The 63,086-nt window shown below is 38.6% G+C and overlaps 2 protein-coding genes across 2 annotated transcripts; both read left to right on the top strand.

The window, feature by feature from the left end:
• Positions 1–2,346: 2,346 nt before the first annotated feature.
• On the top strand, positions 2,347–42,070 carry Gclm (Glutamate-cysteine ligase modifier subunit). Its single transcript, XM_067089966.1, has 5 exons — positions 2,347–2,752; positions 12,427–12,619; positions 23,548–23,744; positions 24,217–24,331; positions 39,076–42,070. The coding sequence occupies exons 1-5, from the start codon at positions 2,654–2,656 to the stop codon at positions 39,234–39,236; spliced, it is 765 nt and encodes a 254-aa protein (XP_066946067.1). The 5' UTR covers positions 2,347–2,653; the 3' UTR covers positions 39,237–42,070.
• Positions 42,071–61,865: 19,795 nt separating this feature from the next.
• Positions 61,866–62,525, top strand: LOC136836494 (uncharacterized). Its single transcript, XM_067100835.1, has one exon. The coding sequence runs from the start codon at positions 61,866–61,868 to the stop codon at positions 62,523–62,525; it is 660 nt and encodes a 219-aa protein (XP_066956936.1).
• Positions 62,526–63,086: the final 561 nt, after the last annotated feature.

Here is a 63,086-nt window from a genome sequence, read left to right as displayed (position 1 = left end):
CAGTTATCACCTTTTTTGGTACAAATGTAGCCATATATAACTTCTTCACTCTCTCTGTCAGGCTTGAATAAGAAACACGATGGAGTGCAAGAGAAGATACGGTAAAAGTCACACATGAAAAAACCTTATGAACTGTTTGGGACTCTTATGAACTGTGGGGACTGTTGAAGAAACTAAGCTCGATTAAAACACAAAGTAGTGCTCTTAATATTTTGCATCGCAAATTGTTATTTATTTATTTTTATTTATTTATTTATTTATTTATTTATTTATTTATTTATTTATTTATTTATTTATTTATTTATTTTGTTTTTGTGAAAATACTTTATCATTTATTAACCGAGGGCAAACCCGTCTTCAGAATCTAAAAATTTATTTCAGAGAAACGGCTGCTGATGTTGATTCTTTGTTTGAGAAAAGAATAGAAGTACATCAAATCAAGAAGCACTTAATGTGAAAAAGGTTCATTGTCAAACATGGAAATTAAAACTTTCAAAGAGAAAATAACTACAAAATTTCCTCGCTTGCTAGATTTCTACTCACAGTTTGGCTTTGCATTAGGTGCTAGATGTGCAAAATATATTTATAAAGATTTGAAGACAGAAAATGCAAGAAAAATGTACTGCTGCTCTAACAAAGAGCTATACAAGCGATATTGATTGACTTGATCAGAAACTCGACATGAATGTTCATAAGTAAACACTACAGACCACTTTCCCACAACCAAAGGTTGCAATTGATTTATTATTTAACATTTATTATACCCTTTGGTGAAAATGTTTTCCCAAATCTAAGAAAAGTCTCGAAAATTTTGCCAACAACTGCAGTTCTGTTGCTAGTTGTGAAAGGTCTTCACAAACTTAAAATTAATTCTCATATATAGCCTACTTGGGAACCTCAGTGAATCCGAAACGACTGATTAATTTGTCAACGCCAAGTACTGAAAGAGAAGTGTTTAATACCTGGAATTTTGATAGTTTAATTGGTGCAATTGCACCAGCAAAAGCAGGAAAAGTTCGTATATAATGTATCCACGAATACCATAACGCTGGGTAGCCATTCGAGATCTAGTAAAGAATATGTAGTTTTATGAACGAGTAATATATATTTGGAAATTTATTTATCAATCCGTTTCGTAAATCCACGTGCCCTGTAAATAGCAGGATCTTCGCATATATCATTGGGTTCAGCACTCTGCAAGATTACAACTGATTGTGATTAAGTAGGTCATACTTTATTAGCTCCAGATTTATACTTGTGATATTGAAAGATGTTATAACGGGTGAAGGTGAAGACGCAAAAAGAGTTTTTGACCCCGGCCGATGGGAACTCTTATTATCCCCCTGGTTAGAGGAGGTGGGGGGAGGAGGCTAGAAGCTTATAGGAGGAAATATTGTTGGGAAAGGGTATCTTTCCTAAACAGTTTCCTTATACATGTACATTAGTTTCCTCGGTTTTCATTTCATCAGCCAAATAAATTTATTGTTTTTCGATGGATGCATGTCGTGGTCTACTGTACATTGCATGAATTCTTTATGGAAAACAACCGTGAAGTTCTTGACAGCAGAAAGCCTCGTCAAAGCAGGACACCGACCGGCCACGGTCGAGACCTGCGGAGTAGCACCCTGAGCAATCAATGATCTATTATTATTATCATGGTGATCGTCTGGTTGTTACGCCAACGAAACTGATAAACACTTCATCTTGAATTATGCTTATAAGCTTTAACCCTTTATAAAATCCATGCGCAGTTAACACGTATCAGCATCAAAAGTTAATTACAGTGTTATTAATTGTACTTTTAACCATCGCAGTGTAAAAACAAAGCTAAATGCAATATCGTTCGTAACTTCCGTTGTGTTTTCAATTAAGAGAGCTCCAAATAAGAATCATTTTGATGAGTTTCGAAAACACATAATCACAGAATGTTCTGGTGTGATGAAACGCTAATTAAGTCAGCCTGTCTGACTGACTTGGATAAAAGAACACTTTTCGTCATAATGCACAATGTGTTATGATTAATGGTTATTGAGAATGAATTTTTCATCAGTACAAATGATCATATAAGAATATAAAACTTATGTTTAAATCATTACAAAATTCAGTAATACGTCCGTCCCATCTTCATACCATTGGTATGCGAGCCTATTTTATGAGGTGGGAGGAGTTTACTAGCAAAGGAATGTACATACAGTACATTTGATTCACGCAGACTCTTAAAAAACACGAAATAGTTTTATATACCGAATTGCAATACGATTGCAATATTACATGAAAATAGAACTTTCTTGAATAGCAGAATAATTCGGCATTAAGTACAGTTTTGAAAACATCAGATAAGACGTCATTTTCCTGCAGGGTAATGTAGTGAGCGAGCCACACGAATACTTTCGGACACTTTCTGAGCAACTGCTGAGGCACCTGAACAGTTGCCACCGAATAAGTTATTGAACGCGACCCTGCTGAGTCACGGTGAGCTGCTGCTGACTGACTGAGACCCTGAAGGAGGCCCTGCCTGGACCCTGGGTAGGAAACGTAGCAGTAGTGACAGGGTAGTCAGTGCGAGGTGCGCCTCTCTTAGGGAAAGAGGTGATAAAGTCTCGTTGGAGGTTTGCGAGACGGAGACGTGAGGTGACAAAAAAGTGACAGCATAATGACAACACCGAAAGTCCGTAAGATCGTTCTCACGACGAATAATATCCTGGAGATGGAAGAATTGATTCGGAAGGCAGGACAGACGACGACAGAGGAGGTACGGCATATTTAGGCTATAGGCCAGTTCTGCCATAGCCTCTCTTCCTTTTAGATACCATGTTAGGTTGTTTATTCTCGACCACCCCTTACTTGGCTTTAGGTGTCTTGTTTTCTGATATACAACGTTATATGCTTTTTATCATTCGTAGATTGGTGTTATGGGGAAGGTGTCGCGTGTTGGGATATCATTTGATGCATGACTGTCGTGAAATATCTATACTGTATTAAATATTGATGATGTCCAGTCGTAGACGAACGTGTAATATTGAAATGAAACCTTAGCCAAGGAGCACATGTCAAGTCAAAATGACATTAGGCTTGGCCAGCATAGGCTGTTTTGGGATACATTGATTTAAACCATGAATGTACATGTCAGTGCCATGCGTTGTCTTGCTTTCAAATGGAATGCGGGCAGCCAGTACGTTGTCACTAGGCAAACTCGCATTGCCCATGTTTGTGGTGGCAATGTCAGCATGCTCTTCCATTCGTAACTCTTGCTAATTAACGCATCTGCTAATTTATTGCAGGATAGGGTATCTTATTTGGTAGACTAGTGGTTTTTGTTGAGTGTGTGGTGGGCTAATTACATAAGTAAAGCATGAGATGTTACTGGTGACCAAATTCTAGTCTTTAAAGTGCACATTCCCAGCATTCAGTGTTTCTTTTGTTTCCAACAGTATATAGTCATATTATTGGCTTTGATTGGCTCTCTGTTAGCAAGATAACATGCCGGTTGGCAATAAACAACTTTAGTGACTTTTCCACATTTGGAATGAATTTCCTGGGAAAGATTGCTTTTCAATTTACAAGGCAAAAATTGCATGTTAGTTTACAATGTAGTACAAATGTCATAAATTTCCATTAGCAGTGGGTGGTTAATAATTACTCAATAATGGGTAAACTGCAGAGGAAGAGAAATGCTATTTTGGCTTGGGGAATATAAAATCTATGGAATGCTGGGATTCATCATAACCAGACCTAATGTCTGGGTCCAGTTCAGATTGGGGGCCTTACTCGGTAATATCTGCAGAATATTAAGCATAAATTGTTTTTCAGAGTTTGAAAAAACTCTAAAAATGATTGATTTGTCTAATATTTAAAATATTGGTTGCTGAACTTATTACAACCCCCCACCCCACCCCTAAATTTAACAGCAGCGTGGAACCACTGTCAGAAACCAGTGTTTTTGGTGGCAACATGCAAAGGAAATCCTCAAAAATAATCAGGGTTGCTTAACCCATTACAACCATCCCCCCCCCCCATCTAATTATAATTGGGGACCACTTTCAGATACCAAGGTGTTTTGGAGGGGACACCTGAAAACTATTTAAATACAGGGATGCATCTTAATCAAACTTTCTGTAACCTAACCTAACTTAGGGTCCCTGTCATTCCTCCTTGACTGCCAGGTCACTGCTAATCATAGTTTGAAATACAAGGGTTTATCCTAATATATCTATCATAACTTGGCCACCTGGCCCAGGGCCAAAACTCGTTACCTAACCTGACCTAGGGCACCATGAATTTTAGACAGTATAACCATTCTTACATGTCTGGGTTATTTGTTTGGAAGTACAAAGATACTTGGATGCCTAATCCATACCAATTTCTATATCAGACATGAATGAATGATAGTCATTTTGATGATATTTCCAAAGGAAGTGTAGGGCCAGGTAAATACAGTACTAAAGATGTAAAGGCTTGCATCTTTTTCTAAGTGCATTTTTACTTTATTGCATTTTTGGACATTGGAAGGTAGCAGATGCTTGGAGTTAGCATATAGATGTGGCAGTTCATCTATTTGTGACATTTCTATGCTAGCACTTTTCAGGTGCAATTTTATTGTTTTTTATTATAACCAGGTAAATAATTAACCATTTCAATCAGCATTTTCCGCATAAAACATCATAAAATTTTGTTTACATTCCCAGTCTATGCTAAAATCCTTATTTAGTACCTGGATACTCAAAGATTGAAAAAAATGGCCATATTTTCATGAGACAAACTTTCATAATAGCAGCCGGGTAAACATTATGATGTTAAGGTTAGATCTCAGTATTATTATTATTATTACAGAACATTATATTATTATTATTATTATATTTTCAATCACACTATATTGATTACTCATCAATATTATTATTATTATTATTATATTTTTATTATTATTATAATTATTATCATTATTACATCCATTGTTGTTATACCAATGAATATAAACACTTTATTATCATTTTACACATTTAACTATGGTTTAAGTGCTGGTTATGACCAGAATATAAACAAAATGTGAGGGGTTAGGCGGACATTTTGAATGCTAGAAGGCCAAGCGCACTCAATTTTTTCAAATTTTCACAAAAAAATTCTAAAGAGTAGGGCCAGAAACTTAGTTTAAATCAATATCTTTCTTAGAAGCAGAGTAATGAATGCTAGACTTTGAGGGCAATTTACTCATTTTTTAAAAGTGGCAACCTTTAACTACATTGAGCACTTAATAGGTTTTAACTTTCAATCAGCCAAAACATCATAAAATTTTATGCTAAAAGTACCTGGATACTCAAAGATTGAGGCCATATTTCATGAGTTTCATAATAGCAGCCGGGTAAGAAGTGTTAATTCTACTATTATACTACAGAACATGTATTACCTGAACACCTGAATTACCCACCTGACCAGCCTGAACATAACCCTACTCATTTAACTACATTGTTAAAAAATTTTAACTGCCAGCGTTACCAACGCTGCAGGTAAACATTGTTTACTGAGTTACCTGCCCACCCATGGCAACCCTGCTATCTGCACCGGTCGGCAGAAACTCCCCCTCCCTTCCAATCGCATTTTGTTCGCTCGCCTGACAGGATGCATCCCGTTGCTAGCGAACTTTATTGGTCTCTCAGCCCGACCCCCCACATAGGTTGTGAGAGTGATTTAATTTACCTTGGCTTCTTTTGGATTACGTTTTGGACTTCTCTTTGGAATTGTTGGAACCTGAGACATTGACGAATTCGGTTGTAATTATGGACTCCACGGCTAAAGACAAGAATTCCTCCACCAACCAGAAACCATCCTCAGCTGCCTCGCCCCCCGATCAACCTGCCAGAGATGTAGAGAAAAAGCTTTGATCTTGCTCAGCCTGCAAAAGAAGGATGAGTACCCTCAAACATGATGGACATTTTCTATGCGTTAGGTGTAGGAAAGTTTTGTGTAGTGTAGATAAGAGATGTGATGAATGTAGGGACTGGTCGAACGACCAGATGGAAGCATATGTCAAGCACAGAAACTCGTTAGCTTCTAAGAGTAAACGCAAGTTACCTATTAAACCTAAAGTTGAAGAATCTGAGGACTTGGAGTCAGTACTTTTTAGGAAATTAGAGGATAGGTTATCATCAAGTATGACTAGTTTGTTTACAGACTTAATGGGAAAATTGAGTGAAAGTAGGGAAATTAGTAATAGGGAACAAAGTGCTAATCTTTCTTTTTCAGCTCCCGTGTCTGTTCCTGAACCAGCCCTAACGGGTGCTGGGGGTTATGGAGATTCGCAGGCCAAAAAGGTAGAATCTGCCGGCTCCCCTGGCGTGGAACCGACAGTGTTAGCAGCAGATTCCCCCCTTTCCCCTAAAAGAGTAAGTGGTGATCAGAAACTAGTTTTAGGAGAGACAAAGACAGTTAGGGATCTCAAAGTAGATGTACTGGAGAAGTTCCAAGGTAAACTTCCCTCGGGTTCTGAGTTCAGTCCCCCTAGGTCTGTTTCCCCCCTGGATCCATCCGAGATATTGTTCCCTTCCAGTAATTCTAGCTGATTTAAATCGAACAAGTCAGTTATAGGATCGGGAGATAATAGTTTAGAGATGTCCTCGTCGTCCAAGGTTCCTTTTCCGACGGGATCGAACTCGGATCCGCAAGCTGGAGGCAGTGCAATGGCCTACACACCTTATAATGTGGCAGAGTATAATGCGGATTTCTTAGGCCTTTCTCAAGGGTACAGAGTTCTGCTACGACAATGTTTTTTTTTAGGTTTCTCAAACATAAGGGACCATGTCATTAAGAACTTTCCTGAGTTTTCAGATTTGTTTTTGGATCACCAAGGTGGGAGTAAATCTATTTATTTTCTTTCGTTGGAAAAGATGTCTTCATCTCATTCTAATGCTTCTTTTTCGTTGTTTCCCCCCATTTTGGATACTATCTTTCCTTCCTTGCCTTCTAAACAACCTTCTCACGACACCTCCTTGCCTCTCTTTCCGAGTCACACTTCGGTACCTCTTTCGATAACTATGGCTGTAAGTTCACAATCTCGAGTTCCGGGAGCTCCCCCCTACAGTGTCTCGCCTATTCGCACAACACACTTCTCGAGCTTCTGAGCATCCGCATGCGGAATTGGAGAAGGTAGCTATATTGGAGTTATCTAGACCAAAAGGGCTGAGTAACGAGATTGTGAGTGGGGAGCAAGCGCACTCTAGAATATGGCAAGAAATGCAATTGGTTCCTCAATTTCCTCCAGGATTACCTTCCTCTTTGTACCTGCAGCTGTTCAACACAGGTGACAGTAATCACTCATTCGTTACTGCAGTAACCAGCGTCTTATTTCCAACGTTAACTACTACGCTTAGTGTGGGACAGACAGGTGTTTCTGCGACCTGTCCGACTTCCTCAATTGCGGGTCCGGTGGTGGTCCCGGGTGTGACTCCTTCTTTTACTTTACTTCTACTTCTATGACTTTTATTCCTCCAGGTCAGAAGATCACAGGTACGACGGGTGGAGTATTTGGTGTTGGGTCAGTTTCGGGTCAGGTGCCGGGTCTTCTGGGTTCATTGGATCAATTTTCTTATCCGGTTTCATTCGGTGTTTCCGCGACTGCAGTTTCTAGTACTTTCATGAAGAGGGATTCCCCTGTCCAGGGTGGTATTGCAGGCCACCCCCACCTAGGGTTGGGGGTTGTACCTCCGGCTGGTGCTAAGACAGGTAGTCTGGCTGCGTCATCCTCCCATTGTGGATTAGGGGTTACACAACCAGGTTTGACAAAAGTAGGTAACTTAGGTGAAGGTATACACGGTGCGGGTGTGGCGCAGAGTCAAATGACTCAGTCAGCTGATATGGGGGCTCTTAATGGTAGGGGGGCCGGGGTTTAGCACAGCCTTTTTCGGCTGGCTCAGGTGTTTCACACACATTGACAGCTAGGGAAGATAAGGCTCCGGAAGAGGTAGGGCCTTGTTCTCCAGGTTCGGGTATGCCAGGGTTGGGTTCTCTCTGTCTCTCCGCTCCACATCGACCGGAAGACAAAGAAAACGAGAATTCAGTGGATGACGATCGCCCTCTGTCAGAATCTAGTTTTCAGTATTCAGGAGACAGCAAATACAAGCGAACAATTGAGTTCATTCACCATTTGTTTCCGCAGTCCAGGATTGCTGTGGAGCTGAACAAGACTTGCCAGTCCATGTTCGAAGAGTTATACTCTACCAAGCCGGCAGTGGTAAAGACATCGTATAAACTCCCTTGGTTTGGTAGAGTGGATCAGGCATTGAGGGAGGCGGATGCGCGGTTGGCTCTGACAGTAGCAGAAGGAAGACAGGATTCTACTCTGCTTCCTAAGAGGAAACCATTGTATGGTATTGCAGGTAATCCTGCGGCTGGGTCTAGGGTTCCGCTGAATGAATCTGCAGAGGCACTCCTTTCTAGGGTACCTGCAGCTACAAGACAGGTACAGGCAGTCCCCGGTTAACAGCGGGCTCCAGTTAACAGCGATCCAGATCCGGTTTTATGGGGCTTTAGGCGAAATCGCCGCGATAAAAAATCTGCGCTCTAACCCCAAAATTGTCGAGCGGCGATTTTCAGTTAATCAAGAAACGGAAAATTCACATTCTATGTGGATGCGTGCTGGCAGGACCCGGTGCGCCCTCTGTGTCGGGAGAAGGAAATAAGAAGAGGAGGGACCTTTACCTGAGTGGACCTTGGTGCAAGAGGAGGTGCAAAATCTGTTGAAGAAATGGCCAGCCATGGTGGACCTATTTGCCACCAGGATGATCCGTTGTCAATTACCAAATTTGACTTTTCCCTGGTAAAAGGTCGGCAGATGGCGGATCCAATGTCCTGCAGGTCGGATGTGATGCTGCATCCTTGGGACAATCTCCAGAAGTACCAGAGGAGTGGGTTTTGATGTTGATGCATTCCCACCATTCGTTCTCAATCCAGCATGATACAGCAGGTCCTGACAAAACTAAGGAACAGCAGGAATACACAGATGACACTGATAGCGCCATTCAGGCCACAAAGACCCTGGTCAAGTTAAAAATCAGAAATGCTAGAAAACGATGCTGTCCGAACCTCCGATTACCCTACCACTAAGGAAGGATTTACTCAAACAACCACACTTCCTTCGCTTCCACAAGAACCTGTCCATGCTGAAGCTAGCTGCATGGAAACTATCCAGCAAGCAGCACGAAATTCTGGTCTCTCTAAGGCAGTGGTTCAACAGTTTTCCTTTTGCCTAAGGAAATCAACTAGAAAATTGTACCAAGTAAGATGGGCCCTTTTAGAACTATGCAAGACTTTAGATGGTGTAGATCACAAGGACACAGAATTTCCTGCCCTACGAAGACAGAGTAGCAGACTTCTTATTATCCCTCTCAGGAAATCTAAAACATATCATATTCAACAATTGCAGGATATAGGTCAATGCTCGTAAGTACTTTCAGGTTCCACCTTCCTGGAATTATCGGGTAGTAGAATCTTACACGACCTGCTTAGGTCTTTCAAGATCGAGAGACCTGTGGCCAAAGGCCTATCGGGAGGAATCGATCAATGTCCGAGAACTTCAGGCTCCTCCGTGGGATTTAGTGCAGCAGTTTTGAAAGTATTAAGTTCTCAAGTGTTCGAACCTCTAGAGAAATTAACATTGAGGGAATTAACTAAAAAAATCTGTATTATTCTTGGTATCGCTGGCAGCGGAGCCTGCAGGTCGGAAGGATAAGAGAAATTCAGGCTGTATCAAGGAAAATATCCTGCACAGACAAGGATATTTTTCTCTTGCTGTCCGATCTTCTTGAATTCAGAGCAAAGTCGGAATCGGAAGGTAACCTTTGCCAAGGCGTTTAACAGTTACCTCACTCGTACCAAGAAGATTTCATCGCAGGAGAAGAGTCAGAAATGCTCCTCTGTCCTGTGTGTGTGCTAAAACACTGGATTTATAGAATCTGCGCACCAAGTCGAGAGACCTGTTACCGCTTCAGGCTCTCCGTGATTTAGCAGCAGTTTTGACCTGGCAGCACCTGTATCACAAACTCTCTTTGTCTTCCCGAGAAACCCATCTCAGCCATTATCTAAGAATGCGGTTAGTTTCTTCATTAGAGAAGTTATCTATGAAGCTGGCAAAAAACTCTCTTTGTCGATCCTTCTAAGATCGCCAGGTCATGATTCCCCTTCCGCCCAGAGCACATAGCATTAGGAGTATGGCAACATCAGCAGCATTCCTTAAGAACTTTTCAGTTTTGGCAATTATGGAGGCAGCAACGTGGAAGTCAACGTCAGTTTTTACCTCATTCTATTTAAGAGACGTTCAATTCACGTCGGAAGAAGGTTTTTCGCTTGGTCCGTTTGTGGCAGCAAACGCGATTTTGCAATAAATGGCTTGTATATTAGCTTAGGACTAGTATATAGGATATAGTATTAAAAAAAAAAAAATTTTCCTTTATATCAGTTGCCAAAAAAATTGTTATGGTTGGTAGTTGTCAGAGGTTGTTTTGTCATTGGGTACTAAGTCAGGTAAGGAGTAACCATGGAGCAACTAACACCTAGAGGACGCACACACTCCGCACCGGCAATCTTCAAGGAGCATCGTGAAAGAACCCTTGGAACTTCCCCTCCATACATGAGAGGCTACAATAGCCACACGGGAGGTATCAGTTCCACCTCCATACATGAGAGGTATGATATACCACATGGGAGGTTAGATTGACAGGGACGAGACTCAGACTTACGAGATTGACGATGAGGTACTCTCCCCTTCAAACCATCTCACCGGATGATTAGACCAGAGGTGAGTAATCGGACAGAACATAAGTAGGTGTAACTGAGTTACCTGCTTTTCCACAAAAGTAGGTCGGGCTGACATTGATTGATCCCTCCACTGTGTAATGTTGTTAATCGGGCTAATTTAGGTGTTCAGGAAGTGTAGTGCAATATGAAGTTTTCATAATAAAACTAATATTGTAATACTTACCTTAACACCTGAATGATTCCCACCCTCCTTTCCCCACATCAATTTTGACCTTGAATAAAGCAATTGACGAAATTGGGTCGTGTTGGCACACACCTGTCAGCGTTGCCAACCGTTTGTTATGATAGCTCAAGTGACAAGATTTTACCTGCAGCGTTGGTAACACTGGCTGTTAAAATTCCCACTATAGTGGGATGGGTAATTGAGAGTTGTTCAGGCTAATGGGATTAAGGGCTAATTCAGGTATTCAGGTAAGTATTACAATATTAGTTTTATTATATGAAAACTTCATACATCCATCCATCCATATGACATGATCTAATGTAAATATCCCAGTTAATGATTTTATAATACAGTACATATAAAAGTAGACATTATAAGCAAATGGCAAAACAAATGGAATGAAGAACCTGAAAGTAATAAGTTGAAGCAAATAAAACATGGAGTTAAAAAATGGAGTTCATCATGCTAAAGAGAGACATGTGCAGGTAATTCTAGCACGTCTCCAAACAGCCCACACTCGTATGACACGTGGATGCTTAATGAGCAGCCCATATGAACCAGTGATAACAACAGTTAAGCATGTGTTATGCAAATGCCTAAAATACAGCTAATATCGGTTATCAACTTTTGGAAATGGATTGATTGGTGAAGCTTTATCAAAGTGTGTAACATTTTCAGCTGACTAAATTTTGATATTCATAGTAAATGTAAATTAATTGATAAAGTATAAAAAGTAATGTATGAAAATACAAAATCCCACGTGCAAAAAAAATCCAAATTTCAAAAAATCTTAAGTTATTTAGAACTTTATCATTACAGGCAGTCACTGGTTATCAGCGATTTTTGGGGCTTGTCAGTGCCAATAAGTGCTGAAAACCAGCGATTTTCAGTTGTCAGCACCTCTGTTAGGTATGTATCGGTGCCAATAAGCAGAAATCGGCGCATATCGGCACCGAAAATTGCCAATTTTCATTGCCAGACAGGCACCGAAAAACCGGATCGCCTATAACCGGGGACTGCCTGTACTCAGTTATATTTATTTATTTATTGTACTGATGAAGCTTGAGTAAATGTATTTAGTGTGTGCATATGTTCTAGTGTGGAAGCATATGCCTTTTTGCATATTTTTAAAATTTCATTATTCATTCATCATTTAGTCCCAGTACTTAGCCTATGGCTTAGGCCTGGTACTCCATTTCATTTTAATCCTTCGGGCCAGCCCTATGAGAGCTGGTAATCAGCTCAGTGGTCTGGTCAAACTATTTTATTATTTTATTAATAATAATTTTTCAACTGCAATGCATTTTCCCCTTATGTATTATGTATGTATGAAGTAGTTATGTGCTTCAAAGGTTTTTTATCATATAACTTGGAAAAATTAGGTAAAGTCAATCTTAGTTGTAAGCAATTTCTTTTGCTAGATTAAAAGTATTTCCTAAGTTAAAATGTTTCATTTCTAGTTACGGGGAAGCATCAAAACCACACTTAACAACTGGGATGGTTGCAAAGATGATGCTGAAAACGGTGAAGTACTCAGAATTCAACGAAGTATAAATAATCAGCCAAGTGAAGATGGATCGTGGACTAAAACTACAGTAAAGCTTTTCTTGAGTAACAATGAGTCAAGTCAGGTTGAAGATGCCATTAAAACAGGTAAGTGTGAAGAAAAAGGATTTTTTTTTTTTTGTAATTATCTTGTAAGAGGTCATTATAACAGTACCATTGTTTTTCGTATGGAAGGAACCTCAAATAAGAAAAAATGCTGACATAGTAAGAGGTTCCCAGTGTTGGGTGTTGAGGACAGGAGTCTGACTAATAAATCACCTTTCATATTTTTACAAAGGAGCATTCAGAGATCCTGAGGACATTTTTCCCAGAGTCATATGGCAGCTGCTCCTTTGTAGAAAAAAAAAAAAAAAAAAAAAAAACATCCCACCTTAAGTTCATTGTCAGATTTAGGTTGGGAAACTAGTTTCAGGGCTGCCAGTTCATTTCCCTCTTTTGCTTCCTTCCCAACTGTTGAAGTCCAACTCATGTTCATGATTGTCTGGTTAGATGAAGGTGATTTCCCAGCCAAGCCCCTATCTTCAGACCATGTTCTAAAACCTGACTCCCCCAATTCTCTTTAATAGTGGGGACTGTTGGAGGCCTGGGCCTAGAGCTTAACCATTCATCCATGTGATGATAAGTTCTGCCTACTACCTGGTTTCTATGCTTTGACTGGAAATAAATTTTCATGTGCTAATGCTCAGAACCAGGCTGCTGACATTTCCAGGTGATGATTAACTGTTCCATCAGCCTCGTGCCATTACCCAAATTGTTGGAAACTCAACAGAGCTTCATCTCACATATTATTTTGGAACATTGCTAATCAGTTCCTTGAGACAAAATGTCCCACCTAAAGAGTTAGTCCCCTAATTTAAATATGAGGCTTTATATTTCTTTTTTCTCATTTTATCCATAACCACTCCACATTTGTCCTTTAAACAAAATGAAAAGTGTAGATTTGTAGATGAATGGGTGGAGTTCTCTCTCTCACTCAGTACATACACACTGTAGGAACCTTTTACAAGCTTCAATGACCAAACCAGCTGTTGCCAAAGGGCAATGCAGATTTCATAAAAATTTGCCATATTCCATGTAAGTGGCTCTCCAGCTGCATAAAATCTAAAAAATTGGCAGAAAAAAGACTCTAGCTCCTGTGCTCAGACCCCATTGCTTCTTCCCACAAGGTTTCATTTTTCTATTACAACCGTAACCATGAAGAGCATGCAGCAGTTACTATAAAAAATGACTTTTCATATAAGTAACTTACCAAGTACAGTAAACCCCCCCTATTCATGTTCTCACGATTCGCGGACTCTCCTATTCACAGGTTTCTCTGTGGAACATATATACACATTATTCGCAGAAAATTCACCCATTTGCAATATTTTTCACTGAGAAATATTTACTAATTATTGTATTTTCATATAATTTTCATGACTAAATGCACTTTTTGTGACAAAACTATTAAAATACTCAGGTACCCAGGCAGTGCTTGAGTTACGATAATTAGCCTTACGATAATTTGATTTTGGGATGGGGTAAGCAATTAATACTGATACAACAATATTTATGAAATATTTTCAAATTTCGTGCCAGCACAGGCAGCAGCATACAATTAGGCAGCGAGAGAGACCAAATTAGAATAGACCAACTTTTTTTCATCCATCTCTTTATCCCATCTTCTAGTTAAAAAAGTAAAAGAGAGTGATGAAAGTATTGTTAGTAACGTTATATTCTTGCGTAAATGCATACAGCCATAAACAACCAAACGAGACACTTTTGTTTTGCTTATAACCAAATTCAGATAACAACAGCCGTTTTGCTAGTATTTCAGCCATCGTACGGTAGTAAACAATTAACGTAGTTATGTTACAAATGACGTTAAGTAGAATAGTACTGATATACTTTCACATTATACCCTTATTTGCTATGGATAAAACATCAGCAAGGAAATATAATGCTAAATTTAAGCTGCAGGTTGTAGTTGAAGCTGAGAAAACAATGTTCAAGCTGCCAATGACTATAAATTATCATGCATCAGCAGCATGGATGAAACTCGACCGTAATTAAAATTGGAGAGAAAGTACTTTAATCAAAACTACCAGGCATGAAAGAACACATCACTGCTGTTTGTATGCTGATAAACGACAAATATGTAAAGCTTGTATTACAATGAAATCAAGTGGAAATAGCAAACAGAATTGATTTTTTTTTTTTTTTCTTCATAAAAACGCCCCCAACTGGCCAACGTCATCTATTAATGGAAAAATAGCTAAATTAATTTCACAATGAGACGTATTTAAGTTATATTTCGACTTAAAAACATTTTGTATAGTGAAAAATATCCTTGCCCCATAAAAATAGAGTATCTGGAGATTCATTTTGCCAACTAGAAGCAAGAAAAGCACTCTGAACTGAGTTAAATACAGCAAAATAAACTTACCGCGTAATTGATTTCCAAACCAAAACATTGATCACTATGATTGCAATTTATAATACAAAAGTAATGTAAGAATATATACAATATTATTGGATACAGTGAAGTAAAGCATAACATTGTAAAAGATGCATACAGGCAGTCCCCGGTTAAAGGCGGGCTCAGTTAACGGCGATCCAGTTTTACGGGGCTTGTGTAGCAATGAAAATTGTCAATTTTTGGTACCGAAATTCGCTAACTTTCACTTATCGGCGCCGATAATTGGGTATTGGCACCGATATGTACCTAACAGAGGCACCAATAACCGAAAATCGCCGAATTTTGGTTAGCTGAGATTTTCTGTTATCATTAGCAGAGATTTTCTGTTATCATCACACCCTCAGAGTGGAACCCCTGCCAATAACCGGGGACTGCCTGTATTCATTGTGTTGATGTTTGTATAATACGATATTAATATGTGAATATAGAATACAGTATAATGTAGGCTAGGCTACTGTATATGTATATGATATACCATAGTACTGTATAGGCTAAGCTAATTCTTGTTTGTTATTCAATATCTCTTTGTATTGAATTATAATAAGTCAATCTGCATGAACCTCCAGAATTAGCTGATATTAATAATTACTATACCATATATGTATAGAATATACTTATAGTGTAGGCTAGGCTGCCATATATGTATATATGGTGCTGAATACCATAATCTAGGCAAGGCTATATTCAAGATACGTCCTTTCTGACAAACGATGGGTTTTTTGGAACCTAACCCCATCATAAGTAGGAAAATACCTGGTATAAGCATTTTTAGAGTGTTTTTGTGTGTTTGAACTATCAAAATAGGCAGTTCTAAGTGTTTTTTTAAGGGTTTTAAGTATTCGCGGATTTTAGCTATTCGCGGGGGGCATGTGGTACGCATCCCCCGTAAATACAGGGTGTTTACTGTAATTACATAGCTAAAGTATCTACCTCGCATGGCAACTTTTTTTTAATTTCGCAGTAGCGCTTCTTTATTGTTTTACCTAGGTGACAGACCCTGCCCATTATCAGGGAACACCGGAACAACTTGGCAGCCATTAAATAATTCGTTTCTGCCTCCCATGGTGTAAACATCGCACCATTTGCAGCAGCTTTTGTTGGATTTTGCCATTGTTATTTCATATTATTGGTGAAGTACAAATTGTTTTGTTTTGGTTAGCACAGACTATAATCAGTCTTTTGTAAGGAATTGGACCAATTTTCAACAAATTAGTCATAATATGTCAGATTCTAGTGGATCTAGTGTCTGCTAGTGTAGTGGGGTAGGCTGTAAGGCTAGGTTAATTAAAGCCTGCTACGATTCTCATACGAACTGCACTAAATGTAGGGGCAAGGTTGCAGTCTGGATAATACTTGTATTGAATGTGCAGTGTGGGATAGTATTCAATGGAAAGTTTTGAACTCTCATTTAGACGGGTTAGAGAGAGATAGGAAAAGGAAGGCAGTTTCTAGAGCTGAGAAACACTCTTAGCTTAGAGGCTACACCTAGGCCTAGCTTAGAGGTCAGCCCTATTACTCTCCCTTCGTCTCCTATTCCTACTTTCTCTCCTAATACTGGCCCTCCTACTGAACTTCATTTTACTCCTGTGCCTGGCTTCCTTGCTTTTGATCCTGATACCATCGCCAGTATCGAAGCTAGATTTGATAAGAAGCTTAATTTAATGGTAAGTACCACTGCTGAGTTGGGGGCCAGTATTTAAGTGATTTTGCAAAAAGTGTTCACGGAAAAAGTTCAAAGTGATAGTGCAGTGCAGGTGGAGGAGGTGGCTACTCATCCCGTCAGTTCTCTTAGGGAGAAGACATACCAAAAGTCCAAGGGAGGCTGAGGGGGTTTACCCACAGGTAGTCACCCCTTCAACAGTCCCAGGTGTCAGTAGACAGCCATTGGAAAGGCTTGTCCAGGGATGTGCATGGCTTGTCCTCAAGCTCGTCCGACGATTGCAGCACAGACAGGAAGCACCGTAGACGTAACCTGGACTCTTCCCGTCCTTTTAAGTGCTCTTCTGCAAGCCTCGGTCATGAGTCAAGTGCCTGATAAGAAGTACAAGCATTCTCTTTGCAGTCCCAGGCCTTCATACAGTTACTCAGTGGACCCTTATGTGTCCACTTCGGTCTGCAAGCACCCACACCTGTCTGCTTTGGACAGTCCAGAGAACATCTCACCTGTCTGCTCGACTCTCGTCCACAAGCGCCCACACCTGGCTCCCATGCGCCCGACTTTCAGACATTCTGTGCTGCTTTCCGAGCACCCAGCACCAGCTACCAAGTGCCCAGCTCCTGCTCACGGGCATCCATCATCTGCTTCATCTTCCCAGAGACTGCAGTCTCCTTCGCCTTCTCCAATCAGATCTTCTGCTTCATCTCCTTTGTCTGTGAACCCAGTCGATCCTACTCTGGCTCCAATTAAACATCAGTTGACACAAATTATAGACCTGAAGAAAGCTCCTCCGGCTCCTAAGCCTGTTGAGGATGACAACCTGTCTCCGATTTCTTCAGAAAAAGAGGTCGAACCAGAACTTGCATCTCCTTCAGCATTTACTGCCTTATTGAGATATTTGATGGCGAACTTTCCTTCTTTTTTCGTCCCAGCTACCCCGTCTTCGCCAGCCTCGATGTTCTTAATGAGGAACCAGGCAGATGACAGTGCACGTTTCCCCAAGATGGTTCTTTCCTCCTCTTCTAGGAAGTCATTTAAAGAAATGGAAGATTGCCTTTCTGCCAAAAGAGACCAGGGTAAAGCGTCTTTCACTTTTCCTCCTTTTCACAGGAGGTACTTGTCATACGTGACTGTGGAAGCTCCTTCTTTAGGAGTCGCTGCCTCCTCCCAAGGGGATTTCTTTGGTTTGGTTGACTCATCATTCGGGTTTTGCTTCAGCCAAGGTTATGTTCTCGTCCGCAGAACTCGATCATATGGTAAAGGACATTTTCAGAGTTTTTGGAGTCGTAAGTTTCCTTGATTGGATAGTGGGCGCATTAGTCAAGAAGATCGTTAGAGGTGGCTCGCTTGAGCTTTCTGCTTTCATTACCCTGGGGCTACTCAAGAAATGAGAGCTCTGGTGCTCCTTCACGTCCAAGGGGGTTACCCAGTTGCAAAAGTCAGCTCTGGTATTTTCAACGCTGGACGAGAATCACCTCTTTCCTCAAGATATGGTGAAGGAAATAGCCACAGATATGCAGAAAAAGACAACTCAGTATTTGCTGACCCAGTCTTCAAGGAACCCCAAGGAACAGTCTTCCTCTCTTCAATACTGGACCATCTTCCCCCTCCAGCAACATCCCTTTCGTGGAGGGAGAACTAGAATGTCTTTCAGGGCCCATCCAACAGTCGGTTTTGCATCCATGAACACTAGATGTACCTCTGCCAAGTCAGTGCAGAAAAAGTGAGTCAGAAGTCCTCCATGTACCAGTAGGAGCCAGACTTCTGGAGCTTTGGGAGAAGTGGCTGATAAGAGGAGCAGAGCCTTGGATTGTCAAGGTTCTAAAGGAGGGCCACGTTATTCCATTCTTGGAAAGCCCACCATTGGTCACTTCTCTCATAGAATTGACAGCGTACTCAGCAGGCTCCGAGATACATTCAACCCTTCTGGAGGAAGTCTCTTCCCTTATACAGAAAAGAGCCATAGAGGATGTTCAGAACAACAACACAGAGAGATTTTACAATCGTCTCTTCATGGTTCCCAAAACATCAGGGATTTGGAGACCAGTCCACGATTTAAGCGCCCTCAGTCATTTCATCTTAAAGACAAAATTCAACATGGAGACGAGCTTAAATAACAATAAAGCTGAATGAACAAGGACTTCTTGAGCCTTGATCCTGAGCTTGGAGAGGTGTTCTGTAAAATTTCCAAATAAGCATGGGAGATAACCTGATGAACCCAACAGGAAATCTAATTTTTAAGTCTTTTGAGATTTTTGAGGCAGATATGCAGGAGAAATCTGAGGTCTTGGATCTGCTGAAGAAAGATCCTGATGGCTTCCAGCAGGCAGGGGGTTTTCCTCATCCAAAGAGATATATTAGGAGAAACTAGCATAGACGGTAATTAGCTTGGGTATTGCAGATCTTCATGGTGCGGTAGCCTAGATTATTGAGCTTTATTACTATAAGGTGAGACAGGAATAATAAATTAATATGAATTCAACATTTACCTTTTTAGGTTTAGGCTTGAATCATACACAAAAGCCTATATCTACTCGTTGATTACTGATTCTAATTTGATATGTTGAAATGCATTAATACCATCAACATGCTCTAGAAACGTGAAAAAAAAATTTCCAGAAATAGGAAATTAGGATTAGCATAATTTTATTTTGCATGTGTTTATCCAGTCAAGAAAAATTATGAAAAGTAGATTAAGAGGAAATACTGTACAATCAACCCCTGGTATTCATGGGGGATGTGTACAGAACGCCCCACGAATAGCTAAATTCTGTGAATACTTGACACCCTTCTAAAATGCTTAAAACTTCCCATTTTGGTAGTTCAAACTCCAAAAAATCCCTCTAAAAATGCTTATACCTGAGTATTTTTAATAGTTTTATCACAAAAAATGCATAAAGTCACAAAAATTATATGAAAATACAATAATTAGTGAATATTTCTCTATGAAAAATACTAAGAATAAGCAGATTTTCTGCAAATGATGTGTATGTGCATACGTTCCACAGAAAAATCCGTGAATAGGTGAAGCCACGAATCAGGAACCGTGAGTAGGCTGGGATCCACTGTATACATTCTGGAATAACATTAGATAGGGTTTTTGAGTGGGATTGAAAACATTTATAGAATTTTTAGTTATTTAGTGATGAATCTACTGCGGGAAGGAAATTGGAAAACTAATATTCCCATTTATCAAGGCCTTACAGACAATCTAAATATTTCCTTGACTAGCAACACAATCTAATGTGATAAGGCAGTGCATATAATCAAAATATTTCTTTGACAAGCTACACAGCATAATGTGGTTAGGCTAGCTAGACAAACCATGAAAGGCACACTTGCTACAATGCCAGATGGATCGTGTTTCTTTGATGCAAAAAACAGTCAGTATTTAATGGCAGTGAAAGTGACTCCAGCTAAATTCAGAAAAGAGATACCAGAAATTAACCCAAAATGGTATGCTAGTTCTACACGTTACAGTATTATCAAGAATCCTTAACAAATAATAAGGTTCACAGTCTCAATGAACTTTTCATCATTTGCTTACCCAGTTCGGGCTACAACTTAACCACCTGACCAATTTTTATAAAATGGTCTAGTGGGAATAGAAGTGTTGTTGAAGATTAAACTCTTGGCCAGAAGTGTTTTCCCCTGGAAAATGTAGTGTTTGACCATTTGCACAAAAAAAAAAGGGATACAGGTGGATTTTGAGACAAAAAATTTAGTGTTATATTTAAAAATACTGTTATATTTAGAAATGCTGGTGTGTGAGAGAAATTTGCCTTAGGGAATGGACTTAACCCCCTCAAGTTTATTATAGTTTTGCGTTGCTATTCTTAGCCATTTTTATTTTATTTCCCAATCTTGATAAATTGATAAATAGGGAGGGTTGGTTGAAGGCTAAGGCATACTTAAAGAAATGGATGAAAAACAGTAAAACTGGATTACTCAAAAGAACTAGGGGAACAAAATTATATGAAATGAGCTAGAAACACCTGGTAAAGACCATTAAAAACAGCAACCCCAACTGGGGAATAATCCCAGAAATTGATGATTACGTTGGCTGTATGCCAGCTTGGGCTCTTGTTCTTGGGCCATCCGTAACAGATGATGCTACTTGTAGTGAGAAGAAAAAGAGGTGATAAAAGTAAAATGAAAATGACAGGTAGGGTTACAAACCCATCTAAACTGTACAATACCAGTCAGTAAGAGAGAAGGATCAATAGCAGAAAGTTATGGTATAGGTAAAGAGAACTGGAAAGGAAAGCAAAAAATTTATAGATTTCATTTTTGAGATGAACGAACAAAATTAAAAGTAAGAGAAATAAAAAAAAAACTAAGATAGCCTCTCAGAGCTGAGTACCAAATTTATTGGAAAAATTATTTATAAGTCCATAGTCGTCATTAGTAGTATAATACCAAGAAGGAATCGCAGGAGTTGGTAGTTAGAGAAGAAAAATAGAGAACAGCAGTCTTTAAAAATGAGCTGCATTTGTGTTTTGGAAAGGTAAGGCAAGTCCACAGTTGTCATTAGTAGTATAATACCAAGAAGGAATTGCTTGAGTTGGTAGGTAGAGAAGAAATAAAGAACAACTGTCATTGGCAAAGGTAAGGCTTAAAGCACTTGAGTATGACTACTCCTCCCTCAACAAAGTTTCCAATGATTTTTTTTTCTTATTTAAAAACATACGTTGTCTTTCACTGTAACAGTTACAAACTGTAAATGCTTGTGACGGTGCTCTCTCAGCCAACATTTGCTGGATTGCTGGAGGGAGATGTTGAAAGGTTTAGGGAAGGAAATGTAAAGATAAGATGGGAAGTAAGTTTTTGAGTTTTGAATGTGGTTTTGGGTGGAAGAAATAGTGATGGAGAAATAGGAGCACTTGCTTTCAGTTTTGGAGTGTAGCCCACCTTTTTTCTTGATGTTTATGAAAGTAGTTTTGGTGTTGGGTATGTTTGGGAGGTGGCATATTGCCTATCACCCTTGTTACTCTGTTGAGTCTTGCACTACAACGTATCTTCCAAGTACTGTGAGGGAATGCACAGTTGGGGCAATTTCTTGCAATGGTTTTTTCCCCTCTTATAGACATCAGGTGATCTTTGGTGCATGCTCCATATCTCTCCTTGCCTGTGCAGCATTTGTTGTGATTGTCTTATTTATGGCACCTGTTGCAACATAGTTGCTTAATGGTATAGAGCCCCATATACCTAGGGAAATATGTTTCCTCTGAAAGTAGCTGTTGACTTTTTCTGTTGGGTTTCAGGACTTTACAATGCTTCGCTGGACCTCCATGATTTTCTTCAGCCAAAGAATTAGGTCAGGGGCTGGGAAGTCAGGTGATTTCAAATTTTATTTTTCTCACTGTTAGCAGATCAAGCAGCTGAAAAACAGAAATTCTGCAGTTTCTTTGGGTGTAGGTGTGAATTCAAATTGGATTTGCCTGAAATAATTAACCCTGGTTGTTGGCTTTTCTTTGCTGTAACAGCAAGTTTGCTGTCACCTACCCCTTGGCAGTCAGCCTAAAATTTGGGAGCTACAAGGTTCAAGGATTGGGTTAGGTTTCTCGTAACCTTTTGCACTGTCCCAGCTATTGTCCATCCCATGGTGTCAGATTCTGTTTGTCACAGAAGTGTGAGGGTGCTGAAACTTTTGAGGTCTTTGGGGTTCAGAAGCTTTTGCAGGAACATCTTGGGGTCAAAGGGGTGGCAAAATCATCTTCCTCCATCCTAGAGGGCACAGAAGCTGTCTGGGGATCTTAAGGAACACAGGGACTTTTTCCGTGTCTCAATAGGTGCAGTGTTTCCTTCTTGAGTCCTTGAAGGGCCAGAACTAATCAGATATTTCAGCATAGAAACTCATCCTTTAGTCGTTGGGCTTTTAGTTTGTTAATAAGTCATTCCACGAGGCTCTGGTCAATCCACTTGATTGGAAAATTATCCTGGTGTTTTGTCCAAAGGATCTCTTGACATGGATCTATCACATGATGTAGTGTTATCAGTCTCCTTATTCTCATAGACAGTGATTTCATAGTCCAAATTAGTGGTACTGGCTTCACATTCTGGGCAGGAACAGTTTCCCACAAGTGGTTTTCCATCAATAAATAAAAATTTGGTTGTTGGCCATCAGCGCCACTTTTTAGATACAGTTAGCTTTTGTAGTAGTTTTGATGGTAGACCACTCTCACACCTTTATATTAAACCAAACCAGCCCCATAGTGCACAGAGCCCTAGTGGTCTCCCCTTGGTGCATATAGCCCTAGTGGCATTGTCACAGTTTGTGAATTCAGTATTAGCAACAATATTGCATTTGGCAAGTTTAGAATAATTTAAAGATTGTTATTGTACAGATCTTCAGTTCACATAAGATTGGTTACCTTCTGACCTCTGTAAATTGAAAATTTTATGGCATACAGTATGTGATCAGCAACCTCCTCACTAGGGAGGTCCCTCACTTTGCCTATATAACTATCACTTCTGATATTCATTTGGAAGGTGCTGCTAATTCAAAGTGGTTGCCTCTTTTGGTCTCTGCAGGATTAGGTATAGTTAAACCTTTGTGTGTTAAGAATCATAACATTTACACGTATAATATAAAGGTTATTTGCATGAAACAAAATTCTTACTTCACCAGATAGTCTTAGAGATAATGTAGAAGATACAAGAAGTTTCATATTCTGCAATATATTTGCAAGTTTAATGGGACATATAGTAGAACTGTTAAAGTGAAGTCATGACCTCTTATTAACATTAACTTGGAGATGATCTAGTGTACATTTGAGTATCCAGTAGATTAAAATCACTATCATGAACACTGATATTCAAAGCCTTTTATTTGTTATTTTTACTGTACAGGAGATCACAAATGGCACCCTTGTAATATTGCTGTTCTTTCCATTTCAGTAATAACTGGATTACAACTGCCTAGAATTGATACTGTTATTGTTACTCCACCTGATGTTAGTGATGACGCAACTCTCCAGTATTTAGAACCTGTATGGCGAGCATTAGAGGAGGCTGTGGCAAATGGAACCGTTGTTGACATTGGTTTGGCTGATGTCTCGGCACGCCTTTTTATGGAGTTGTATGAATGGGCAGAGGTAGGGAAAAATACTCAAGTTTTTCATGCACCTGTATCTTGTAATTGATATTAAAACAGATTAAACTAACTGCTGGACTGGTGTTCTTTACATAAGAGTGTGCCTTATTGAGTAAAAACCCATCTCCAATTGATCTCATACATCTGACCAAGTATGGAGGACAGTACTTAAAATCAAACATGTTGTGAATGATTGCCCAATTTTCAACCAAAAACAATTATCAAGCATTGGAAAAAATTCTTGAAAGAAATAGTCTAAATCTTCAACAGCTTTAGTTTATCCAAACACAGTATTGTATGTTTAAGGAGTTGCAGTGCATTAGGCAGGATCTAGTGAAATAATTAAGAACAAACCATATGGACCAGCCCTCTGATAATTCATAGATATCTGATTAAACCAAGTATTAATACATTACAGTAGTTAATTATTCCATGGTCTCAAAGTCATTTTCATTTCGAATTTTTCAATTCAGGTGAAACCTTCAACAGTCCAGGTCAGTCTTTCATCGTGTTGCATGGTACCACCAGAACTTAATTCCTTTGCTCAACAACATGATGTGCAGGTGCTTACCCACAGTGACCCAGCAGGTATGTTACTAGTAACTGTTAATATAAGATCTGTCTCCCGATCTTTTGTCATCTAAAATAGAATAAATAGCTATATCCCAGTTCGGGACTACAGTAGTAAATTCTATGATGGGTCCTAATCTTGAAACCATGTTCTTTTAGCAGAATTTTATATATTTATTTATTTATTTATTTTAATAGCTATATCCCAGTTCGGGACTACAGTAGTAATTTCTATGATGGGTCCTAATCTTGAAACCATGTTCTTTTAGCAGAATTTTATATATTTATTTATTTATTTATTTTAGTTTTCTTTTTTGTTTTTTTCTTTTTAATCAAATTTATATGTAGTTCTGTTTAGCAGAATTTTATTTTTAATTTTTATAACACTATAAAAGTGAAAAGATCACATTTAGTATTCGTCATCAGTGACCCTGGTAGTTGTGATGCCAGATAACCCACAATCAGATCAAAAAATGTTCCTATCAAAACATAACATGTTAGTGATATATCGGGGATCATCAAGGAATCTATCATAAAAAAAATCATCTCTGAAATAGTGAATTGAAAGTTATAATTAAATTAACAAACAAACATTTGAAGTTTTACAATTTTACACATCACTAAAGTTACTTCCATGAATAAAGTGACTTGTGTACTTGGGAAAATTTGGGGAAAGAATTAAAGAAATGGGAAAAGGAAAGAAAATAGGAAAGGGAGAGAGGGAAGAAGAGTAAAAAATAAAGATGAGGGGAAATGAAGAGAGTTGGTATAAAGAGAGAAGGTGAAGAAATTCCCAACGAAAATACAAAGGGAAGTGGTTCTAAGCTGTACAGGGAAGGGAGAAAGAATCTAGAATAGCAGAACAAAAGAGTAATAGTAAAAAGGATGTACAAGTGTAAGTATTGTACAGTAATGGGAAAGGAGAGAAGTAACAAGGAAGAAATTTAGTTATTGGGAGGCTGGACTAAGAAAGTAGAAAGGGAAATGAAAAGCACGAAAGGGCATTGAAAATGGGAAGCAAGAATTGAATAAAAACTTTAAAGGATACCTGGAGAGGATCATGGCTACAGCAGGGAAAAGAAGGGAAGAATTAGAGAACTGGGCTAATACTTGAAGAAAGATGACAAATAAATGAAGGTGAATGGAGTAGGAAATATTGAAACAAAGGGTAAATAAAATTGAGGAAAGATTAGGTATAGAATAGAAATAGAAAATAGAGAGAAACTGGCCATGTCATTGATTGAATGGGGATAATGTGCAGGGATATTATTAAAAATGTTTGCATATGTAATATGTGTATGGAAATATATATAAAATATATATTGCAATACACTCCCTGAACACCTGAATTAGCCCTGGTCACCTACCAGCCCAAACTACATCCCCATAGCTTTTACCCACTAAGTGGGTTATAAACTGTCAGCGTTACCAACGCTTACAGGAAAATCTAGTCAAATGAGTTACCTGAAGTACCGTTGGCAACACTGCTGCAAGTCCCAGCCGAGTGAGGCCGAGATACCCCAATTGCTTTTTGTTCGCCATGCTGTGTGGGTGTGTCCCACATCAGGTGAACTTTTGGTCATTTAGCCAGACCCCCATTCAAGAATTTGGACATCAGATCACAATTTGGACGTTTTCAACGCATTTTCTCCTGGATGGATACTTTATTGATAGGATTTGGAACTTCTCTCCCAATTTTGGCTTTGGACTTGTTTGGATAAGTCAAACAAGAAGACGTCGCCGTCTACTAGCGCCGATGCTTCCACTTTTTTTTTTTTTACATCTTCGATGACAGAGCCTTCTTCTGCTGGAGATGCCGACGCTCATCGGCCCTACACGTTCTGCAAGCGTAGGATGAGTACCCTCAAACACTATCGACATTCTGTTTGTGTTTTTATGTAGGAAGACACAGTGTAGTATCAGTCAGATAAGCGGCGAGTCTTGGTCGGTAGATCAAAAAGTTAGAGAACAAGTTACTAGCTGAGTATGTCTAGTCTATTTTTCTAGCTTTATGACTAAATTAACGGAAACTAGAGATAAGGATAGTAGTAATAGTGTTGTAGATACTAATTGTTCTCTTTCAGCCCCCCTGCCTGTTCCAGAACCAGCCCTAACGGGTGCCGGGGGTCATGGAGAACCGCAAACCTCGAAGGTAGGATCTGCCGGCCCCCCCGGCGCAGAGCAGGCAGTGTTGGCAGTAGATTTCCCCCTTTCCTCTAAAAGCGTAAGTTCTAAGGTGGATTTAGAATTAGGAATCACTCAGAAGGGTAGGAATTCTAATTAGGAAGTATTCAGGAAAAGTAGTTGAGCGTGGTCTTCTTTGGGTTTAGGTCTCATTTAGATCAATCGTCGGTTTTATTTCCTGCTTCGTGCTCTGTGCAACAAAGGTTTCCAGATCCGTGGAGGGTCATTCAGATTTGGTTTCTGATGTATCTGGTCCTGAATTTTTGTTTTTCCTTGAATACTCCTCCTTCGAAGGTTCCTTTTCCTTTGGGAGTTTAAAATCTGAACTAACTGGTCTTACCAAATTCTTCCATGAGGTTAAACCTGGGTTGCCAGTTAGGGATTTGTATAAAGTGGTCACCCTGGAAGAAACAGAAATAAACTGAGTTTCTTCCCTGGGAAAGAAAGGAAAAAACAGTTTCTTCCCCTAAAGAGGGAAAAAAGATAGGGAAATTATTCTCTGGCTCAGAGAGCTACACAGTCCTGCCTTTTATCTGAATTAATTGACAGTTTCCTGTCTTAACACTTGTGTAAACAATAAACTTTTAAACTGGCCATGGTTATCAAGCTTGTCATCCCATCTCCCTTTAACTGACAACATAGGTGGCTTTTAGAGTCTCACATACAGCATTTCCTGTGGTCACCCACCTGATTAAACATTCAGTGTGTACACAGTGCCTACAGGAAGACACATCTTAGCTTATCATGCAACCAGCCAACCCTTTTAAGATCTGACACTTAACATCTCCCATAAAAGGGATTTTGAAAACGGAAAAATCTATTTCTGGGGGGAAGACCTGTGTCACCCAGTGAAATGGTTCCAATAGCACATGTTTCTAGGTATAAATATTGCTAAATATACCAGAGAAAAAGCTATCCATAATGCCAGGGTTACTACCCCTGGATCGATCACCACAATGGTGTCGGTATGCACTAAGGGGTGAGTGGTAGCCACTATCACAGATGCTTTGCCCAACAGATCTCTCCATTCTCAAAGCCCCCAACATGGGTGAGCCGTTCACTGTTTTCAAAGTTATTACAGTCAGTACATAACAAATACAAGAGAAAATTTGTAAGCATTGCACAAAAATATACATATTACAGAATCACTTCATTATATTTCACAACACATGAGAAACAGAAAATATATCAAAAATACAAAAAACATATTACTTTTATAGAATACACATACTTATCATAAGATATCATTTATATATATATATATATATATATATATATATATATAAAACTGAATCATGAAAATATGGAACGTGATGAATATATAAATGAAGACAAAATCCATGAAGGAACTTAGCAGACTAAAGAAATATAAAAAAAATAAGTTTACAAAGAAGACTTGTATAAATGACAGATGGGGATTACAAAGGAAAAAATATGTACCTGGAATCCAACACAATTAAAGGATTAGCATACATACCAAAACAGGGTTAATATTTAAGAGATTTTACAGAGGATTAGGCTCAATGGCTTAAAAAGCAAGGACAGGACAATTAAAAGATTATACAAGGAAGGTGACTGACCACCACAAAATGTTATAAAAATGTTATAAAACTCCATGTTTGGACTGCCCCTCTTTATATATTGGCCAGTCCAGCAATGATTTAGATGTATGGATTAAACAGCATAAATATTCTGTAATAACTGGACAAACATCCAATGCTATATTCATTCAAGTGAAAACTCGCACAGGATAAAGTGGACTGAAAGTTCAGTGATTGCCAGATCAAACGATTTCTCTTCTCTAAACCTCTTAGAATCTGCTATTATACAGCTTACTTTCAGTCAGAATATTAATCTTAGCCCTGGCATTTATTATTTGCAACCCTGTATAAGTAAAATGTTCAGAAATTACCTAAAAGATAAAATCGCTGAGTTCATTAAAAATTAGTTCAATTATATATATTTTTTACGTATTCATTTGTCTAATATAAAAGTTTTTTTTTTTTTTTTTTTTAATGTTTGACATGTAAAAATTGTTATAATTCACTGCTGAGTATATGTATGTATATATATATATATATATATATATATATATATATATATATATATATATATATATATATATATATATATATATATATATATATATATATATATATATATATATATATATATATATATATCAGAAATATAAAAACACCGTATTGTGCTTCTGAGTTATCAGTAGAAGGATCCATGGTGATACTCTTGTTTAGGAAGACGAAATGTATTTGAAGAAATATTTACAGGGCTTAAAGCTTTTGTCCATCCTTCAGTGGACTTGATCACTAGACTAAAAGAGACCCACAACAATGGTGAAGAAATAGAAATAAATATAAACAAGCTGAAATGGATAAACGAGGTTAAAACAAGCGAACAAGCCACTAGGTCGTATTCCTTTCAAGAATTCTCAGTGATCTGCGAGGCGAGACAAAATGCTGGTCGTCTTCCTGAATGATATCTTGAGGGTCGTTATCCAAAATGGCAGTTTGATCAACAGACTCTGGAACAGGCGAAGGGTGGTTATCTACATTATCAGATTGAAGATGGCAGTACACATTATTGAAATTCCTAATTCTGGCCCTTTTGCAAATCTCTTCACTTAGAAGTAAATTATTCATAATGCCAGTATTCCCCTCAAAGGTATCATTTAAAGTGATGAGTGCTCCATTGACAATCCTCCCTATTATATATATATATATATATATATATATATATATATATATATATATATATATATATATATATATATATATATATATATATATATATATATATCTTTTCATATATTTAAAGTTAGGACATAAAAATGGTGTGAGAGCTTACCTTAGGTTAAATCTGTCTTAAGCTGTCTTTCATTGAGGTGCCAAATCATTCAAGACTGTTCCAAGCAGCGATGATTTTTGTCCATCATGGAGCAGTCAACTTTCTGCAAACGTTGTTTAATGATCGACCACAGATTTTTAATGGTACTAAAATCAGGGAATTAGGGTCACACTTAAAGCTCACACCACAATCTTTGGCGCCTGTGGCAGCATGCGCAGCTTGCTGAAGGATCCATGTCTTCTCAAAACTCACCTCTAAATACTCGGGAATGGTTCAATCGTTCATTATTTTAAAAATACAAAAATTCCCCAACTCCTCCTAAAAACCCCATACCATCAAACTTTGGGGAACTTTTCGCAAGGATAATAAGTTTGTCACACGTTAGGGACATAAAAAAATGGTGTGAGAGCTTACGTTTCCAGTCATTTACGTCCCCATTTACCAACCTTATAAATTTCGTTTTTCTTATATATATATAAGAGCTATTCATAATATAACTATAAGTATATCTGTAAAGTATATATACTATTTTCTTCCTGGAATATAATATGATAGAAGTGAAATAGATATATAACAATATATATCTTTATTGTCCCTCGCGATGATGTCCTGGACTCTTCTACGCTTCATCCGTCTGCCGAACAATTTCAGTGGTATTTAAACCTAATAAAGCATTGAATGATATATCATCCCTATATAACTACCCACCATTACGGCAAAGGCACAGGGGATATAAAAACACCACAGCTAATGAACTACTAATCTGTTATTATAATTTATTTCCACAGTCAAGGACACAGTAAACAACAAAAGGTAGTTAGTCATTTTTTTGTCTCAGGAATTTTCTGTGACTGATATGGATATAAAATATTTTTTCGCATATGAAAAGACTATAGACTATATATATATATATATATATATATATATATATATATATATATATATATATATATATATATATATATATATATATATATATATATATATATATACATATATATATATATATATATATATATATATATATATATATATATATATATATATATATATATATATATATATATATATATATATATATATATATATACATGTACACACACACACACCTATATATATATATATAATAAATATATTTTGATAGTTCAAACAAAAAAATCTGTAAAAATGCTTATACCTGAGTATTTTAATATTTTATCATACATTTATATTAGTGAATATTTCTCATGAAAAATACCATAATGGGCAAATTTTCTGCAAATAATATATATATGTTCCACAGGAGATCTGTCATTTATATACTGTATATATATATATTCCCGTCTGTCATTTGTAAACTTATTTTTTTTTTTATATTTCTTCAGTCTGCTAAGTAAAGAACTAAAGTCAAAAGGCCTTGCAGCACTCCGTTGTTTCTCTTGCCTTCGTGGATTTTATCTTTATTAATACACACACATACAAACACACAAAAATTTCAACCTAGGTCCTCAGTTTACATCTGAGATCAATCATTTACCTTCATTTTGCAATAAATTGGTTATTTCCTTCATCTACTTACGTCTGTGCTGTAACATAACATCTCAGAAATTTTGTCTGTTTATATCAGTCGTTAAAAAGTTTTAAAAAAATGTGTGCAATTTCCTGAGCAAAAATAACATTGTAGCTTTTATCAGTTTTGAAATATTTCCAGGTTTAACTCGACCGAAATGGTCATATAGTAAAACACAGTCTAAATCTATTGTCCAACAAACATTTACTATTTTCGATTTATGTGATAAAAAACATTTTTTTACAGTACTGTACAGTAAAATAAAAAAATTCCTACAACTAAAAAATTAACTCATTAGCTTTAACCTTTTGTGGATGGTATACAATTATATACAAGTTTTTTTAGCATATATATTCTGGATAATGATATTTTTTCATTGCAATGGGGCAATTACAAAAAAATGAGAAAAATGAACTCTTAATCTTAAAAACTAAGCGTGCTGTGATAAAGAGAGAGAGAGAGAGAGAGAGAGAGAGAGAGAGAGAGAGAGAACTGAGTTGTTTACATCAAAGTCTAAGCACAGTGTAAATGGATGGTTTCTGTAAGTAAAATAATGTTTCGTTGATGTTTTGCTGTGTTTTTTTATTAAAGGTTTTGTATACAGAGAGAGAACTGAGGTATTTACATCGAAGTCTAAGCACAGTATAAATGGATTCTGTAAGGGAAATAACGTTTTATTGATATTTTGCTGTGTTTTTTATATAAGTAACTTACCCAGTAATTACTTAGCTAAGGGTTTGTACTCGATGGCAGCTTAAAATTTGAAAATTCGCTATTGCACTACTCTCTTGTTTGCGTAGGTGACTAGCCCTCCCATTTTTGGGGGTAAGAGAGGAACAGCTCAACCAAGAGCTCAGTTTGTTTCTGCCAGCTTAAGACCAAACATTTTTTTGAGAGTCACAGCTGAATTTGAATTCTTTGGTTGAGATCTTCCCTGTTGAAGTATTTTTGACCTGGTAGCCTTTGGTATTGATTATTTAGATAGATTTTCAGTAAAAAACCTTTATTGTGACTAGTTCTCTTTAGGACTTACTGATTTTGACTTGTACTGCTAGTTGACCATGTCTGACTCTAGCTCTTCTAGTGTTCGGTGTTGACTAAAGCTCATGACTCGCATACCTTGTGCCCCACATGTAGAGGACAGGTATATTCTGTTAAATTGATGTGCGAGGAGTGTAAAGAGTGGGACAAGAAAAAACGGAAGACTTTAGCTTCTCACCTTTCTAAACTAAAGAGACCACAAGAGGAAAGCGGTTTCTAGAGCTGAAGCAAAATCTTTAGCTAGCCAGGGTTCTAATCCTACATCTAGTAATGTTAATGTGCCTGTTATCTCTTCTCCTGCTAAATTAATTTCTCCCATTTCCAGCCCCCCTCCAATTCCACGTACTCCGTTTCCTGGCTTCCACACCTCTGATCCAGACTGCTCTGCCAGCCTCAAGCAAAGGTTTGACCAAAAGTTCTGTCTGCTCACAAGTTCTGTGGCCCAAATTGGGAAATCTGTGCATTTCCTCATGGATAAGTTCAGTGAGAAAAGTGCAAGTGAAGTGGTGGGCTTCCCATCCCGCCGACTCTCCTAGGCGGAGGTCACTGCCATACTCCCCCAACCCCAGGAGGAGGCATACTGGAGGCCCAAGGGAGGTCAGTGGGGTCTGCCCACAGGTAGTTGCCCCCTCATTCGCACCTGTTGCGTCCCAGGTTGCGACAAAAGACAGCCACTGGAAAGGCGTCTCAGATGATGATCATCTTTCTTCGAGCTCCAGAGGCTGGAGTCCGAGTAAAGGGCACCAGTGGCATTTTTCAGACGAATTGCACCCTTTAAAAAGGTGTTTGAAGTTCAAGGATCAGTCCTCCCCCCCCCACTACCCAGCAAAAGGTTTAGAGAATCTTCCTGTAGCCCCCACCATCATGCAGTGCTTGGGACAGTCCCGAGCACTTTTCCCAGTTGGAACGCCAATCAGTGATACCTGGACCATCATCTGTGACTTCTAAGCATGCTTCTCACTCTGCTAAGCATGCCTCTTCTCGAGAGCGCCCACGCTCTTCTGCTGGTCCCTCTTTTGGTAGCAAGGAGGAAGTTCCATCAGCCTATGCTTCCTTGCTTAGGTACTTGCTTCAGAATTTTTCAGATTTTTCACCCCAGTGGCACCTGCTTCTCTGGCCTCCTCATTTATGATGAGCGACCAGCCAACCGGTGCAAATAAGCTACCGAAGATGGTTCTCTTGTCTTCTTCTAAGAAGGCCTTTTTTGAAGTAGACAGCTGGCTAGCAGAGAAGAGGCATCAAGGCAAGTCATCCTTCAGCATTCCGCCCTCTCGTTTGTCTTCCAGAAGATATCAGTCATATGCGACTGGAGAAGCTTCTCCCTTGGGAGTGGCTGCCTCCTCCCAGGAGGACTTCTCCAATCTTACTGACTCGGCCTGGAGGTCTCTCTTCTCTCCTGCAAAGATTATGTTTTTGGCACTAGAAATTGACCATTTACTCAAGAACCTGGTTCTCAGCTTCATGGACTGGTCCATTGAAGCATTTGCTAAAAGATCAGAGATTTTCCAGATCTTCCTGACGATATTGCAGCGGATTAGTGCAGTGTTCTTTCTTCCACCAACAAAGCTGTCAGGGATGGTTCTCTAGAGGTGGCCTCATTATATGCCATGGGGATCCTTAAGAAAAGAGAACTGTGGGTCTCTTTTACCTCCAAAGGCATCACAGCCTTGCACAAATCAGCTCTTCTCTTTTCACCTGTTGATGGTCTGCTCCTCTTTCCTGAGGCAGCAGTTGAAGAAATCGCTTCCCACCTGCACAAGAAGTCGACGCAGGATCTGCTTGCCCAGTCAGCTAGACGTCCCAGAGATTGAGCCACCACTACCTCCAAGTCCGCCTCTCCCATTCAGTCACAGACCTTTTGAGATGCCTGACATAGGTCTCATTCTAGACCACAAGGTACAGTTCGCTTTGCCTCGCGATCGACCAAAAGATCCTCCTCCAAGCCTGCCGCTCGAAAGCGAGGACCCAGTCCTTCATGCACTCCTAGGGGCCAGACTCACATTTTCTAGGAAAGGTGGAAAGAGAAAGGGGCAGAGCAGTGGGTAGTTCAAGCACTGAAAGAGGGGTATTGCATACCCTTCAAGGAGAAGCCTCCATTAACCAGCGCTCCCATTAAATTAAAGGCTTACTCCGTAGGATCGGAAGAGTTTTCGGCCATATCAGGAGAGGTCTCACCCCTCCTCAAAGAGTGATAGAGGTAGTGGAAGATATCGAGTCCAAAGGGTTCTGCAACCGATTGTTTGTGGTTCCCAAGGACACAGAGGGATGGAGGCCAGTCCTAGATGTGAGCGCCTTGAACTTCATCAAGAAAACAAAGTTCCACATGGAGGCAACCCAATCCGTCCTCGCATCAGTAGATTGGATGATTTCTCTCAACATGAGAGATGCGTACTTCCACGTTCCTATATATCAAGAGTCGAGGAGGTACCTGGGATTTGTCTTCAGGAACCAGGTCTTTCAGTTTCAGGCTTTGTGTTTTGGACTGTCAACAGCCCTACAGATTTTTACTCGAGTGCTCGCCTCGATGCCAAGTGGCTCCACTTGCCAGGAGTCAAGATATCTCTCTGCCTGGATGACTGATATGCTCTCCCACAAAAGAGAAGTGCACGAAGGACCTTTAAGAGACTCTACTGTTGACACAAGATCTGAACTTGCAGAAATCCCAACTGACTCCTTTTCAACAGAGTCTTTATTTGGGGATGAGGATAGATACTCAGACTTTTCAGGCTTTTCAGTCCCCCAAAAGCATAGAAGACTGCCTGATGAAAGTCAGTCTTTTCCTCTCCCTCCAAACCTGTACAGCCACGCAATGGATAAGTCTTCTAGGCACTCTGGCATCCATGGAGCAATTTGTGAAGTTGGGAAGATTACATATGAAACCTCTTCAATATTTCCTCAGGGTCAGTTGAGATCACAAGTTAGTTCATGACTAGTGTGTGTTTCCGATCACAGAGGAGATCACCACTGGCATATATCTGGCTTCAAGGAGGGACCCACTTGTTCTCACTCTACGAGATGGCCAAGGATCTGCTTTGGGAAGACAAAAACCAAACCCAGTTAATAACTCAGTTCATTCAAGGGAAGTGAAATGTAATAGCGGATGAGCTAAGTTGCCACAAACAAATCCTCCTCACAGAGTGGACTCTGGACCATCGGGTTTGTTCCGATCTTTGGAAACTGTGGGGGCAGTCCACACTGGACTCATTCACAACGTTCAGAAACCGTCGTCTTCCTCTGTCCTGCTCCCCATTTCCAGACCCATTAACTTGGGCGACAGATGCAATGTTGCAAAACTGGTCCAACCTGGATCTGTATACTTTTCCGCCATTCGGGATGATAAGCCAGGTGCTTGGGAAATTTCAGTTGCACCAGAACACCAGGATGACTAGTATCTCCTTTTTGGCCAAAAGGAGTGGTTCCCGGAGCTGATCGGACTCCTTGTAGACTTCCCAAGGCTCCTGCCAGCCATTCCAACCTGCTCAGATAACCTCACTTCAGGAGGTTCCACCAGGGCATATCCACTCTGGCCCTGACAGGATTTCAACTATCAACAGACTTATATGGGCTAAGGGGTTTTCTAGAGCTGCCGCAGAAGCTATCGCTAGATGTAGACGCAAGTCTACTGACAGAGTCTACCAAGCTAAGTGGCCAGAGTCTTTAGACTCTGGTGTAAAAGAGAGACATCCTGTCTTGTAAGACCACTTTAGCGCAAGTAGCAGACTTCCTTCTGTATTTAAGATCTTCCAGAGGCCTCTCCTCATCAGCTATAAGAGGGTATAGTTCTATGCTTAGCTCCATTTTCAGGCATAAAGGTATTAACTTATCAACTAACCAGGACCTCTCTGACTTAAGTCGTTTGACACGACCAAAAGTAGGAGAGAAGAGACTTGTCCATGGAACCTGGACGTAGTCCTCAAATGGCTTACGAGTCCCTGTTTCGAGCCTACCCATTCTTCATCACTGAGGGATCTAACAAGAAAGACTTTGTTTTTAGTGGTCCTAGCTACAGATAAAAGGGTTAAGTGAAATCCATGCAATGGATAAAAGGATCGGCTTTTCCTAAGGGGATGCAGTGCGTTCCCTCCTCTTGAGTTTTCTTGCAAAGAACAAGAATCCGGCACAACCCTGGCCTCGTTCTTTTACTTTTAAAAGTTTATTAGATATCTTAGGGACAGATGAGGAAGAAAGAGTTCTGTGTCCTCTAAGGGCTATTAGATATTATCTTCAGCAGACAGAAAAGATCAGAGGTCCAGTAAGTAACTTACAGTGCTCGGTGAAGAATCCATCGAGGCCATTGTCTAAGAATGCACTCTCGTTCTTTTTGAGAGACCTCATTGTAGAAGCTCACTCCCAGATTAATGAGGATGACTTACCTACCTTGAAAGTAAGAGCCCGTGATGTGAGGGCAGTCACTACCTCGGTATCTTTTAAACACAATCTTTCCCTTTCTTCAATTCTGCAGTCTACATTTTGTAAATGTAAATCAGTGTTCATAATGCATTACTTGAGAGACGTAGAAACGGTTTATGAAAAATGCAGTGCATTAGGACCTTTGTCCGTGGCTGGCATAGTCCTAGGGGAGCCTGGGGTTTACTATGTACCAGGGGTGCCCACTAGTTTTTAGTGTTGGGTGGTGACCTGTGTTTTAATTAGAAGTCGTAGGTGACAGTTATTCTTTGTTCTGGCTATTTTGTTATTGTACTGCACCCTGGGCAGGGCTATGTTGGCAATATGAAATGTCCTTCGTCACAAAGGCTTATGTTAATGCTTTGTTAGCAATCGGACTACTCCTTTGCTGCGAAGTACCACTTCAGTAGAGGCATTCATGGCTATACTGCCACACCACTACAGGGTTGAGATGAGCACCAACCAGAGGCAGTATCTACCTGCAGCAGCTCTCTCACCAGGTGAGGAACAACAAGCATTCTAGTGGTAGACCATTTTTGTTTTGTTCTCATATTCATTAACCTTATTAATGTTTTGGGGTACATTATGTCCAAGAATCCCACTTCATGTCAATATGGATTCAGGTAAGTAATTACTGGTTGTTATTTAAATAAAAATGACATTTTTATGATAAAATAAAGTGTATACTGCATATACTTACCCAGTAATTACTGATGGAGCTTGTACTCCTCCCCTCACACGGACTTTTTGGAGCATAAACAAATTGAGCTCTTGGTTTAGTTGTTCCTCTCTTACCCTGAAAATGGGCGGGGCTAGTCACCTACACAAATAAAAGAGTATTGCTACTGCCAATTTTCAAAATTAAAGCTGCTGTCGAGTAGAAACTCTTAGCTAAGTAATTACTGGGTAAGTGCGGTATATTTTATCATAATAATGTCTTTTTCATTAAAGGACATGTATACTGAGAGAGAGAGAGAGAGAGAGCATTATCACTCGGGGGTAGAGTAAGACTTGGTTTTGTGTTGCCTACGTATGAAATTCGGATTTTAAATATTTTTACAGTGATTAGAGATGAAACATGAATAGTGATAAAATATTCTCGTGTACTGTTATAATGTGTGTGTGGTAATCATAGTCAGCTAAACTAGTAATGAAATGTGGCACAGTAAATCAGACAAAGCAAAAAATATGGCAACATGTACCCACTTACGCACGCATTCACTCGATTTCTTAGTGAACTTCCTGGGTTTGTTTCAGTTTGTGTTTTTTTGTTTATGGTACAGTAATTGATATTTCATTAAAGGATATGTACAATAAAGTGCTGATAGACGGTAGAGAGAGAGAGAGAGAACCGAGACTTTGTTGTCAGAGAACTTGCTACTGGTGGTTTTATGTTGCCTCCATGTGAAGTTTGGATTTCAATTATTCTTATGGTGATTAGATCAGTATAACAGTATAGTTTAAATGGATTCTGTAAGTGAAATAATGCAAGAGAGAGAGAGAATGATGGAACAAGAATTTTTGATAAATTTATGGGAGATGGTGAGAATGTAACCACAAAACAACGTACTGTAGTTCAAGTACGACGTAACCCAAGAACTTACTGTGTATACAGTATATATATGTGTGTGTGTGTTTGTGTATGTATACAGTCGACCCCCGGTGTTCGCGGGGGATGCATACCACAACCCCCGTGAATAGCTAAAATCCACGAATACTTGACACCCCTCTAAAAATGCTTATAACTGCCTGTTTTGATAGTTCGAACACCAAAAAAAAACTCTAAAAACACTTATACCCAAGTATTTTAATAATTTTATCACAAAAAATGCATTTAATCATGAAAATTATATGAAAATAACAGTACAGTAATTACTGAATATTTCTCTTTGAAAAATTCCACGAATAGGCGAATTTTCCGCAAATAATGTGTATACTGTATAATTCCCGCAGAAAATCCGTGAATAGGTGAAGCTGCAAATCCGGAACTGCAAATAGTGGGGTTCCACTGAGATATCAGTTTATTAACAAATAATTGCAAAATTGTAGGAAAATTGTGTATATATATATATATATATATATATATATATATATATATATATATATATATATATATATATATATATATATATATATATATACAGTATATATATATATATATAATATATATATCTAGCTGTCCATCAATCTATGATGTAGCTCAACAAGCAGTATCAGTTGGGGTAAAAAAAAATGGCAAGACTATTAGCCTTGTCCCTTGAGACTTGCTGAGAATCAGAATATTCTACCTTCCTTGGAAGTGCCCTTTTATCAAACCTTGTGCAAGAAGACTTTCACTGTCTTGATTGTCATCTAGGCAGCATAATTGGTTATGGTTCTTGGAACCTGAGGAACTAAATCAACAGGGAATTTACTCTTCAGTAATGCCTAAGGTTTTATGACCTGTATTGCCTTTTTTGTATGTACTGTATTTGCTTATCTACTTATCTCTATTTTTCCTGCTAGTTTTCTTCTCTTCCATGAAAGTGTGGGACCATGTTTGTAGGTTGTTTCTTACGAATACTTCCTTTTTTTTCAAATCATAGTATCAGCATTTCTGATTAATGCTTTTAGGTTAGGATCTGACTTTTTTTAATCAGTAACTTAGTATAAAAGCAAGTTGAGAATTTATTTTTTTCAAGCGTTAAGTTTCCCTGATGTACCTTCATCTTTCCAGAAATTGTGGATGAAGACATTGTTTCAACCATTACCAGTCGGCTTGGATTACAAGGAGGCCAGTGTCAAATTGAATGGATAGCAAGGCATAGAACCATTCAGCAGTGTTTTGGTTTGGTTAGAGATAAGGCTTACACTCTTGCACTTTCTTGCAATGGCTAAAGAACCTCTAAACATTCTTTAATGTCATTGTCATATCTCCTCACTCTGTGTTGTCTTGTTAATTAGATGATAATAGAGAATAAAACTATACTGTTATTAACACATAGGATAAATCCTTTATGGTACTTTACATTCTAACTCGAAACCTTATTGCATTTTCATTTTAGCACTAGACTGAAGTTTCACCCTAGGGAGCCATTGATAAGGATTTGTGTGTGCAGATGCATTTAATTGCCTTTCATAAGACACAGTGAAAAGCACCCTATAATCTTTTGAGAATAATAAACTTCAGAAGGTTGTGCCTTGAGGTTGGGACATTGCTAGACTGGGGAAGTATGTTGTATCCGAAGTAACTTGTCACATTCCGGTACCTTGTTGCCCAGTCTTACATTTTGTGTGCTCTGTTTATTCCAACTAAGTCATTGCACTATTTTTTGTTAAAGTACACAAGATAAGTTGTTAAAAAGACATTTCCAATGTGATGTTATTTAAGTTTTTCCTTTCATTCACCTCCTTCTTAAGTATGAAGTCTTCACAGTTTAAGAATTGTAGCTTTATTCGTATCTTATAGATTGTTGCCAGATAATGAATGTATTTTGTTGATGTATCATAGACTATATTTAACTTTAATCGTTATCTCAGATATATGCTTGAAGGGATCAATTTTATTCTCTTCTCATTCTGTAGAGGTTTTGGTAACTATTCAATATCCCACATGTACTCTGAAATACTTTTTCTGTTCAGGTACATTTTTTATTACTTTTTTTTTTAGAAGTCTTACGTAGAATATAGTTCTAATACCAGTATTATTTTAATTATCCAATTATTATTTGTAGATTTTATGAATTTGGTATATCTTTGCAATTATTTTACTTAGGTTTACTTTTCTTTGTTAAATATTTGCATATTTATTTTCAAGCTACTTTAATTTTAGTTTTGTAAGTTTTGTATATTTATGGGATTATAGTTTAAATGAAGTTGGATTATCTTCCATGTTCGTAAATACAGAATGAATACAGTATCATAAAGAGCTTTAGATGTGTATTGCACAAGACTCGAATAGACTTCACAAATATTGGTCTCTTTGTAAGCCAGTTTGACCACTAATAACTTTATGTGAAGAAAATGATGCATCAAAAGTGCATGTTTGTCTTTTGACTTACACGTGTTAGGTAATATTGTACGTTGAAAAGAATGTTAATTTAGCTTGCATAAAGCTTCATTTTAAAAATGTTTTAAAGTTTTATGCAGTGATTAATAACAGCACCTAATCTTAATTGTATATGCATTTATAAAAAGCTGAGATCCTTACCCTAATGGCCTTACCTCTCCTAGAGCCATTCAGAAGTCTCAAATGAAGTTTGATAAGGAGTGGTTTAATGTGTTGGACTTTCTTGTGTAAAGAGCAAACAGTTTGGTTCTGTGATCATGTTAGCAAAAGAGTTAAGGATTTGGAGGTAACTCCTGCAAGATAAGGTTGCCTTAGGATATTTAGCACCATAATCTAGGATTTTAGAGTCTGTGATATAAGTGATACAATATGGATTGATAAAATTGATGCAGGGAAATGCTTTAAGTTTTATCTCTGCATTAGTCAGTGGAATGTGTCTAGGTAGAATTTTTTTTCAAACTATAAACAAAGTGAAGATTTTATTGATTTTGAAGTGTAAACATGTAAAATTGCCTTTTGCCAGGTAGACTGTCAGCTTCATGTAAGTGCAGTGTTTGATTACCTTTTGGCTGTTTCATGCAGGTCATTGGAAGTTATATATAATTTTAGACATAATTTCTTCGTATGTTGAAGATTTAGAGTTTTAAGAATCACAGCCATTTACCCTCAGTGGGTTTGGAAGATTCTAATAGTTTTTATTTTTTTTTAAATTAGAGATTATTGTGTTTGATGTTTTCTTTGCTCTGTTCGTATGAGAGTGATAGATATTCATTGTGCAAGGGGAGCATTTCTGTATTCTAAATATAGCAGTAATTTTTTGTTCTTCAAAATTTTATTTTGATTTCAGATCAGAATCCTTTGACCTTATGATAAGTATTTCTCTCAGTAATGAAGTGTATTGTGCATCAGTGATCTTTGAAAATTAAATGTAAAATTTCTTAATAGGGAAATGTTCTGTCAATAGGTAATTGATAACTAGTAAATTTTTTGTGGCTGATAGCAAAATGTGTAAATTATGTAGTAAACCCATTCACTGTTTCAGAGTGTCATAATAGTCAAGATTCCCAGTTTTGTGGGGAGAAAAATTAAATCAAAGTTACTGTATGTGTGTGGTATGCATATTCTAGATACCAAGACTCTTTAAATAGGTTTAGAACACTTAACAGATACTTTGAACTCATTAAGTAGTGCTTTAGGTTCAGTTCGTGATTAGGATAATTTGAGGAGCAGTGAAAAGAGAGAAAAAGAAAATTATGTAAAAGTTTTATCATTATTAATAATATGAATTAGTTAACCAGACCATTGAATCATGTTTTCCTGCTGTCATTGCTTTCTTGGATGATTTGTCAGTGAATGGTGCCAAAAATTGGAGCAGGATTATTTGAAATAGTCAGAAGGGAGTAAAGGAAAGTGTAAAGTAAAAGGCAATAAGGTTTCTAGATTGGGACCAGACAGATGCAGAAAAAAACGGTACTGCCTAATATGCTCTTTGTTGGAAGTATCCTTTTATGAAAAGTTGAAGGTTATGTTAATATCTCTTGAATGTCAGCAAGTAGGATTGTTGAAGATATGATTATAAACTTGACCGTCCCCCAGGATTAGAACTTGCCTTTGTAGGATAGTTCATATGTTAGAACATGTATAGTAAAAGTCTCATCTGGCATCTGGTTGTTTCCATTGGAAAGCCTGATTATTTTGCAGTTTTGAGAAAAGGTCCCATTTTTAAAGTATCTTGATATTCATTACATTTCCAAATGTTTTAGGCCTAAGATTTCATGAAACTGTAGTTGCTTCTCTGCTTATCTAAAAGAAATAGAGGAAATAAAACAGATCTGCTTTCTGTGAATCTCTCCTCTTCATGTGATTGAAAGAGTAAATATAACTTGTTATGAAAAGTGTCAAATATGAGAGAAATAGGATAGCATATTACTTGAACCTCAGCTCATGGTGGTCTGCTCCAACTGCCCCAACTTAAATGTTTTCTGTGTCATATTTCTTCAACTTTATTACATGGAGAGATTTAATAAAAATGTGTAAATTGACATTTACTGTGCAACCATTGCACACTAAAAACAATACTGTTTAGTGTCAGGGAACGACCTGGAAAATTTAACAAAAATTAATGGAAGAGAAGCTAAGTCACTCCCTGGTTTTGGAGCTAAGAAATTGCTAAAGGAAATCAGAAAACCTAGCTACAAATTAAAAATATTTGTATTATCCCCATACAGGTAGCAATGGTATATTTTTGTGAGGTGATAAGGTAACAGACACAGAACCTGTACTATATTATAGGCATTAGAGTGCTTGGTTAAAACAGAAAACCAACAGAGGAATAATTGTAGATGTACTACCCAGAAATCACCCAAGTTAATACACCATTTGTAAAGCCACAGATATAAATGAAAAAATAATATTCTGTTATCAAAAGAAAATAGATTTTTAGGTATTTTTGGGACTAAAAATATCAAGTCATTCAAGAAAAAAATTGAAGACTAACTTATGCTTTGAGTGTTATGACGGAGTGGATTTGACAATTAATATGGATCGCACTGTATAAATCTCAGAACATGGCTGCACAATTACAAATAAATTTTCATTCTCACACAGTGCCTGTGCTGGAGTGGGACCAGAGAAAAAAATTACTAAAACTATTTTAATAGTTAGTAATTCTTCAGAGTAAAAACTGTAAAAGGCTTGAGGTCTCTAACATTGGAATTGGAATATAAAATTTAGACCGAAGGCCAAGCACGGTGACCTATGAGGTGACTCAGCACTGAAAATAATTTTGAAACAATAGTTAGGAAAAGTCAGAAAGTAGGATGGAAGAGAGAGAATATGAAAGGTAATACAGTAAAAGGAATGGAATGGGTTGCAGCTAGGGGGCCAAAGGGGTGCTGCAAAGAACTTTTAAGTATTGCCAGCAGTGCACCATGTGAGGTGCACTGATGGCACTACCCATTTTTGGGGATCTCTAACATTAACTATCCAAAATTCTGTAGGTTGGCAACTCATGGTCTGGCACGATTTGAATCTGTCACCATTGGTTTGTGGATCTGCCATTAAGGAGGTGCTGTTGTCAGTGGCAACAACATTTGTTTAAATTGCAGCCAGTCTGTTGCTGACAGAGTCAAGTTAATTACGTATATTCTGCTGTATCTCAGCTCTTACAGGATGTCACCTAAGGGACCATCAATGATAATGGAACTGCAGTAATAACATGATAATAAAAATTGTTAGCAAATATAGTTATGCAAATGAGAAAAGTGGTTAGCCTACCAAAATGGAACTGTTTTACTAATCAGGTGTGAAGAGATGCATTCTGCACCAAACTTACTAATTATTATTGCACAAAATCTAAATGTACACAGAAAATATTTATACTGCAAAACTATTAATACATTGAAGATGTACTGAAACAATTTTTCCTCCTTTTCAAACTTTCTGTAAGGAGTCGTGGTTAAATTGGCTGATAGAATATAACAAGCAATTAGAATCAGAACATTGATTTTAGGAATCTTGGGAAGTGATGTTTGAAAACAATTATTTCAATGGAAAACATGCTTCACAACATAGCAGTTAGTCTCTTGTACAGTACTACATAATAAATTAGGAAGGGAAATAGGCTATTTCTCTCTATGTATATTATAAAGGGTAGAACTAGGTTCTTTCTATCCAGGTCAAAAGCTTATCCAAACTACAGTGCAGAAGGCTAGGCCACATTACTCGTTAAAACATGAGGCTATGGTTCACTCACACAACTAATTATTGATATAAGGATGTAACATGACATATTTGCTTTTGAAAGTAAAAGAGCATGAAAAAAAGTAATGAAAATGAACAATAAGTAAGTATTTTCTTTACAGATATGTGCACTGTTTGCATTTACAGGAAGTTAGCAGCTAAAATTATACTCGCATACAAAACTGCATTGTGTGTGTGGGTGTTAAGTAGTAGTTTTTTTTTTTTTTTTTTTTTTTTTTTAGCACCAACGGATTGGATCATAAAGGGGTTTACTGGGACCACGATGGCTTCAGGTGACAGCAAAGCTTGTCTGACAATATACAGAATTATTAGATGGGCATTTGGGAATGGATTGGGGTTTTCTTCAAATAGCATTTATTAAGCATCTAGGTAAGGAGAGATTTAAGTGAGTACCTGTATTGGGAAGAAATATCTGGGTAAACATTAGTAGTTTCTTGCACAGAGTTGCATAGGATTTTGTCCATCTCTCTTTGACACCATGTTCAGGACTTGCTTCAAGACTTGATTATATTTAGAACCATCAGGATAAAGTAAAACTTAAAGGATTGTGATGTTGCAAATGTATATTTTGTAAACAAACTACAGATACTATACTTTTAATATCCCCCTCCCAACCCAGGCTACACATAAAGTGAGTAAGGAATGGAGCCACATATGATAACTTGCAGGGGAAAAAAAGTGATGGTTACACTGGCTTTGGATTGTCTGGATGCATGAAAAGATAAGGTAATAATGATGGGGTTTGTATAGAATTTTCAACTAAAAGAATGTATATGAAGAAAAATTTGAAAAAGTGACAGTGCACTGAAATTCATTTTTAAATGAATACTTGCTTTTCAAATGGAGAAAAACATTCACTAAAATATAGTATTTTCAAAAGAATGCTGCATCCAGCAAAAAAAAAATCATGAAATGAAATCGAACAGCCAAAATGGTATAATAGGGATATTTATAATAGGAACATTTCTGTAGCAATCAGGGACATACAAAAGACAAACTGTCAAAGTTGCAACCATCACAAAGGCTGAATTGAATTTTATTTCAAAAGGCAGGAAGGTAGACTGATTAATCAGGAAGATAGAGTTAGAAGACAAAGATAAGACTATATCTTTTGCAAAAGAAAACACAAATATTTGTGGATGTTTTGTGCAGGAGAACCACCAATCCAGATTATAAAGGGACCTTTACAAGGTAATGATGGCAATATCATCAGCACTGACTCAGGTATGGCTCAGATCTATTAAATGAATATTTTCCAGTGTTTGGTCTTTTGCTCTTCATAATCTGCTTAATGGGCGTAGGAATGTCTAGCAAAATAAGCAAGTTTGCTGATTACACAAAAGGGGTAGTAGGTTCTGATAATGATACAGCAGTAGAATAGTTACAAGGCAACCTTGAGAAAAATCAGTGGTCAGTAAAGTTGCAGGTGTCATTCAGCTTGGGTAAATGAGTCGTGCACATAGGCTGTAAAAATAGTAATGGCAAGTACAGTATGACACATAGGGCAGTTACCATCAAGGATAACCCAGAAAGTCACAGTTGAGAATGCATGTATGCATTATATTTACAACAAAAACATGGAGTCTCAAACCAAAGCAATCAAATGTACCTTTACAAACAAAGAAAAAATTCAGACCAAAATATTGCCATAACCTGGCTACTATCACGTAAGTTTTCAACCCTTACGTAATTCATTGGAATATAAACAGACTTCAAACGAGAAACCATCTGGGCAAACTGCAAGGACTTAAATCTGACTGTAATCCCATGTGTTTGTCTAGCACTTGAGAGAAGTGTGTTAAAAGTTACCAATTAACCAGGCGATATATAAAAGTAATAATGTACATGAAACTGCAATGCACATTCATAATAAAGTCACATGTAATAGTATAGTCCATCATTTCAGTTTTTTGCTATATATGACCTTACATGTTGCAGGTACAGTAGTAACCATTTGTATTGTACTGTATATAAAACTAATCATTCTTTAATTGTGGGAAATCAGATATACAAAATATGATAGGGTTATTACCACAGCCATTGCTATTATTTTGTGACTTGAATGCACACAAGCCCCTGTATGACTCAAAACTGCCAAAATATTGACAGATTTGGTTCAGAAATAAAACATTGAATTGGTGATACTGTAACTTGTGTTTTCAATGCTACAGGTCTCATAATTTATATTATAATGATCATTATCCAAACCCAAACATTTAAAGCACTCCACATTATAAAAAATATAGTGCACCTGAAAAAATTCTCCATATGATCTTTTAAGAGACAATAAGGAAACAATCAAATTTACAGCATATAAAACAATGTCAGAACTTGCACCATCAACAAAAAGATGTCAAAGTTCTCAGAACTGCAGATATAAGTCTGTATCAAAGGCAATGCACTGTACAGTACAGTAACTTAACAGCAAAATTGGGAAAAGAAGTAACAAAGGGAGAAAAAATCCACAATCTTAAATTCACCAAAACTTTCAAAAAATTAAAATTAGTGGTTCAAACACTAGCACTGAAACATTCCTTAACATATAACATATAATGGAAGATACTTACAATAGCAAAATCTTGAGACATTCTCTGTAAACAGAAAAAACAAGGTTATGAGATTGTTCATTTTGAAATGACCAAAGGTGATTCACAAATGAAGAATAAGAATTTGCCTCTTATTCCTGGGTAGTTCACCTTCAGGTCAAGACTTCAGTTATGAAATGATCAGACATCTTTTCCCTTAGCTGGAACTCAGCTATGCATGAAATAAATTGTTAGTACTGCTGTGATTATATATTTTTCTCTTAGCTTCTGAACAAAATCAGTACTTTTATCTTTCAGAGTAGTGCTCTCATTACTTGCGATAAAGCCGGGAATGTTTGTGTAATTGTCTGGAAGTAGGAAACAAAACTGGTGTGTTAACGTTTATCATCTGTATAGAAATCTCTCATGGGATTTACTCTTGAATAAGAACTGAAAATTGGATCATGACAAAGTTGAAGAGAGTAGACAGCCAAGTGGGAAACAACCAAAGGGAAACAGATGATAAGTCAAATTAGATTAACTATAGTATTATGGTATGAGTGGTTAAACAACCCCACTGGGTCAAATGCATAGGTTCCTAGGGCTATGTTAGATAAAAGTCCATAGATTGATGCTTTACATTTTGTGTATGAAATTTGTTGGATTTGAAATTTCAGTTTTATCTGTTAAGTAATGTTGGACATATACTTTTAAGTTTTAAAATATATTAAAAAATGATTTATTTACTGCAAAATTTCATTAGCTGAAGTTTTATCATAGTGGGGAGACAGTGTTATTTATGAGATATTCATCCACCTTGCAGTGGAGCATTCTCTATCTTTATTACTAAATGCAATAAGACATATCTTAACTGTTTGTTTAATAAATTCTTAGTTGAAATCTTTTTATTTTCTCTCACTCTACTTTGTATTCAAGGTTATCATTCATAGAAACTTGAAATTTCATGTTAGCACTTTATACTTCATATAAACCTTGAACAATACTGAAATAGCTGAATTCTTTTGACCAACCATTTAATTGGAAGTCAGAACTCTGAAGTCTGATTAAATCCCAGGATGATGATAACTGATAAAGACGAGTAGGTTTTTACAAAGAAATGTTTTCATGGGACGGTGGTGCAGATTGTTTCAAATCAAAATGTGCTACACAAGTGAAACAGTGGATGGGTCAAGATGAGTTTGTGACTATATTGAGTCATGCTATTTTAAATGGAACAAATGTTTCAGCAAGAAAATTGCTATGTGCTGCAAAGTTTTCTGTTAATAAATATTTAGCAATCTTTCTCCCTGTGTGCTTGGCATTCCATGCCTATATCTCTGAGCTTTGGTGTTAGATTTTGATTATGCTTTTGTTATTCTATGATGGCTATTGTGAAACTAATTAATTGAACTATTGCACAAATAGGAGTCACATACAGAATAAACAGCAGCTGTTTACATTCTGTTTTACAGATGCTGTATCACAGCATCAGATGTTTTTCTCATTAGTGAGAACACAGAGGTGAATATCTTTCAAGACTAATGCTGTAGTTACAGAACCCTTGTGTTTGAGACACTAATTTTGTACTGATTTCAATCACCAATACAAGCAAGTACTGTACAGTATATTTTCTCCAGGTAAAATTATTGATTTTTAACCATGGATTTTCATGAAGGATGCCTAAGACCAATATTAGGATGTTGTATTATCAAGTTAAGCATTGCTATACGGAATTTTCCCACCTGTTTTCCAATGTGATGAATTATCATCTATGTATTGTATCACTATTATTGAGAGCTGTCAATGATATTCAAATTAAAACCCATATAGAATGTAACAGTAAGCTTCATTTATCTAAGGGTTCAGGCTAAACTTGGTGGCAAATAGTTTGTAAGATATTGTTTGCCAAGGCTTTGCAACTTCAGTCATTGTCAGTCTTGAAAGATCTAAGATCTTGCATGAACAGTCGTATAAAGAAATGTATTACATGCCTTGTATATGTCAAATGCATCATATATATATATATATATATATATATATATATATATATATATATATATATATATATATATATATATATATATATAAAGAAATTTATTACATGCATTGATGCATTGTATATGTCAAATGCATCATTATATATAATATATATATATATATATATATATATATATATATATATATATATATATATATATATATATATATATATATATATATATATATATATAAAGAAATTTATTACATGCATTGATGCATTGTATATGTCAAATGCATCATTATATGTATATATATATATATATATATATAAATATATATATATATATATGATATATATATATATATATATATATATATATTTATATATATATATATATATATATTTATATATATATATATATATATATATATATATATATATATATATATATATATATATATATATATATATATATATATATATATATATATATATAAATAATATTACAGTAGTCTTGTTGGTTCTGTATCTTGTTTGAAGTCAGCACCAGGAATCATGCATAATGAATTATTTAGATGAAGGCAATGTTTATTCCTAAAATGATTTATTGTTGCATAGGTAAAAGTATATATAAAATATATTAATTTCCATAAACTAAGGTATTCATTAAGTAAAAGTGGCACGAGTGAAGTCCTTGATTAGTGTGTTTTCTTCATTATATCCTTATTCACTACAGGCTGAAAGACTTGTAATGCAAATTTCATATGCATGTTATGTTTATCAGTACTTGAGGAAACCAAACAAATGAACATCTAGGCACTCCTTATAACACCAAGACATAAAGAACTCAGCATGATATGAAGATTGTAACATGTTGGTGACCTGCAAAGGTCAAATGAGGAAACCTATCAGTATGAAAGGTACCAGAGATAATGTAACTGTTTATGGAGCCTTTAAACTGATGCAAATCTGCAACCTTCGCCACAGATAAGTAGAGAGCTATGAAGTATTTAAACAGAAGGAAATCTGGGACTTTGATCTTCACCTCTAACTTGTAAGTCACTCCTCTTGGAAAGTCATCTGGTTTAATATTTTTTTGAATATTTTTCATTAAGATTTATCCATTATGTTTCACATGATTCTGCTAATAGGGAAAACACAGAACAAAAAATAACCTTTATGCCAAGTTAATGATTTTTTGGTACATTTTGTATCATCTATTTTATTAGGTCTCTTTTGGTTTCAGTATATCTTGAACCACTGATTGTAAGGACTCAGTTAAAAAAAAAGTTGCTTCTATGTTGTCAGAAGGAAATTATATTGTAATCTTGAATGGAACTTTTGTTCTAAATCTACTTTTCCCTAATGATAACTAAATTTCCCCATGGGAAAGTTAGGTGTTATAATTCAAATTTCTTAATATGTTTTTAATAACTTTTTTGTCATGTCTCGTGAACTTGGACAGACACCCCACGGCCCACTGATTATTTGGCCCAAATAATAATGACATGGATCCATTTTCTGGATCATGTGGTAATGGCAATGGCGGACATTGTTGAAAACATGAACTTTTCCCATCAGCCTCTAGACATATGCCACCTCGAGGCCATGGGAAATCTCTCTGAAATGATGGATTACTGACATGTCAATTTCAGATCTCCAAATTTTAATAAGTAGTAAAACCAAAGTGATATTGTCAATGCCATTCAGTGACAGTTTCCCCTGTGCTGAGATGATAAGAGTAGTACAGGTTGATAATAAGATGATAATAATACAGATAATAAGAATAGTGAAGTTCTTGGAACAAATAGCTTAATTGTAAGAAATGAAGTGCATCAAATGACTAAAGCTGATTTTTACATGATTTTCACCAAAGATTTTAAACTTAATTCAGAAACAAAGAGATGGACATAATTATGAGGAAAATTAATTTTATCAATAGTGCAGTTTCAATATGACATTTCATATGAAAGTAAAATTTCTAGTCTCACAATATATTATTTTGAGATATCATAAAAAGAAGTGCTTAAAACTTACTGGTAACCCCAGAAAATGAGATAACTTTTGATATGGTAAGTTTACTGTATTTGGCAATCAGACATTTATCCAGTCATTATCATTCACAATAAGCATCCATTCTTACAGAAAAACCTTGTACAAGAAAGAATGTCCATATGTAAAAACAGAATAGTGCATGAAGGCTGGATTTGTAACTGAAAATAGATGACATGAACAAGTTTGAACAGAAAAAAGAAGGGAAAGCATGTGTTCTCCAGTTTGTTCTCAAGCAAGGGAACGTCAAACTCATGGCATAGTCCAAAGTTGAAGATCACTGGTTATACCAGCCCAACTTGATACACAACTAAATGTGGCACTCAAATGACACAATGGCCATAAAGAGACAGTGCTTAAGTGAAAAGGTGCTAAGTGCAAGGATGGATGACAGTTATTTTACAGTGAAAGTCAATCACTTTCTGCAGAATTGATCAATACTGTACACTGTACAGACCCCCCTTACTTTACATAGACTTGATGCCTGTAAAAATAGTTGATCAATAATAAATAAACAAAAGAATTTTTGAGTCATTGTTACCAATGAGTGTTGTCCCTTTGTTTGGGGTTCCCATTATCTAATAATTCATGTCATGTTTCCTTAGCTTGAGCTGCAAACCAAGTGATTGGTTATCTTGACGTGGATTTTTCGTTTTTACTTCTCCCTAACACCCTAGATGAAGTGTCAATGTTTTGACTATTATTATTATTATTATTATTATTATTATTATTATTATTATTATTATTATTATTATTATTATTTGTTACATTCATATGTTGATGTGGAACAGCCTGAAAGGCTATGAACTTGCATAGCAAACTGTAACAAAAACTTCCCTTATTTCAGAAATGGAAAAAGGAATGCATATGAGGAAAGTTTTAAAGTGGTGTGTATTAAAGGTGACAGATATGTAATGAATTGATTAATTAAAAATGATCAGTAAGTAAAATACCAATGCTCCCTCAAGCATGTATTTTAGAATGTTATAATTTTATGGTAATCAGCTGACAAATGGCTACTTGCATGGATAGGAGACAACCCAGCAGATAGCAGATATTTAAACCCAGCAGCTAACAGATATTTAACCAAAATCAAATTGAAAGGAGGGATACATAGTACTCTAACGACGAGAACAATAGAATTGTCAGTGTAGTTACACGAATTGCCGCGTTGTAATTTACTGCTGTTAGAAAATGGATTCAAATCACCAAGTCTCAAGTCTATTCACCCTTAGTACTTGCTCTAGGGCTATAGAATAATATAAAGAAGCTGAACAGCTAGGCCCTCTCATCCAATTTCTGTGTCTTGTGGTGAGACTATATGAAGGGCAAGAGGGTTCTTGGTCCCTTGGCATTCTTTCCTAACTTCAGCCTTATTTCCCTACAAAACTTTTGTCTCAATGAACATGAATATTTCCACTGAAATTTATAGTTCAGAGAAAAAGAAAAAGTTAGCATGGCTGGAGTTTGGGCACATCCCTGAAGCTAATATCACATTAGGAACTGTGATGGGATCATCAACCACCTGATAAATATTGAAGCAGATTTACCAACATGACTGTTCACTTTGATATCTCCAGAGCAGGACTATCCCTTTGAATCAGCCCTTGGATTGCTAGGATGACCTACTCCTGGAAATAGAACTTCAGCATTCTATCTTGTTTGCCCACCATGATGATTAGAGTAAGGATGACTGCAGTCATGTAAAGCTCTCAATTGCTTGCTTTTAGTCTCACCAGGTGGGCCTGGATTACACTTGTGCATTCCTAATCATGTCAGTGCTAGTCTTTTGGGGCTGGGTAGGGAGTGAACATTTGAGATCTGTTTCATACAGGCATCTTTAGTGGAAGAATGGACATGAAAGGTTTCTAAGTTTTTGATACATCATATTTCTTATTTGTTTCTCACTATTCTTATATGAGTTCTCACTATTCTATATGAGTAAACCCAAAGATTTGGATATCCCAGGGTCCCTTGACACAGCTGATCTCTAGCAGTAATATGGATGTTGATGTGGACTCCTCCTTTCCTCGTAGGTGGGTAGTGCCGTCAGTGTACCTCATGTGGTGCACTGTAGGCATAACTTATGGTTCTTTGCAGAGTCCCTTCAGCCCCTAGTTGCAACCCCTGTTATTCCTTTTACAGTACCTCTGTTCACAATCTCTTCCATCTTGCTATCCATCCTCTCCTAACTGTTGATTCATAGTGCAACTGCGAGGTTTTCCTCCTGTTACACCTTTCAGACCTATTTGCTGTCAATTTCAGATTCAGCACTGAATTACCTCATAGGCCCCAGTACTTGGTCTTGTGCCTCAATTCTGTATTCTATTCTAGACTCACTTGAGGTAAACAGTCCATATGAAAGACTTTAGAGCCTTTTGGTTATAAAAACCAAATGCACAGAAACACAATACAGCCACACACTTGGAACCCCCCTTTGGGAAAAATTTGGCCAATATGTAATTGACAATTTTATAGGAAATTTAGTGATTATTACCAACCACTTCAGTATGAGATTCGCAGTGCAACACATCGTTTATGGATAACATAAATGTGAAGTCACAAAACATGACACAGTGAACAGCATCTTGGCTACAGTAGTTTGCCAGGAGTGGAAACGAACCATTTAGCAAATATACAATATGTATTCCCTACAAAAAAAAAAAAAAAATAGAATAAGAAAAAATAAGGAGCACTGCGAAAGGTAAGAAAAGGAAAGTTTAATTAACAAAAGTTACCTTAAAAATACTGCAGAAAATGTTCTAGATAAGGACCCTTAAAAATAATACAACAGTCAGGATGGGGTGCCTCTGGAATACCAAAATACATAATCTGCTGTCAAAACCACCATCCATAATCAAAGCAATGATTTTATTACATGTATAAGACAGCATGGTCCTAACCAAGGGTTAACCTTGTGGGTTCTATTCCCCCACCCCCACTTCATTGGCAAGCCTTGTTAATAAGTGAAAATATTATTTTGTCTCTGGAATTATCTAAGTAATAATTTTGTATAAAGAATGTGAGCAACAATTCTATCGTATTAAATAATGTCTCAATGTCTTTGAAATTGTTGATGGGAGAAATTTTTTTTTTTTTTTTTTTTTTTTTAGCTGATAGGTAAGATGGGGGAAAGAAGGGTGAGGGCAGTTAGCTAGCTAACCATGGTAGGGAATAGTTTAAAAAGTGAAATATTAGTAAGAGTAATGTCAAGTGTGGTTTATCCACAATTTTTATTTAGGTAAGGGTACAATTTTTCTAATATTAACACAATACAATAATAATTTTACATTATAACAACATAGTAAATTGTACATATTGCATATTTTTAATTTTATTTCTTATTAGTATAATCATATTTAAAACATAAAATAAAATAAAAAAAATTAGTTCCAATTTCCTCATTTTAACCTTGATGTTAATTATCATAATGATTTTGCATGATAGCTACTTAGTAAATTTTAAATATTACTTTTTCACAAGGCTTTTCTTAATAATATAATGGTTGAGGTTCATCACGATGAAGATATGAAGATACTCTTCTCCACCATCTGTGGTCTATGTTGTTTGGGTGGTTCCTCTCTTCTGCTACGGATTCTTCTGTTAATTCACTGTTGTACTGATCTAGTTTGCTCCATATGTTGGTTGCCAGTCTGTATAATCTTTGATTAATTGGTTCTACTTTGTATTTTTTGTGTATTTGTTCTATATTCAGACCGTCATCTTCTTGATTGTTTCTCACTGCGGACCTTAGTATCTTATTTTGGAATTTTTTTTCTTGAAATTTAAAATGACCCAGTAATGGTTTGGATAGCAAGAGATAAATAATATGCCTACACGTTATTGTATATTATAGGATCTCCTTGTCATAAGCCCTTGTTTATAACTGATGCATGATATACATGCGTCCCCTTTATAAATCTGGAGATGATCAAAATTGTTCGAATGGCGATTGTGTTACACCAAATAATTTTTCATTATTCTATGTAACGTTTAAATTAAATGACATAGTCTGCAGATACGTCGACTCCTTCAGACCCACCGACTTCATTTTTTTTTTTTTGGAAATGATGTAGTAGGGTCTGAAGGCAACTCCCTTAAAATCCACAGATATTCTTAGGGTCGATAAATCCTACCAAATTAAATTTCGTACTACACTCACGATTCTTTAGACTTTGCTAACACTAGCCTATATTGACAACGTTCGAAATGGGGTTTACCTCCTTCATGGAAATATGTGACTGATTTAAAAAATGTCAAGTGCTGGGCACAACAAAACGTATTGGTGTGGAATTATAATGAAAGACCTTCTTCCACCAGGAAAAAAATGCCAAGTTTAATATTTAGCACTGTACAAAGAAAAGGCAGAAGTATAGCAACAAAGGAATTTGTTCTTTGCTCTACCGCAGTGTTGTTGTTCCTATGGGCGATTGCTCATTCATTAATTCTTTGGCAATTGCTCATTCATTAATTCATCTTTTTCACATTGGCGTAGCTGGCATCCCATCAGTAGGGGCGCCTAGGTGGGACCAAGATTTATTTTGGGGGGTGCCAAAGAAAAATTACACAAAACTAATGTACCAATTATGTAATTAGTAAAATATACTATTCTCGAGTTATATATCCACGTGAATGAAGGAAAATAGTATTAGTAATTAGTAAACCTGTATTTGAAATTATAGAGCTCAATTTTCGATTAATTTTCAACTCTTACTAGATACAAATGTGTCAAATACTGTAAGAGTTAAAGTTTAGCTACAAAAGGAATTTCAACAGGGGGCGGGCTTTGGGAGTCACTCATCTGACTAGGGTGGCTCTCCCCCCCTAAAAGCGACGCCAACTGGTTTCTCAAAACGAATAATAAATAATAAACCTTGAACTGAGTTATCATTAATCTTTATGTTTCATGTACAGTATATGCCTGAGGCAATTAAAATGAGGGAATTTCGGACGTTGTAAAGATCCGCAACCCCAGAGTACCCATGTAAAGATTGGCTATCCTCAGAATGAACTTGTTAACATCAGCCACCCCCCAGTACTGAACACGGCGAAGGAACATTCCGTTTGGCCGACAACAAACAGATGCACCGCCAGTATCAGAATGAGCTTGTTAACATCAGCCACCCCAAATATTAGCTTGTTAAGATAAACAACCCTCAGGTACTCTGGGGTTGCTGTTCTTTACAACGTCCGGAATTTCTTCTGTACTTCTTCGTTTTAACGTGCTTTTTCCCATTTTTATATGGGGTAAGCATGATGCCTTCTTTTTGAAGGACTTTGATTTGGCGTTGGGGTAGACCGTAGCCTCGATTGGCTGCCCTGCCTGACATCACTTAGACCCCGGTAGCACATGTGTACATGTATAGTACCAAATCCTCAGCTCCCTTTCTCCCAGCAGCGAGGAGAGTTGAGCGGTTAGGTAGACAGTTCGAGACGTGTGAAGTGTCTGTTGTTTTTAGAAGATGTTGGAGTGGCATTGTTTGTGTGTGTATTAGTCTGTAACACCCATTTGCTTTCAGCAAACCTATCCGTTGATTACATACACAATCCTGGGGTGTCTACACGGATGGCAAAGTGTCTGCCTCTCTGACCGGTCGGCTGCGGATTTGAACCCGCGCCACAGACCTCTATGAAGTCGAGGCTGCTGCTCTACCGACCTAGCCATCGAGGCTCTAAGGAATTTCTTCTGTACGATTTACGGATAGTCTGTGTAGGTTCACATACAGGCATACACGACAATATAGCAGTTCATAAAAAGCAGAAAAGTCTTATTAAATGTGGTCAAATTTTCTCGTGTGTATTGTTTTCTATCAGTTATATGATAGAGGCAAAAAAATCTGTGGAAATTCTACACTATTCGCTGTGCAAATATGTTGATCAAATCAGTAAATAATATTAATAATAATAATAATAATAATGTAGACTCTCCTCTACTTACGAACGAGGTTCCGAATGGCTGTTCATGTTGAGTATGTCAAGTCCAACTTCACATACTCGACATTGTCAATACGTACAGTACTATTTATGTTTTTTTCATACTAAAATACAATACTAGTACTGTACTGTATTTTACAGAGTATGTTAATAGTACAAATGTTATATAAAACCTAAATAAATTAAGCAAATTATGATAGTAATAAAGTACAGTTTTAATTAACGGCCACGGTAGTTCGTATCTCATAATATATGTATAAAGTTCGTAAGTAGAGGAGCGTCTGTATTATGACCATAAACAGAATGCTGTATAACAAGCAGACTGGTCAACATTTAAACAATATAGTGTAACCTCTTGAAAGTGCTTCAGTATAGCACTAGACAAAAAAGCCCGCTTCTTGGGTAGCCTACCCAGTATTAGCCTGGGGCTCCTGCCCAACCAAGAGGAATTCTTGGACTAACTTCCACTGGATAACCTTGGGGTCTCTGCAGGGCTGTAAGGTCTTCATTTGGGCTGCCTTCCCACTAATTCTTAAGGCCCATGCCTAACTTGGCCTCTTAGCCTGGACACGCCACCCAGCTGGAAACCACTCCTCATTGGCTGCCTCCAATGAGAAGCCCAGGGGTGCCCACCATCCAGATGTGAAGACCTGTTGGACTGCCTTTGCCAAGGGATCCCTGGAGAACCTAGAGGCAACCAAGAGGATGGCCTTAGAAAGAGCCCTGCCTCCCTCCAGAGAAGGCAACCCTGGAGGAGGCCTTACCTTCTGGGAATAGCCTGGCTCTCTTTGAGAAGGCGTCCTGATGGGATACCTAGGAAGTCTTGGCCCACACCCATGTGGCGAGGCCCTCCATCAAGGATGCTTCCTGGCCTATCCGGACTCCCTCCTGGGAAGAAGACCTCCCTGGCAGATAAAACTTTTGCTCCCTTTCGGAAGGTATCTCTGTGAGAATGGCTGGAGGCCCTCTTCAAGGGATGTTTGTCAAAGGAAGCTTTGGTGGGTATCTCCTGCAGAGATGCATCCTGTTTTATCAGGAGCTCTGCCTACCTCCTGGAAAGGCAGCTTCTGAGAAAGGTCTCCCTCCGGGGGTGTCCTGCCTGTCTCTGGGTGGTTATCCAGGGCAAAGGGGTCCTAGAGATCCTCCTCAAGGGATCTCTCTCCTTGAACTTTTTTTCTCTGCCACGTAGAAGTGTACAAGTAGTAAGTTTGTGAGGCTGATTCATAATTTTGGCTTTCAAATATGCTTCGCATAGTTATTATTGTTTCATATTCATCTTGTAAGGGCAACAAATCGGGCCTCTCTTTCCTTGTGTTTCTCCTTTCAGATGTACATTAATCACATCATGTATTTTACCTGTCTTTATCTCAGATTCTTTGTGTACCTCATCTTATGCATCATTGTACAGCCTTTCTGCCGATATGTATATATACCTTTTATATGTCATGTAACAAATGTTGTAAGTATTTTTATGCTTGCTAAAAAACACAAATCATGTATGGAGGCAGCAGGGGGCCTGTAAAGTCCCCGTTCAACGGGTTTTCTATTGTGACCCTCCCGTTTTCTATGGTGCCTTTCCTACAAGCCTGGGTCACACTATGTAAATACGTATCTATTACTGATTTATTTATGCCTGTTTACTTTGTACATGTGTCAGATTATTATTGTGTCAATTCTTGTAATTTAACTTTTCATGTTATTTGTATACCTGTCCTGTGTCACATTAAGAACACTTGACCTCGGGTCACCTGTATCCTATTGTATGCCTTTGTATGACGTCTGCACGCCGCTTTATAAGCAGTCTGCTTTCCCAATAAACCAGCAGTACATGTCCACCTGCTCATTATTTTGCACCTCTTATAGGCCACGGGTCGCCCGCTACCTTTCCGTCCGCTTTCTGTCTTATAAACACCTGTCGAGAATAATAAAGGATCAGCCTTTCACTTCTGACTTTTCTTGAAGCCTCACACTAGTGACCCCTGGTCAGGGACAGGTAGTGCTGCTTTGGCCCAGCCATTAACGGACTAACTACAGCTGCACCCTACCATCAGAGAGCCTTTAGCGGACTAACTACAGCGTAAAATTTAGGCCTCTGATAGCACCCTACCTGGCAGAAACCGTGCCATTAACGGACTAAATACAGCGTACCCAAAAGGGCACATTTTGGCACTTCATTCGACCTCTTGAACAAATATGGAGCATTTTCCCGTGATTTGGTGCCTGAGCAATCTAGATGTCAGAAGTAGAATCTCGATGCGAACCCGCGAGCATCGTCTGCATGCCTCTCTCACCAACAAAGCCAGACACAGTCAAATTTCCCCTGTTCTCACGCCAAAACACAGCATCATGGTTCTGGTGTGCAGACGTGCATTTTCACATGGCACGCATCTCAGATGATGCTACAAAATCAGACATAGTCATGATGGCGCTCCCAGAAGAAGTATTCAATAGAATCTCCCCCTGGCTACACACACAACCAGACAAAGTCATACACAGACTTAAAAAACAAGCTGCTGAATTCCTACTCCATGCCCGTGTCCGAGAGAGCGCAGCACGCATTTGACCTGTTATCCCAGCCCCTCAGAGATGCATCACCCAGGGAAGCCTGGGACCAGCTGCAGGGGTTAGCAACACTCCCAGGCCGCGACGAGAACGGGGGGAAGAGAACAATTGACCTGACAAAAGCTGTCTTCCTTCAGCGCATCCCGCAGGAAGTTCAGCACCAGATAAGGGATGCAGAGAACCCAGACAGGGGTGCCTTAGTCGACGACGCCCAGAAACTATACGCGGCTACCAAGACCTCGACACATGCCGCCGCCCTGAGAGCCTGCAACCTGTTGGAGGAAGATGGCGACGACGACGGAGACATCAACGCCTTTATAAGAGACCACCATTCAGAGAGCACAAGACATAGAAAGTTTGGGACCAACACCAGAACCTGCAGGCCTCCATGTTCTTTCACAGAAAACGACAAAGGTGGCCACAAATAACAGCTGTGGCCGCAAAACCCAACTCCCCCCTCCCAGCGGGGTTTTCCATCACAGATGAGATCTCCAAACGCCGCCTGCTAGTTGATACGGGGGCAATGCAGTCGGTTTTCCCGCCATCCAGGGAAGGTTTAGAAAAAATACCTGACTCACTGCCCTCCCTCATAGCAGCAAACGGAACTCCCATCCGCACTTATGGCACAACAACCTGGGCTATCTCAGTCCTGGGGCGCAGATACCACTGGCCTTTTGTCATAGCGGATGTTAAGTTTTCCTCTGCTGGGCGCGGATTTCCTAGGGCACCAAACTCCTAGTCGACGTCGCCAGACAACGCCTCCTTGACACAGGGACGTGCCATTCCCATCAGCTCTCCACCAGACCCGGGATGCCCTCCATATGCTCTGCAGCCCCAGACAGCTGCACGTCCCTCCTACAGGAATTCCCGGACGTGTTCAAACCAAAACTACGCCAGTCACCTGGGGCTTCGGCAAAGCACGGCATCTTCCACCACATCACCACGACGGGCCCACCAACCCATGTAAAGTTCCGACATCTGTCCCCCCAGAAGTTACAAGACGCCAAACGGGCCTTCGCAGAAATGGAGCGCATGGGTGTTTGTAAAAGGCATCAAGCCCGTGGGCGTTCCCTTGCCACATGGCAAAGAAATCCGATGGTTCATGGAGGCCCTGTTGGGACTATCAGTGCCTGAATTTGGCAACAACACCAGATCACTACCTGCTCCCTAACATGCAAGACCTGACAGGCGCCCTCCACGGAGCCAAAATTTTCTCCAAGATGGATCTACGTAAGTCGTACTTCCAAGTCCTTGTGCTTCCCGACGACATCCTAAAGACCGCCATCATCACACCCTTCAGCAGCTACACATTTTCCTATTCCACTTTCGGTCTCAGGAACGCAGGCGCCACCTTCCAGCACCTGATGGATACCATCTTGGGAGATCTGCCCTTCTGCATATGCTATGTCGACAACATCCTCATTTTTTCCAGTTCCCCAGAGGAACACTTTCACCACATCCGCGCCATCGTGAAACGCCTGCAGGACAGCGGATCAGTTGTCAGGTTCGACAAGCGCATCTTTGGGAAAGAAAAAGTAGATTTCCTTGCCCATGAGATTTCCCCAGCAGGAGTGCGCCTCACAGCCTCTAAAGTAAAAGCTATAGAAAATTTCCCTTCAGGAGTTCCTTGGGATGATAAATTACTACTGGCACTTCATCCCAGATGTCGCACACATCATGTACCCCCTGACGTCAATCCTGAAGGGGAAACTGAAAACACTAACATGGGAAGCTCCGCAGCAGCAGGCATTCATCCAGACGAAAAGGGCCCTCGCCAGTGCCACCACCTTAACTCACCACAACCCTGCCTCTGCCCTCAGGTTGACAATGGATGCCAGCAACATCACCTGTGGTGCAGTACTAGAGCAACTGGTGAATGGCATGCCCCAGCCCTTGGCCTTCTTCAGCCGCAAGTTTTCGCCAGCCGAGACCCGCTACAGCGCCTTCGACAGAGAGCTGCTGGCTATCTACCAGGCCGTGAGGCACTTCAAGGACCTGCTGGAGGGAACTGAATTCACAATCCTAACAGACCACAAACCCTTGGTTCATGCATTTGCAGAACAGGGGGACACCTGGTCTGCAAGGCAGCAGCGGCACCTAACCACCATCTCCGAGTTCGGTTGCACCATCAACTACGTCCCTGGCAAGAAAAACCCAGTGGCCGACGCTCTGCCAAGAATAGAAATCAAGTCCCTTCACCACGGCATCAACTACGAAGACCTCACGAGGGAACAAGCAGCGGATCTGGAGACGGCGGACTACAGGACAGCAGTGACAGCTCTCAAATGGGAAGACGTGCCCTTAGCAAACTCGGAAACAGCTCTCCTCTGCCACACCAGCACAGGCTGCCCACGTCCCCTGGTGCCTGCATCAAGGAGGAAACAAGTGTTCGACATCGTCCACAGCCTCTCCCATCCATCGGCATCAACAAGGACATCCGCCAGTGGGCAAGGAGCTGCATCCCGTGCCAGATGAGCAAAACATCCCAGCACACTGAATCCGGGATTGGCGATTTTCCTCAGCCTCATTGGTGATTCGGCCACATCCATATCAACATCGTCGGGCCCCTTCCGCAGTTGGGGGGAGCCAGAGACCTCCTGACGATCACAGGCCACTCCACCCGCTGGCCCGAAGCAACCCCCATGGATGAGGCATCAACGACATCATGCACAGAGGCCCTGCTTTCCAGTTGGATAAGCTGCTTCGGAGTGCCAGACAGCATCACTACGGACAGGGGACCTGCCTTCCTGTCAGAGCTCTGGGTCTCCTTGGCACGCCTGATGGGTACAACTCTACACAGCACAACAGCATACAACCCTGCAGCGAACGACATGATCGAGAGGGCGCACCACTCTCTGAAAGCAGCTCTCATGGCACGCTGCACCTGCGAGAAGTGGAAGGAGCAGCTGCCCTGGGTCCTGCTGAGTCTCCGCACCACGCTGAAAGCAAATGGTGATGCTTCCCCTGCTGAGAAAGTCTACAGGGAAACACTGGCCATACCCGGAGAGTTCTTCCCTCTGTCAGCCAACGGCCCCGACACCCGCCTCCTGAGGTTGAGGGAACTCGCACAAAGGTTCATGCCCTGCCATAAGACCTTCGCCGACAGAACCGCCACCTACAGCCCACCCACCTTCTTCAGGGTGGACGCTCGCTGCCCGCCCTTAACCAGGCCCTACAGGGGGCCCCACCGAGTCATCAGGTGGGCTAGCAAAGCATTCCTCCTCAACATCCACGGGCGGGAGGACTGGATCACCATCGACAGACTGAAACCCGCATTCCTGTTTGACAGCGAAATTTGCTAAGAAGTAGGCAGGCGCCCCAGAATTCCCCCGCAATCCCTGCCTGAAGGGCCACCCGCTTCCTCACCAAAGCGGGGCCGGGGACGGCCCAGAAAACGCATCCTGCCGTCCCCAGGTGTCAGCTTCACCCATCGCCCACAGTTCTCCAGAAGCAGGGGCCCGCTCCGACTGCCTCAGCACCTCCATGATTAATGTTGATTCATATAATAATTGTTCCTCTAATTATTGTTTTTTTTTGGGGGGAGTATTTGTAAGGGCGACAAATCGCGCCTCTCTCTCTCTCCTTGTTTTTCCTTTCAGATGTACATTAATCACGTCATGTATTTTACCTGTCTTTATTTCAGATTCTTTGTGTACCTCATCTTATGCATCATTGTACGGCCTTTCTGCCGATATGTATATCTACCTTTTATATGTCATGTAACAAGTGTTGTACGTATTTTTATGCTTGCTAAAAAACACAAATCGTGTATGGACACAGCGGGGGGGCTCGGGTCGTCCGCTACCATTCCGTCCGCTTTCTGTCTAAACGCCTGTCGAGAATAATAAAGGATCAGTCTTTCA

Source organism: Macrobrachium rosenbergii, chromosome 4, assembly GCF_040412425.1.
Source record: "Macrobrachium rosenbergii isolate ZJJX-2024 chromosome 4, ASM4041242v1, whole genome shotgun sequence".
In the NCBI taxonomy this organism is placed as follows: domain Eukaryota; kingdom Metazoa; phylum Arthropoda; class Malacostraca; order Decapoda; family Palaemonidae; genus Macrobrachium; species Macrobrachium rosenbergii.
The sequence above is the reverse complement of the archived record's forward strand: the minus strand, read 5'-3'. Positions and strand labels throughout refer to the sequence as shown.

Bases quoted from the DNA above. Each gene is read 5' to 3' on its own strand.
- Gclm (XM_067089966.1), top strand. From the start codon at position 2,654: ATGACAACACCGAAAGTCCGTAAGATCGTTCTCACGACGAATAATATC. The intron at 12,620-23,547 runs GTAAGTGTGAAG...TTTCCATTTCAG, and splicing joins TGAAGATGCCATTAAAACAG to TAATAACTGGATTACAACTG. The intron at 24,332-39,075 runs GTATGTTACTAG...TCATCTTTCCAG, and splicing joins TACCCACAGTGACCCAGCAG to AAATTGTGGATGAAGACATT.
- LOC136836494 (XM_067100835.1), top strand. From the start codon at position 61,866: ATGGATGAGGCATCAACGACATCATGCACAGAGGCCCTGCTTTCCAGT.